Source organism: Paramisgurnus dabryanus, chromosome 6, assembly GCF_030506205.2.
Source record: "Paramisgurnus dabryanus chromosome 6, PD_genome_1.1, whole genome shotgun sequence".
Classification (NCBI taxonomy): domain Eukaryota; kingdom Metazoa; phylum Chordata; class Actinopteri; order Cypriniformes; family Cobitidae; genus Paramisgurnus; species Paramisgurnus dabryanus.
Window position 1 is genome coordinate 34,449,256 of NC_133342.1, and position 72,089 is coordinate 34,521,344.

The window sequence follows — 72,089 nt, forward strand, 5'->3', positions numbered from 1 at the left end:
GTAGCATTGGTTAATTTTTACAAAGCCGGTATGAAAGAGGCAAACGGTTCGAATTCCACACCACGTTGCCGGTGACATGCAGCACAACTTGCATTCCTAACATTCCTCACTCCAAAGGTCATTCTGGGCGGCCGGCGTACAGTAAACTGATTACACCCTCATCAAAAATAAGTACTTAACTGCTAGATATGTAACTAGTCACGAGTCTTATCGCTTTAAGAGGATTTTGCACAGTGTTTGGCATTTTTGTCATGTATTAAATGATATTGACCATGGTAGTTGTCTATATTTATAACTCCTGAAATGCAACAAAAGCATTTTTAATTGTTTGTTTTTTGGCTCTTTTCCAGGGTGTGGTAGTAGATGCACAGGAAATGTTAATCTTAGTATAGAGCCACAGCCAATTATTTTAGTTACGAACAGCTTAGATGGGATTTAATAGACACAAAGTGCTGAGCACATTCCTGCTACACATATACACGTTTTTATAAAAGCTATCATAATCAATCGCATTTTGGAACAATGTTAAAATAAAGGGCAGATTTATTTTCTTTTGAGTTAATTTATGAGAATTAAGTTTAAAATCTAGCAATTTTATCTTTGAAATTCACAACATCATGAAATCTTTGGGAACAATGCTATTGTACCCACACTTGATGCTTCCTAGCTGTCACTGGGGAGGTACCCTGCACCTAAAAAGTTCCTATACAAAATGTTACCTCTTTCTGTCAAAGGTGGTACCCTCAAAGGTTCCCTTTTGTACCTTTATAGGTGTACAACACATTGAAATGTTGTACTTTTTGGGTTACAATATAGCTGTGTCCCAATTCAAGGGCTGCGTCCTTCTAAGGATGCGACCTTAAAAGGCGAACACTTTGTGTTTCAAGATGGCAGAAGTCCTTAGAAGTCCACGAAGAGAACCGAAATGAGACGGTCTTACCTTCGGAGAACCCATCATTTGTGTCACCTGCTGCACGCGCCCACCGCGCCTGTCAGCAGGACACAGCGGAGACGTTTCTGACCTATTAAAATAAATATGGAATCGGAAAAATATTAATTTATTTTAGAAAATATTAACATGTTGATGTATATCAAATTATTTAACAATATCAAATTAATCAATCTTAGAAATATACGCAACATAAACATAAAAATATTAATACAAAACATAACTTATAATACTAAAACATTGACAAGAAAACAGTTTTCTGCTAAATGCACACTTTTATTTAATAAAGGTTTTAATTGTTTATTTTAGAATATTCAGCCGTTATATGCAGCTGTGCAGGCGCGCAATGAATCTTGGGATAGCTTCGGCTTTAAGGATCAATTCGTTCTATCCTTAACAGCACAGAGAAATAAGGATGTCTTTTGAGGCTTCGGCATGAGCATCCTTTGAATTGGGATGGCCTTACTAGCCTCAAGTCGCGCTGCTGTGCCGCAATCGGACATATTGTGTACCTTAATGAACAATTTTGTTAAAAAAGTTCAATTTTAGGGGTACAAAACATTTATCTATGTAAAGGTACACAATAGATAATTAAGGTGCATCATTGTACAATGTTATGTATACATGTGAGGGAGCGTACACCAAGGCGTTTACGCCGGTGTATGTTTTCAATTGTTTCCAATGGAAGCGCTGCTCCTTTTAAATATGCCAGCACCTGTTGGAGCCAGTGGTGTAGTGGGCAAGTGCTCCGACATATGGTGCAGACGCACTTTCGGCGACCTAAGTTCGAATCCCAGCTCAAGGTCCTTTACCGATCCCATACCCCTCTTTCCACCCTGTACTTTCCTGTCGTCTTCTTAAATACTGTCTATGAAATAAAGACAAATGCCCCCAAAAATATATATAAACAAAAACGCCAACGTTGAGCGCCCGCGCTTGGCGTTTTTTCCGCTTATCGCTGAGTGCCCAGAGATGAAAATTTTTAAACTTTGGGTGAAATGCTCAGCTTGTCAATGTCACTTCTGATTCGACCATCCAATTACAGTGGAGGAGGGGCGGGACAAATATCACAACAACCAACTGGCCCATCGTTTAACGACTTGTAAACAAAGCAGAAGTTTCATGGCTACTCTGCTGAAAATCTGCTGGAAAGTGGACACAGTCGGCATCCGCTTGACGTTTTCAACCACTTTTAAATGTTTTGGTGTGCATGCCCCCAAAGGTACATAACAACACAGCCACAGAAAATGTACAGTTTTGAACCTTTTTTTCTGACAGTTTAGCTTAAAATTGTCAGCTTGGGACCATTTCTTTGATAATTTTTTGTAATAAGGGTGTAGATTTGGTTTAAACATTGGGGGGATGAAGTGTCAACTGTACATATATTCATTATTCATAGCATAAATATAGGGGGGGGGGGCGTAATTTTTATTTGTTGGAAAGGGGGGTTCCTTGCCCTATCCATCCTGAAACTGCACCCCTGCTCATACTGTAATGAAGTAAATCAGTAATACAGACTGAATCTGTTCGGTTTGTATTCTCTGGAATCAGTGGTCACATACTTTGCTCCTGAAGACCCCCAACATTACACACACACACTACACATTCTGGCTGTGTCCATAATCTCAGAGAGCTTTTTGGAGCACTAACAAGCAGATGAGATAAATCAGATCTTTTTGCTATATATGTGTACTGTTGGGGGCACGGTAGGTCACTGTCATATCCCAACTATGGAGGATATCTTTAATTCAGAGGCCTAGACTGTGATGAATTAGTAACACAAATTAATTTCACACTTGTCTGCTTTTGTACAAAAGGTACAGCAAAAAAAATGACAGGCATTTAAATGTATGCAACATCACGTGTAGTCAATAATACTTTATAGGTGGCAAGGAGGTTTGTACATTCTTATAATTCTTGATGCATTCCATTGATGCAGATGACAAAACTGAGTTTCAAGAAACATGCCGTTACATGTTTTACTCAAACACAATTACTAACTGTTCTCCATATATGGGTTTAGTTTCCAGACTGAAACTTCCTGGTAATCTGCCGTCTATGTAAATTATTGACCGTGCACACTGCACAGAACGATGGGAATGCTTTATCTGTGAGTTGTATCCGTTTCAGGATGTGTCGTAAAGCTGACAAGCACTTGTCAAGGACCATGTAAGGCAGTTCAGTTCAGAGCACGGACACGTTTCCTTTTATAAACCATATCTTATTATGATAGAGATTATGAAGTGCCCTTTTGAGGGCAAAATGTTGATTATTAGGTGAGATGAAGACATGTGCATTTCTCAGTCACAGCGGGATAATTCATTATCTGTAGACCACCTGATCTGCAATGTAAAGATTTATGGGACGTGTTTATGTAACCACCCATGTGCAGGAACTGAGGGTATATGTCACCTCTGAAGCTCACTGCTCTCAGGAAATATTTATTGCTCAGAGATCAAACCTAATGGACTTTAGAGCTACAGTATTTTACTTTTAGGTAACATCCTTAATTTGTTCAAAGACTTTCTTCTACGCAGTCAGAAATTGTAATAAAAAAAGTCCCTGGCGTAACTGGGCAAATGTCCTAATATGTTCCAGTTTTAGGTACTTATATGTACATTTGGTACCAATGGTACCTAATTTGTACTCCTTGATAGCAGCAGGAACTTTATAGGTGCAAAGGTGTACTTTTTAAAAAGGTTACTGTCCCGGTAACATCTAGGGACCCCTTCATGAATATTCTTTATTCTGTCTTAACTGTAAGCAACTTGCCTTGAAAAATCTGAAAATGTATCAGTGCCATTGTCAAGTCTCAGGATGCACACCAGGAATGTTTTTCAAAGTGGTTTTAAAAAAAACTAAGGCCTGGTTTCACAGACACAGCCAAGACTAGACTATGTTTAAAGGCACACTCCACTTTTTTTTGAAAATATGCTCATTTTTCAGCTCCCCTAGAGTTAAACATATGGTTTTTACCGTTTTGGAATCCATTCAGCTGATCTCCAGGTCTGGCGGTACCACTTTTAGCATAGCTTAGCATAATCTATTGAATCTGATTAGACCATTAGCATCGCACTAAAAATAACCAAAGAGTTTCGATATTTTCCTATTTAATACTTGACTCCTCTGTAGTTACATCATTATTTGTATTATTTGATTTTCTAGGCTGATATGGCTAGGAACTATACTCTCATTCAGGCGTAATAATCAAGGACTTTGCTGCCGTAACATGGCTGAAGGAGCCGCAATGATATTACGCAGCGCCTGAAAATAGTCCCCTGCTATTGAAAGTAACCAATGGGACTATTTTCGGGCAGTGCGTAATATCACTACGCCTGCAGCAGCCATGTTACAGCAGCAAACTTCTTGATTATTACACCAGAATGAGAGTATAGTTCCTAGCCATATCTGCCTAGAAAATCGCAACTTTTAATTTTCCGTCTGTCTTAGTACACAATGTAACTACAGAAGAGTCAAGTTTTAAATAGGAAAAATATCCAAACTCTTTGGTTATTTTTTTAGCCCGATGCTAATGGTCTAATCAGATTCAATGGATTATGCTAAGCTATGCTAAAAGTGCTAGCACCAGACTCGGAGATCAGCTGAATGGATTCCAAAACGGTAAAAATCAAATGTTTAACTCTAGGGGAGCTGGAAAGTGTCCCTTTAAGCATCTTTTAGAAAAGATATTGCTTATGTGTATTTTAAGACAAATCAATGGCACTGGCATATTTTATCATCCGTCAGTGTGAAATATTTTCAGTTGAGACTGGTCCAACATGTGTCTTAGTCTAGGACTAGCCTTATGTGCCTTATCTGTGTCCAAATTTAACTAAGGCCTAATCCTGGTTTTATCTAAGCCTTGTCCATAATTTGCACTGCATTTAATCTTTTGCTTTCTTGGGAAAAACAACAGAGGTCATATTTATAATGTGCACCATCACCCAATTTAATATTTGTTCTGTATTAAACTTAATAAGTGCTTGCATTATAAAAATATATTGCATGTAGAAGGAACTTGCTTATGCATTTACACAGCATGTTTAACAGTAACAGAAGCAAAACATGTTTTGCTAAAGGCATAAGATGGAAAAAAATCAGTATGCAGGGTGGACTTTACTGCATGCCTACCAGAGGAAGGTCTACTGGAAACACAGGCGCTGGAAAGTCAAGGAGAAACAGTTAGTAAATATAAATTCCAGAGTCATTTGTTCCAGCATCTGCCCATGTCCACCCTTTAGTAATGGCTCAGTAATGCATGACTGGTTAAAGCCATAGCAATGTTCTTTAGATAGTAGATAGTAGTTCTTCCTGAGGAACCGGGGCAGGAACGTGTCGCCTGCCAAAAGTACATTTTTGTCACGAGACAAAATGAATCGAAGGAGTGTCAGAACTGACAATGCAAAATATTCATACCATGATTTCCAGAGGAAACTGTAGGTGAAGATGGAATGTGGCATGACAGAAAGTGCGATCTTTTTCTTTCTCCCTCTCTGGTTTGTGCAGATTTTGTGCAGGACAGACAGGCGCTGGGAACGTCTGCTTTGATCTACCGATAGGGGGATAACAGTGCGTTCTGAGCCTGAGAAGCTGACCCAAACCCATTCAAACTACCGTCACTGATAGCATCAGCCAGAAGGTCAAGCCAAGCAAAATGATTCGGTCATGTTGTACAACTGCACCATTAGCCTTGTATTTGTAGCGAGCTCTAACACATACAGTACTGTATGTTCTGTTAGTCTGAATCATTTCTACTGGTGATACACATGGCAACGGTACTGAAAGATGTTGCCAGGCAACAATACCGAATATTGGCAGCGAGAGACATCTGTGCAGCACTGCATGTGACTGTCGCCCTTATCTTGCATTTTATACTGTATGCGTTGATTTGTTTTAAATGCAATTATACAGCTCATAACTCAATATCTTGCTTCTGACGCACAAGGTATGTTAAGTATGCAATTTAGTGCTATAAATGATAAACTGAATAAGAACTTATGCACGAATCGTATGTTTGTCTGAAACTTTGTTTTGGTGATTCTTCCAGGGCACAGGCTGTAGTAAACAAATGAAAAGCATGCATGCACTTGCACATGCCCCGGCTCCGTCTAAATCCCTTAAGACATTAAGCATTGCTTTGCAACTACGTGGTAATGATAGTGACTCTGCCCGAGCAACACTAACACATTTAGCTTCATGCAAAACAAAAACAACTGACTGTGGTCACTGTCATTTTTCCACCACGAAAACAGCGTCTGTCCCCCTTAATCCCCTCTTGTATTTTTCGCCCCACCCTGCTGCGTGGCTTGTAAATAAAGATCAGCATTATGGTTTGTTCTGTCCTGCCATCGCTGAATTTTTCAAAGTCACCTCGGTCAATCCCAAAGGTATTTAGCAAAACAAAACGGTCAATTTAACCCCATATTTGACCTCCAGCACAAATGTTTGTGTCTCATAGTTATCAATGCATGCACACACTACTTATGTAACATCTTTAGTTTTATGTACCACCCCATGCTCTGTTGTCCTCTTCTGAGAAGAGCCCATCCCAAATGCTTTAATGTGTATTGTACACATGCATGCTCTCACTACACTCCCTGCATACTCACATGTCAGGGCAGAATACTATGAGAGCGCAGTCACACTTACTCACATGCAGCTGCAGGTTGTTTACCAGGCAAGGGCTGCTGATTGGCCGATTCACTTATGCTATTTTTCAAAAGGGCGTCTGACACGTCACTTTTCCTCCGTTTAGCCCTTTTAAATCTCATTTTATGAAGAGGTCAGCATGCATGCTGAAAAGTTTAAACACAAACTTGACATACTCTATGCATCTTAATTTTGCACTGTATATCTGCAAAAGAGCACTGCTTGACATGAAATATTACAGTAAGTGATGTTCATCGCTTACGTATGGAGTGCATGCATTTGCATATATTAATTTACTTTGCAAAAATTGGCGGCTCGTGACTGCTCAACCGAGGGGCACAAATTCAAAATATGTGTTTCGGGTGTCATGTGTGTTGCTTGCGTTTTCAAAATATGTGTTGGTTGCGTCATGTGAACCATGTGCATCACGTGTTTTGTCAAAATAAGTGCCTGCTGCACAGACGTCAAAACCGTTTATGATAAAAGAGACGCTCATGTTCACAAAAAACACACAAGACAAAAAACTCTGATTACGCATGATATTATGTGAGTATCTGGCAAACACGAACATCTCTTTTATCATAAACCCTTTAGACACATCTGCAGCAGGCACTTATTATGACAAAACACGTGATGCACATATGATAACTCGACGCGCAGAACACATATTTTGAAAAAGGAACCACACACATACATACATGTTGTGACGAACTTCGCATCGAGCCCCCTGAAAAAAGAAGTCACCGGCCGCCACTGTTTGCAAAATGTGCTGGATTTTCCCAAAATGTGCATAGACCTGTCTGTGAAATCCAGGATAAAGTCTTATAATCTTATTATGAGATCACGAGCATTAAAGATTTTTAAAGACTTTTAATGACATGACCTTATTCAGTCTATAGAGTGCTGCAGGGATGACGTACGTATTTTTGTAGGCCAACCCGGAAGTTAGCGGACACTGGTTCATTCGGCAGAAAGCCCATTAATTTTCCCCATAGACTTTTGTTTTATCGCAAAAAAAATAAGCTCTATGTTAACAAAAGTTAAACATTTTTCAAAACAAGTTAATCTTCACAAATAAATGCAAATTTAATGAATTTTGAAGTGTAGATGCGTTTATTACTAATATAAAAGTCATAAAGGTTGTGTTCATATGTGAAGATTAACTTGTTGGACAAAACGTGAAAGTGTCATAAACTTTTGTTAAAGGCGGAGTGCACGATTTTTGAGAAACTTTTGAAAAGGGAGTCGGGCCGAGTACCAAAACACACTTGTAGCCAATCAGCAGTAAGGGGCGTGTCTACTGAACAGCATTGTTGCATATGTGTGGGGCGGGTCTATTGAAAAAAGGTCCAGATTCATTGTAGTAGGGGCGTACTAGTTTAGGTGATTTCAAATGTCAACATTGGCTTTCAAAGATCGTGCACCCCGCCTTTAAACAAAGAGCTTATTTTTTCGACAATCCAAAAGTCTATGGTAAAAATGAATGGGATTTTTTTGTATCCCGCTAACTTCCGAGCTATACAAAAATACGTCATCCCTGCGGCACTCTATATTTAATATACCAGAATGTCCTTTCCATTATGAAGGATGATTTATAGACAGCAAATCATAAATAAATAATGACTTTGGCTAAAACTAGTTTAATTCATTTTCTTTGTGCAAGAAACGAGACAAATCCCATTGATGCAGAGTAACATTTTGTCTTTATTTCATCTACTTTTTCGATATCATCAATTTTAAACAGCAATATCCACAAAATATTAACAGTGTGCAAGAAAAACATGATTTATGGCACATCCGAGAAGAACAATTACAAAAAATAGATATATTTCTTCATAATCAAGGCATAAAGATACATATGCATACACAGGAAAAAACACAAAGAAATGGCACAGGCTGAGATTGAATCTACTGGCTACAGATTTTACCCACACAAAGCCTAAATGTCATCTCTCATGGTCATGAGGGAGCGATGACGGTGTGAAAAGTCAAATGACGTTTGGGATGGAGCAATCAAGGTTAAGGTATCATGGCCTTCTCAGCACCTTAAATGTTCTTGCATTACGCAACACAAATTGTAAGTAGACACGTTCCCTTGCTCAAACTGTTGCAAACATCGGGTTTCACAACATAGCAAGTCATTTACTCGGTGAAATGATTACAGGGTCTTTTTAAAATCTTTAAAGTATGGAGCGTTATTGTAACCTTATGCAGGTGGTGAGGGGAAAATAATACTGTGCATCCCAAAACTGCGAGTCAAATCATTTCTAATACGCAAACTTAGTTTAGCTGACTTTCACAGTGTTTGCTCCAGTGTAATACCATCAAACACGGTAGAGCGAGTTTAACAGTTTGGTTGGCATCATGCGAAAAAACTTCATATTTTCATTTAAAACTTAACGGTTAGTAGCACTCAATACATGTCTGTGTAATATGCAATTAATGCACTTCTCCAGAAAGGCTTTATCCTAATGTGAACTTCTGCTCTAAGTGTCTTAAGCCCGGAGTATAGTCTGTTCTTTACGTGTACGCGCATGGTCGAACGCACAGCCTTGCAAACTATAGTTTATTTGACTCGTACAAGTACACCGACGTTCGACACATAGAAGAAAATTGCGTTATGCGCACTGTACGCGGACCTTCGCCTACGCATAAAAAGTGGACCATACGCTGGCCTTTAGTAATGTGGTTAGTAATGGAGAAGTGAGTAAGTTTCAAATATAATACTTTAATAGTTTAAATTACAACTCTTCATTATACAATACGGTGCATTTAGTCTTTTCCCAAAGTATCTTATCCGTTGCAAGAAAACTCTTTCAATGTCAGAAAAATTTACAAAAGCTGTCGCTGGGGCGGGCCCTTTCATGAAAGTACACCTTTGTGTACCTAAAGGGTGCATATTAGTACCTCAAAGGTATTTATCTGTACCTAAACAGTACACATAAGGACCTTTAAGGTACTGCCCCAGTGACCGCTTCAGTACCATTTTTCTAAAAAGCATACTTCATAAAGAAGTCAACATCTGTGCTAGCCTATGATCAAAACCAACCTGACAATGTCCTGTTCTGCCAAACACGCTGATCAGCTCACGCTAGACAGGAAGTGATGTCACTGAATAAGCTCCGTCCGCGGCGTGCCAACTGATAGAGAGCAGATTCTCTGTTGTTCACTGGCCTGCTGTATGACTCATCCAATCTTATGACCACTCAACATGTCTTAGTCACGTCAAATATAATGACAACATCCTGTGGGCTGTGAAGAGCACAAGCCCCCCTCTATGTCCCATTACAGTACCACACCATTCCCAAGACCCATTCGGCTGCACTACAATGCTGTTTTCCATCATCTAGAGGGACAATGGGTCGATTCTACTTTCGGCATAAATCTGCTCTGGGATTGTTGTGCACGCTGCCGATTTCCAACTACACGCACTGCAGGCGAGTGTGGATCATGTGCCGGGTGCGTATGAAACATTCAGAGTTGTGGTTTGACCTTGCCCCCTCGTCTTGCGAAGTTGCATGTGACTTCTCAGGCAGAGCCAAGCCCAGCGACCTGTTGCATGACACTGAACATCCTGCCATTCAAACAGTGGACGACCTCAACACGTGTGCCTATCGAACAGGTACCAATGCCGTGAGTACCTTACATCACCACGGGTGTAGGCATTGTGTGTACAGTGTCAACAATCCGTTCACATTCCCTAATAGAGAACAAGCAAGCAATCGATTTCTTCATTCACTGCCTTGCAATAAAGAGGACAAACTGAAAGGTTAAATATGAATGAGGAAACAGAAATATTACACAAGGATTACTAAAAGATAAAACATCCACACAAAAAAAATGAATGCGCTTTAGTTATCAAACACTGTACAGTATCATACTAAATGACCAGATTCCATGTTTCCATAGAAAGAAGAAATCGGAACAAACAAATCCAAACAGCTATTCTCAAAGTCAACACCTCTGAACATATCCAAAAGAAAGTTTGTACATGTTTACCTTCTATGTGGATTTTACAATCAAGTTTGGTTTTAGAGAAAAGGATTAGTGGGGGGGTCGGACGATTATACATTTTAAAATGACTCTATATAATGGGGCGGGTCCAAGCCTCTGCTATTAGGATCTTAAATACTTACACTAAATTTTGGGGGTCGCATGACTGCATCCAAATATATTTTTTTTATTCAATTTAAACTAAATATTTATTTATACAGAACCACCATATTTTAAGGAGGCCAGGAAAGCGTTAATAGTTAGTTTACTTTTCTCTGCGCTATATAAAATTATTCCTTTATAACTAAGTGTCTGAGGATTTTGAAGTATAGTATAAAGATTAGAAAAAAGCAATAAATGCGTGTTTTATTCATGTAAAAAGAAAAACTACAGCTCACAAATGGACCAGAAAGAAAACGTAAAAATATTGGCAACTCTGGTTTGATGTCGTGAATCCCTTTGTAAAACGTGAAATGTGCCGTTTCGATAAAGGTAAGCATACCTGGATTCAATTTTGGCCGTACAAATCTAGTTTGCAGATCTAACTTGACAATGCAGGGTTAACACTGAACAACCGTTTACCACAGTGTGACTGGGCTAGCCAGCTAGTCAGTCGACATTACCGTGACTGTCTCACTTCACTCACCTCCATCACCTATGGTAATAAGGTCACCGTTCGCTGCACTGAAAAACATGCTGGAGCATCTCTCAGTCTCTCGAGCACTGTATTAATCTTATGAAATAGTTTCGAATCTGCCACTTCCTGTTAGGCGAGTCTATATGCATGAATGTCGACATGAAGGTCGCACTACGCACGCGTGCGTACATTCATTCATATAGATGCACTCAACGCCCGGCTACATGACGCTAGGTGTTCAGATATTGCCCCCTTTCTTTTTTACTGACAAAAGTGTGGCATTTATTTTCTGGAGAATACTGTGGATTCCAGATAAAAGAAGTTTTGGACTGAATTGCCCATTGACCGGGGATGGGCGCTGTCGGGACTGAGATAGCTGGAGGAGAGAGAGAGAGTGGCTATAGAATGATGCAAGGCTTCTTGTCTTTGAAGGGATTCTCTGAGGTGGGAACCCCGACCAGCAGAGGATCGCTGCGGGCGTGCTGCTCGCAATAACTCATGAGGTCTGCGGCTGCTTTTGACACCTGGGGAAAAACAGAGAGAAAAAGTAGAACGGGTGGAGATACAGCATTTCATCTTTAGTTTTTGTAATTTTGGACTTTTGCTGCATTCATTTACAGTGAGAGCAGAGAAAAGACAGGAAACTGTGAATAGAGTTAGGGGAAGTGGTGCAAGCTGGATTTCTACTTGCTTTGCCTGTATGAGCACTACAGCTCAACACTACAACTGTGTGTGTGTGTGTGTGTGTGTGTGTGTGTGTGTGTGTTTGTGCGTGCGTGTGAGCGTGCGTGCGTGTGAGCGAGTGAGAGTGAGAGTGAGAGAGAGAGACTCTGTGTATGACCGCCAGTACTGTTACATACTGTCAACATTGACTAGTTCAGAAAACAGAAAATCATGATTTCAGCTATAAGACACTTTTTATGCAAAATATTATATTATTACTGCCTGTAACATCTTGTGGTCCATGACAATGGGTAACAAATTCAAATTGTACAAATATAACCATTTGAAAAAAGCTGAAAAATAATGACAGCAAATGTACCTTTTGCACCCATATACAGTAGTGGCCAAAAATGATGTCTGGGGGAAGATTTATACAATATTTGCTTTTAAAGGGACACTCCACTTTTTGTAAAATATGTTCATTTTCCAGCTTCCCCTACATTAAACATACGATTTTTTACCGTTTTGGAATCCATTCAGCGGATCTTCGGGTCTGGCGGCACCACTTTTAGCAAAGCTTAGCATAATTCATTGAATCTGATTAGACCATTAACATCACACTAAAAAATAACCAAAGGTTTCAATATTTTTCCTATTTAAAACTTGACTCTTCTGAAGTTACATCGTGTACTAAGATTGATGGAAAATTTTATTTATTTATTAGCGCAGTGCTAATGGTCTAATCAGATACAATGGATTGTGCTAAGCTATGCTAAAAGTGGTACCGCCAGACTTGGAGATCGGCTGAATGAATTCTAAAACGGTAAAAATCAAATATTTAACTCTAGCCTGGCTCATCCCTCCTACGTGCTTCCGCTTAATTTTCATTTCGCTTCAGCAGTACGTCTGGGATTTCTCTATAGAGTTTTGTTTTCTCCTGCAAAAATCTGCAGGACCAATCAGCGAACAGATGGGGGTGGCTAAGAACGATGACGTTGAGGTCGTGCGTCAGTTTGAGTTGTAGTTCAGTAATGGCAGCGGAGAAAGACGTGAGAAAAGCTATTTGGTCCGTTGTTGCAAAACTGCCGAATATACAGAAGTTAAAGCCGGAGCAAGAACCAGGTTTGCTAAGTTTTGTTTGTCTGATTATTCTGACTTGTTGTTTCCGTCCGGTTTTGGTGCATGATATACGTCACGACCACACGTTAGCGATTGGCTTTGGCAGATCCTAAGTGACTCTGGGCAGATCCAATAGTTTTAAACTTCAACAATGGACCCTCCTTAACGGAAGTAACGCTTTGCAATGGAGCGTGGCCAGACTCTCTGTACAAATTAAATGAATGTACGAGAGTCTGGTTGGACCAGGCTAATTTAACTCTAGGGGAGCTGCAAAATTAGCATTTTTTTTTACGTTGAGTGTCCCTTTAATGGCCCTCAGATTAGATTAAACCATTAAAATATGATGAATATGGTACAAAATGTACAAAACACTAAACTTTTTTTTTACGTTTATTTTACTAAGTTCGGGAGGAGCATCGTCATGTGATACAACCAATCAGCATGAATATATGGTTGTCCCTCATCTCTGTCCCATGACGTTTCCCTCCTCCACCTCTCTGCTGGTACGTCTATCCCATTAAAGGGCGATTTATAGTCGTGCGTAGGTCCTACGGCGTAGCAGCGACGGCGTAGGTTCCGCGTCGGTTTTCATTTATACTTGTGCGTCGCCGTCCGCGTCGACGTGCAAAGACACGCGAAACCGCTGGTTGGCAGTAATCACGCGTGTAACCACAGTAGCAGCAGAAGTCGTCACAGAAGAAGAAGCTAAGCAAGTTAACCCACAAACGAAGAAAAAATAGCAACTTGTTGTGTATAATTTGAGAAGACCAGCAATGATGTAAGTAAATAAACAGCGACTTATGTTGCAGTTTTAGTTAAATCACTCCTCAACTTGGCTCATCTTTGTTTTCACCGTCTCAACCGGAAATACCTATGACGCAGTTTTTTTACCTGACGGGAGGGGTTCTGGTGGACCAATCACAGAACTTGCGGTCCGCGTAGGTCCGACGCGCTGTTAGGAATTTTGTGAGGTGCGCGTCAGGCTACGCAGAGCTACGCACAGGCTACGGATAGCCTACGCCGTAGCTACGCCGTAGGACCTACGCACGACTATAAATCGCCCTTAAAGAGGGGTTTGGGCTAATATTTAAAGCCCTCCCTTGGAAAGCATGCAAAATATGTTTAATCTCATTCCCTCTTTAATTACATGTTACTGCAATCTCGTAAAAGGTATTTATTGGACAAAGTAATTAGGCAAAAAGGCAAACTACAGCATATTAGGGAATCTGGGTTTGATTCAAACACTACAAAACTGCTTAGAAAAACAAAAAGCTCACAGGTTGTAAAGCATACATTTAATTATGTCTCTTAAAGTGCCCGTATTATGAAAAACTCACTTTTTCTGGGTTTTGGGGTGTTATTTTGTGTCTCTGATGCTCCCACACGCATACAAACTTGGAAAAAAATCCATCCATGCTGTTTTGAGTGAGATACAGGTTTCTGAATGTCCTCTGCCTTGAGTCTCAGATTGCGCGAGTTAAAACTCAGCTCCGTTGTGACGTAACAAAAAGTTTCGTCACATTCAGTTTGAATTTTCCCGCCCACCACCCCACTCGCAGGTCTCCACCCACCAGGTAGCTAGAGAGCATAGAGCAGTCACTTGAATGAGACCCTCTGTGCTGTTATCATGTCTCACGGAAATAACAGCGCTATTTGGATATTATGGATTATACTTCCACCTACTTTTAAAAACAAAGATTTAACGCGTGGTTATTGGAACCCGGAGTATCTTATATACAGTGTGTTACGACGCAAACAGTCCTCAGATTGTAGGCGATAAGACCTTCATGCGAAATCTGATGTAAACAACAGACTATGTATCTATATTTCACGGATTATAAGCATTTGTGGACAAAAATGGTCATTGGATGTATTTTATTGGACTTTCATGGATCATTCACACATCTGAAACAGACTGGATTCGATTCGCGATCGCGTTGTTTCATCAAAAGGTAAGAAGTCACGTTGTATTTTGCATGTTGTCATCTTCTGTCACAAAATACTACATTTATGATGCTAGAGCTAAAAGCTTTTTGCCAAACTAACCGAGACCGTAACTGTTACGCCCCGGCTTTTCTGACGAGGTGAGCCTCTAATAACTTTACGGTCCCCATAGATATATACACGGTCCGGACCTCCCGCTAGCTTCTAGCAATTAGCATGCGGTCCACAAGCAGTATACATCCCCCGCCAGGTCTTAATTTCTGTAATTTGCGAAAATAATGCGTTTGAAAATGTTTATAACGGGAATATGTTAGTATTGTCCAGGGAAAACGAGTGTATTGTTCAGACTGCTACATCACAATTTACGCTGGAATCTTTGTGTGTCATGATGAGTTTGACACACCGAGACCGGGCCTTACAGCCCCGGCTTTTCTGACGATGCTAACCCCCGAGCCTTATAACTTTATGGTCCGGACCTCCCGCTAGCTTCTAGCAATTAGCACGCGGTCCACAAGCAGTATACATCCCCCGCCGGGTCTTAATTTATGTAATTTGCGAAAATAATGTGTTTGAAAATGTTTTATAATGGGAATATGTTCGCATTGTTCAGGGAAAACGAGTTTGTTGTTGTGACTGCTAACGTAACATCACAATTTACTCAGGAATCATTGTGTGTCATGAGTTTCTTCTCCTGTAGTGTACTTATTAGTGATACTTTTCTGCATGAATTGTCTGTTGGCAACATAAACCGTTAATAATAATAATAATATATAAAATAATAACACAGTATGGTCTGTACTGCTCACGAGACCACTGAGCATGCGCACGATCACATGACGTTAGTAGTGGGGCGTGATCAAAGGAGCAGTAGCTCATAAATATGTAAGACTAGCTCAAAACGGCACAATCTGAACTGCCCTGAAACAGAGGCTCCTAGAGATGGGTAACAATCTTTTCCTACAAGCTATTTCGAGCAAACAACTTTTGAAACATGCTTGATGGAACTCATACTCCTATATAACTTGTGGAAAAGCAGTCATAAGATGGGCACTTTAATACTTTGTTGACCCTATTTTGTGGTAATAACTTGTGCAGAGGTTATGAAGACATAGCCCAGGACATGTGTTGTGTGTAATGTTTTGCAAAACATACTTAAATTAATCTGAAAGCTGAGCTTCAGTTTATTTTGCAAACAAATTGTCAAAGTTGGTCATCATTTATGGCCACTAATGTATAGGAATTTAAACCTGAATCAATATACTGCATGTTCATTTATGCATTTATGCAAGTAGCCATATAATAAATGACTTTTTCCAGACAGGGCTTATCCTAGTCCCAGACTAAAATGCATGTATGAGCTGGCTTAATTTAAAAACATATCCTAAGAATCATAACATATATCAGTGCCACTGTTTTGCGCACTCCAGACTTGTTTTTGTAAGGTTTTGTTTGTAAAAACAACTTAAATGTCCCAATATAACTAAGGCCTAGTCCTGGATTAATCTAAACCCTGTCTGGGAAACCGCCCCATAATGTATAGTCAGCAGGTCATCTCTGCAAAATGAAACTATGCAGAGATGCATGCTTGTGTAGGGAAGGATCTCGTGTCACATACCTTGATCCGTTCGAAGCCGGCCTCGATCCTCAGCTGCTCCACCAACTTCCTGGCCTGCGCTATGTTATTAGTTGTCGACATTCTCTGCCATCGGTTATCGCGCCAAGAAAAAGGAGAAAAATCTAAAACAAAAAAAGATGCAATACGGTTAAAACCCAGACAGAATTTCAAGCACGTGATGCATTCTGATAAATGCATGAGATAAAACATTACTTGTTGGCAGCTGCACAGTGCTTACTTTTGGGGGGGGCTTTACGAAAAGCCTAAAACTACACAGGCAAGGAGTAAAAATGCTAAATATTTATCTGAAAAACTTGCTTGGCTTGGTAAAGAAATGTATCATTGAAACGGTCTGACACACATTTTTGACCACACAACGACCCACAAACTTCAGTCTAGACCACCCAGTCCAGAAAACCCATCAATCAGTCAAATACTACAACTGAAAACAGGTGCAGAGTATTCTGAACAGCTAAAAAGCTGAACGTGTTGGGCAAACCGGTTTAAAGGGACACAACCCTTTAACAACAAGGACGGATAATAAAATGATAAGGTCAAGATGATTTCCAACATGATGGTTTAGTTAGGAACAAAATCATCCATGAACGAAATGTCGCCGGTCCGCAAACATCTTGTCTAGTGCTGACAAGTTCGCAGTGCTTCTTTGGAAACCTCGCCTGAGGTAACAATACAGGCAGAAGTTATCTTGGGTTCATCTAAACAGTTCTGAATGCAGTCCTACACAAGCCCTTCGCACACGTACACCAAGAGGTCATTTTAAGAAGCACTTACGCCAAGATGTAAATGTTAATAACAGGACACCCACCGAGAGGCGAGTATCAAAGTAACCGCAGACACAGAGGAAACGCTGGAGGCAATGAAAGGTTTCGTTCTTTTTCGACACAAACACGCTCCTCATCCAACCACCCTCTCGCTCTCCACACGCACTCTTAAATCAGTGCTGCACCCCTGGCTTTCCAGGACTTTCCTAGAAAGGTCGTATAGTGCTACACACACGTTGCTTAGTGCCTGGGCTTTGTCTTTTCTCTGCAAACACACGGTCTCTTTTACGGCACGCCGTGTTTCAGGAAATGGGCACAGCGATCCGGCATATAACTGCGGTGATCTGGAGCACATTGATATATTCATTTAAACATACGGTTCTTATGAAGGAAGACGTCTGCAGTTCTTTCCAACCACATCTTCCTTTTTTTTAAAGAAAACCCGCACAGGAAAACATTCAGGAACAAGGTTTGAATATATGGAGCCATAGCGTGCACCATGTAGGCTCCATGTAGCCCGTTGACTATAAACCTATTCACTGCAAACCATGAGTGCTAAGTGAGAGACGTTGTCTTAATGCAAGACATCTGCTGAATTTTTGGTTTTATGCCATTCATTACAATGCAAATATCTTCTCGTTTGCAGTTTACTTGTGCATTAAAGTTGCACAATACGTTTGCTGGGATTAAACCTACAGCATTGCCGTTGCAAGCAGCACGTTCTACCTACTGAGCAACAGATTGAGCTTCAAGTGGGTTAAATTAAAGAGGTCTAGGCTTTGTCCAAGCACATTAAGTCCTAAATTTTTGTTGTTTTCTTAAAGTCGGTGAGGATTATAAACTATTGCCCATGACTAACTCACATAAGCACTCCTCATTCACTCTCTATGAGCTGGAAACAGACTCACGTGCAATAGCACACACTCCTTATTCGCATAGCTGCGCGGTTTCCAGCGTCTCCTAAACAGGCGTCTCTTTCAAATTCTGCTCCAGTTAGGAAAAGGTGGGGGTCGAGTGGCCGTTTTCCTTCATCAAAAAAACTGCACCCCACCCTTCATTGCTTGTTTTGTGCTCTGATTTAAGCACCATTAACAGTTGCATACTGTATACGACAATGCCATAAATGTAACTGACTGAATGCAAATATAATTGATACAAATGTAGCAGTCGACCCATATGGTTTTTATGGATGATGCCGATAGCAATATTGAGAAAGCAATTCGGACCATAGGAGTCTGATGTAAGACAAATGTAATTAAGGTAATAAGAGACAAACAGAAAATTGGTGAAACTAAATAAACATTTTAGAAGTATTTAAGTACTTAAAAAATATTTTCAAGACATACCAACCTATCCTCCCGCTCATATTTTGATTGTTTTGGTCATTTGACCATTCACCCAAATACGACCAACAGATGTGTTTACTAATGCCACTTTTCCATTGCATAATATCCCACGGTTTGGTTTGGGTCAGGTCGGGTCAGCTCACCTCACTTTGGCTTGGTTAGCTTTTCCATTGCGTTTAGTAACACTTGGGAGTGGGAGGGATTATAGGTGTGTCGTTATAATTGTGCTTGCCTACTGCTGTGTCGTTGTACATTCCCATACATTCATTTATTTCTCCGTCCCCCACAAAATTAAAATTGACCACCACAAATAGATGTTTGCACATTTCGTTTATCACTACCTCTTTCTCACATGACAGTTTCTTTACAAGCACCCGTGTCAACGCGCTCCACTGAGCCTCATTTAAGCTGCATTTAAGAATATATACGGACGTGCACTTCGCAAATGTGCCACCACAAACTGCAAGTCTGGAAAAAAACTGTTATGGGGTTCCTGATAACTTATAGCAAAGCACAGATGACAACATGTTTGCTTGAGACAGCGCAAGCTAGCATGAAGGTAAAGCTAATCTTTTACATCATAACGATGATGTGGTAGTGACAATTCTCTCAGACCAATCACTGATCTACAGTGTTTTCGCGTCACGTTTTGGTATCAGCACGGGTCGCATGTAAACTGTATTGTCGTAACCATAAATCGTATAAAATTTAGTAGGATTGACAAAATTTTGTGCGTGTAAACATACACAAATGTATGATGTGTCTGGCAGACTTCGGCTTTAGATCCGAGTGTCTTTTCATTAGGAACAACAAATTTAAGGAACAGAAAAGTTTATTGGTGGATTGAACAGATAAAAAAAAAATCAAATATCGCCAAATGCAATATAACGGACTATTACTACAATACAAAAATGCTTTAATTTATTTAAAACAAACATCAAAGTTGCATCTGCAAACAAATGTTATCAGACACAGACTATCAAGGTTTAAAAACAAGTGTCACAATACTTCTTTATACAATATAACTCTTGCTTTACAATTTACATATTAACAAACCTCTTAACTATGTTTCTATAACTAACTTGACTTATAAATTAAAATAAATACCAACTGGTACAAACTCATTCCAAATATCCTCATAGTTTGGAGTCATAGTATATTATACTTTAGAAGCCAGTGTATATTTTAAATATACCTAATAAAACTAATGGACCACAAAAATACATCTGTATAACTTTAATACTATTTTGGTATTCCCATAAAACATCCGCAGTGATAAATCCAGGATTCAGCGTGTAAACACTGGTCAAGTGAGAATGTGAAGCATGCAGATTCTGCAGTATGTCACCCCCGACTGTAAGCCTTGTGCGGTCACAGTCTGGATTTACACAGCTTTGCAGGCAGGCTCTTTCATTTCTGAGTTCAAAGTTGTGGCGGTAGCACCCGCCAGCTTTCCAATAAGCGCCACAATGTGGCATTAAATCAAAAAACTCCTCTAACGGACACCTGATGGCAAAGTGCCGGCTTGTTTAGTCATCTCATCAGCCTCCAGAAGTTTCCACACTGCCGCCCTTTGAGCTCAGGCGGACCGCTTGGCGGGAAAGACCGTATATGACTGTTTTGAACAAGGCTTGTGAGGAAGGAGGGGGCAGAGAGGGAAAACGGAGGAATTTGGCTCCAATCTTCCGACAACCGGTGGCGGCGCAAAAAAAAATGATAAGAATGGGTGAATACTGTGGTCTGCACAAAGCCGCAGCCTTGCTTATATTCCTTTCCAAAATGTGAAACTGCTTTTATATAACAAACAACCTGTTACTGTTCCCTACACCTCCCCTGTATTTAATAAGCTTTCTCAATGGCTTCCTTACAGGAATCAGAAACCGAAAACACGAACTGCTTGATCAGCTGCCAACCCAAATGTCAGAAATGTTTTCCTCGGCTTACAGGATCTTCCAGGATATCAGCCACTTGCAAGAAGAGGGAGGGAAATGAGGGGAAAGGAAGGGGGAAAAAGGAAATATTCATGGGATCATGTGACGGAGGGTGTGACTGCATGCGATGTAAGCATGTGTCTGATGTGACCAGCACATAGTGAGACAAAAGCACAGACAGTCTCATGACCAGGGAGACAGAAAATAGACGGCCAGCATTCCTGATGAGGGACAAATGACCGTAGTGGGAGGAAATTGTTTGGTCGGGCATATACAATGTCAGCCCTGCAGGCTTTAACTGATGCATTTCTGGTATGCACGCGTGTTGTGTAGAAAAATCAAATTTTTTTTCTTTCTTTTTAATAATAAGAATCTGAATCATCTAAATTGTTACATTACTGAATTCTTGCAGTTGGGACTAGTCCAATTTCACCAACACCCCAGCAAAGCGTTTGATCAGACAGGTGTAGCTGACATTGCCTATGTGTGTATCACTCGGTGGTACCAACAACACCCAGTTAAAAACTTGTTTGACAGTTGGGCGGACAAAAGAGGAATTTGAGAAAGTCTTTGTATGAATTTCTTTAGTCAAGGCACTTTATGATAATACCATTAAATTATGCTGCAGCAAATAAATGCTTGGGAAGGCATTTGTTTAAATAGTCCGAGGAATTGCTGGAATGTCGTCCAATGCAATTTGTGTCTCAGACTACAAGAAACTATTGAGAGACTAGAAATCCTGTTTTCACAAGCACTATAAGCCCAAATAGTTTTAATGCAAACAACATACAATGGCAAACTTACTTTCATAAAAGAACCTATTATTGTGCAGAAACCAACGCACGCCTGGAGATAATGCCGATGAAATATTCCCATTCATCGGAAGAAACCAAATGGACACAAGTGAAACAGAATGCAAGAGCAGGTTGATCTTGATGCATGCAAAACCAGTTAGCCAGTTTAATTTTTTCATCATTTAACTTATAACTTTTATATGCAATTTTTTTTATATGCAATTATATTTTTACTTACTTATATTCAAATGGCTATATATACACACAACCTTCCCAAAGATGGCTGTTAATGTCCGAAAGCACAAAAAAATTTTTTTTGGGGGGGTGACTTTTTTTGTAAATTCTGCAAAAGAGGCCAAGGTAAGGTTAAAATGTGTGGCATGTACCGGTGGGGAGGAGGGAAAACAATGAACCGTAACCTGTCCCTACAGCGTCTGGGATGAGGGCGACAGGAGCCTGAGGTCAGGAAGTGCATCTAGTCAAAACAGAGTGTGTGTGTGGGAGACAGACGCACCCTCTCCGGATCCACCTCACGAGTGACATTTTTTACATCATGGATGTGTGAAAGCATGCAAAAGAAAGAAAAGAAACCTGAGTTGCAAACACGATAAAGCAGTGTTGAGTTTTCTGCGATGACGAGCCGATTATCTTGCATGCCAACCGGATCTAAAAAAACTGAGAGAGTGACTACGTGAACGTGCTCAGGAAGGTGAAAAACCTGATAAGTATCTGCAAAGGAACAAGAAAAAGTATAATCTCTTGCCCTCCAGCTATTCTGAGAACAGACAGACACTATAACAGTCTTTTTTATGATTCACAAGCAACCGGATTGCATGGGCTTATGAGACTCTTTGTATTTGAGAGAGAGAGAGAGAGAGTCTGTAAACAGGAAAATGCGTTGCTTCGTGGGTCACTCGTGCAAACACGTGGATCCCGTTTGATGTGCGTGCACGTGGACGCCATCAAAGCCTTTAAGGTGCAAGTCAGATGCAGGTGCGTAGTAATGAACCATTGTCATCGGGCCGGTAAACAAGCAAAAGGGGAAGAAAGTGACTAACCGGATTCAATAGCTGACTTCCTCCTCCGTCCGTTTCCTTATAAGGGCACAGGAAGTCATGCAGGCGAAACTGGGGAACTCCTAAGGGGTACATTGCTGCTTCCAGTAAGCGCGAGTTGCAATTATTTAGGGGATTCTAAGGCTATGTGTCCATTACCAAAAATAGCACTGTTTTCCTGCTCGTATGACGGTGCGGCCTTTTAACCTGGAAACTGGGCTCCGTATTGAGCAAACATGCACTTTTTCAGCTGTGAAGAAGACACTGGCATGCATTTGAAGCATGTTCTTGTGCAATACGGAGACACTGTTTATCGGGACAATCAGGACTGGAAAACTAAATAGGACAACGTGGTTTGAAAGCTGAGAGTGCTCTGCTGGATCTGTCCTTGCAGGAACGTACATACGTGGAGGCTGGGAGATATTTGAGATGACGCGAGACACAACCGGTCAAGGCAGCCAATGACGCAAGAGCCCCGCTCACACCCTTCCCTTTTCTGCTATTACAACTTCTGATAAAAACTCAAGCACTTGGGAAAGTCGCAGCTGTGTTAAGAATAATCAAGCCAGAAACAGACAATTGTAGTCTGTGCAGTTTTGCAGTTAACTATGAGATGAAGTGTTGCAGGATTCCTGCAAAAAACAAACTGATTGTAAATGCAAACTGTTCGAAGTTACATGTAAAGACATCTTTGCATGATCTATGATTTAATGATCCCTAGCTTAGTATGGTTACTGGGAAAGCCTTCCTCTTTTCTCTTTAATCTGATATTACCAGGATATGACAGCATGCTGTAATCTCTCTCTCCCTCCATACACTTTACTTAAACAACTTTAGTGACACTGTACAAGTGCCAAAGTTTTGCCGACTCTATCTCTCTCTCTCTCTCTGCTGTGCACTATGACACATATACAGTAACATATGTCTGGACAGTTCTTAAACACAGATTTAATAATAACAGGGTTCCCACAGGTCCTTGAAATCCTTGAAAGTTTGTGAATCTGGGGGGAAAATTCAAGGCCCTAGGAAGTTTTTGAAAATATACATACATAGATACAGGTCATTGAAAGTGCTTGAATCTATTTTATGCATGAAGTTTTCTGGGGGAAAAAATCCATATTATTCCCTGTGTAGTGTAATTCTAGATTTTTTAATTCACACATGCAAAACTGTTTGCTTTAAATGTTTATATCTTCTCTATGCAAATGTTGATTCATACCAAAATGCTTTTTTGCATAGTTGTGTTTGACAAATAAAAACGCCTCGGGTTACGTATGTAACTGTTGTTCCCTCAGAAGGGAATGAGACGCTGCGTCTCCCTTGGCATACTTCCTGCTATCTTGTAATGCCGTCTTTAGCAAGATTTCAGATAGCGATATACTTCCTGTGTCTCGCGTCACCCTGTTTTTGTCGTTAAGCCTCACCATTAATTGAATTTGATATACACATTCAGACGCACTTACCCTTGGAGGCGTCCCCAAAGTGTCACTGCAGTGACTCAGCGCGAGTTCCCTCAAAAGGGAACTGTAACAATGTATCTTAAAAGGTAACACGATGTAACCTTGCTCTCACTTAAAATGTATCCCCACATTTAGTCTTTGAATTTGAGGGTATTGGACTTGGAAAGTCTTTGTTTATTGCCACAACAATTTTTAGCAAAGTCCTCTAAGTGCACAGAAAAATTTGATGAATTTTGGCGTACGTGCGATTTCAATTGTTGAGCTGCAAAAGCTTTTTGTGGAGTTAAGGGAGGCTTACCGCCTATATTAGCATATTGAGTGTATTTTTGAATATTACTTTTTATTCCGAAAGGACAGTGAAGAGTGACTGGAGACTTATTTAGAAGTAGAGATTTTGGCCAAGCTTGCATGCTCTAACAGGGTTTTGCAGCGAAAGAGTCAAATTTGTTAAATACCAATGAAATTAAGTGACATTTGTAAATGTAAGACTGACTAATAACCAGGGCAAAATGGAACCTGCAGACTTTATTTGCTTTTTCTGTGAAATGTTTTGGAAAAATCTGTGGAATGATTTTAAATGTTTTTTTTTTTAAAGATTTTTACGTCCTCATTATGAATTTAGCACCTATCAAGATAATTTTATAATTTGTACAATGCATTGTTAACTTTATGTTAAACATAACAAGAGCATTTGTCTTGTAAAAGGGTTTGAAATGATCATGTGGTGAGTGCTGTTGCGCCACATAGACGACAGAGTCAAGTGATATCTCCTTAAGTTTAATCATATCTTAAATATCAAATGGTTTGTGCTCTCAGTCGTTAAAAACGGTCACAGAAAACAGCACGTGCAGGGTTTATGTACTGCTTGTCTATGACGGCTATTGCTCATAAACATGCTTAAGGGCGAGGTATGTGTGCTTGTCAAATGAAGGGCATAAATCCATGAAATTCCTCTGAGTTTTCCACGGAAATCTGCGGATGCAGATTCCGTTCGGTCCTGCTAACAACCTTTTCTGTTAAAGTTGAACCAAAACATAAAAGCCTAATAAAAAAACACTCATTTACAAGAAAACATGTCGGAGGCACTTAGATGGTTTTGCATACAAACTCTTCATATACATTATATGTTTTATGCATCAAATGTTTGTCAACTGATATACAGTCAAATCTTAATATTACTTAGGCAGGACTGGAGGTGGCTTTATTAAAGTGCCCATTTACTAATGCCATCTGCAGATCTGTAGGCGGTGGGCAGGGAGGAGAAAGAATAGGAAGCACTGTTTCGAGCTGGTTATTCTCTGTGTCTTGGGGGTGTTGAGGAGATATATGGCAGGGCACTTCACACCTCTGCCGTGAAACTGCGTAAAGCAGGCGGTTCACATGCACGGAGAAGGGTCCTTGACCTGGTCCCTACTGGACCCCAGCTGTGAGGGGCTGCTGCAGATATCAGCTGCACAGGTGTCGAACCTGACTCCTGCTTTCCCAAACAAGCCACCCTCAGTGCAAACACTGTAATTGACTCCACCACATGTGCTCACTGTTTGAATAGAGCATACACGGGGAATGAGAGCTATTTACGTGCAATGGCCTCAAAGGAGAGGATGCTAATGACTCGTTTATATAGAAAAACTGCCTGGACTTGGCAATTTAAGTCAAGCGTTGTTGTTGTTATTACAATCAAATAATCAATTGTTTGCAGTAAAAATACCCAATTACATTTTATTTCATGCATGCAAAAGTTACTAATGAGAAACTGTATTTGAGTCACCTGTAATATTGTAGAATATAAAAGTCGTGTAAGATGACAAGATTGCCTATTGTTTTTTTTTAAGTGCTAAAATTGTATATAAAATGCATGAATCGGACGTACATTGCACGCAAATGTTTCACTTATTCGAAATTGTGCACTTTTCCCTAAAATAAATCAATAAAACATCACATTAACAAATAAAAAAAATGATCAAATCCTATTTGGCGGAGTCATTATGGGGTATTGAGTGCAGATCAATGAGAAGGCTAAAATGCATCAGACTGTGACAAAAGTAAGGTATCTGTATAAAGTGCTGTAATCGCTCTTGAATTACATGTTCTTTATCTTGCTTAGCTACATTCTGCATCAGTTATACCCATGATAACTGCAAAAACACTGACGTATGCATGCCAAACCTTTGGCCCTGTTTTGCAGTACATCACTTACTGCTGGGAAGCCACACCTCTTCTCTCCAATCTTCCCCATGCTAAAGACAATTCTGAGGAAAGGCCTTTAAATTAGGTCAATGCTCTGGGAGCTAAACCTACTTGTTTAAGTACAAGAGGAATTGGCATTAGTGCATATTAGTACTAACCTGGGAAGAGATCCTAGTCCGTGCCAACACTCATTTCTAAATATTTGCCAAGCCTTTAAGGGTATTTAAAAGATACACCGTAATTAGTGATTACTCTACAGAGATTTTGTTATTGCAAGTGTTTGGCTGGAGTACTAAGGAGTGTTTTAGTGTGTTGGTGGTAAAACATGCAGGTGCCAGCTGCGGCACCCCGGTCCCGTGATAAACCGTGGGGGAGATTCTCCTGTCTAGTCATGAGAAGGGTCAACTTGTGTCAGACAAGGGTCAAAGTTGAGAAATCTTGGGTGCCCGCGGTCACCGTTTAGCCTGTGCAATCTCCCAAACAAGTGTTGGCATTAACACATCTGTACAGTTTGTCCAGTAGTACACAGCAATGCACATTTTAAACTATTATGCAAAAAAATGTCAGATCTCACTCATTATTAGCACTTTTCCACAATCGTTTTCTTGTAACCGTTTCATTCCGTGACGATCTGACAGAGCCAGCATGGATATCATTTTCCACTTCATCGTCCTTTGGAATGTAATACAAACACCTCAGTTGTTGCCTTGCTAACACAAGAGTTTACTGACATATGCGATGTAAAAAACAAACAGGTTTATGGCGATGAGCATTATATTTTTACTTTTTACCCAATCTGTGTTTATTTTGCTAAATTATTACGCTTTATCAGAAAGTTGTAGCAAGGCAACAGACCAGTTACTAATCCCGAGCGGTAACATCATTCCACGCATTCTATCAACATGATTCAGCACAATTGTGCTGAGAAATAAGGGGTGAAAACGGTTTGTAATCATGCCGTGCAAAAAAAGGCTCAAGTTGAAACATAACTGTAAACGTTTCTACCGCTTTAAGAAGCTTTGGCCCGACGGTGTAAAAACTTGATTTGGGTGGTTTCCCAGACAGGGCTTGAGCCTAATCCCAGACTAACTTAAATGTTAATGTTGTCTTGATACAAAAAACAACTTGAACTGACATATCTTAAAATATATCAGCGCAAGCGTCGTGTCTCAAGATGCACACCAGTAATGTTATTTATAAATTATGCTTTTCAAAATGACTTCAATATCACAATTTAACTAAGGCCCAGTCCTGGTTTAAGCTAATACCTTATCGGGAAACCTCCCTTAGATGTTTATTGCATGTTTAAAGTGGCAGTGCATAATTTTTGCCTCTCTATCGCCACCCCTGTGTGAAAAATAATATTGCATGTTACTTTTGCAGTTATTTTCATAATATGCGTTTAAGTCAAACAGACATTACGTGCAAAATCGTACTCGATAGCTCGAGTTACAGTTCCTTATTATAAACTTTTCGATCGGGCTATGATAAATTTGGCTTTATAATTCTGCATCGATTGTACGGGATAGCCTATGCAGAGACGCAAACCCTATGCAATAGCCTACGGCGTAGCTTGAATGCGGCTGCCATTAGAGAGCATTTTTATGCAGTGCAAGCATTTTTATAACCCATTGCTCATGTGCGACATGCAGATTTGGATTTCTCTATTTGCCTTTACAGAAATATGTGTTTTTTTTCTACGAGGATGCGCTCTGGTGCTAACACCGCGATGCGTCTTCACATTCCCATAACACAGCGTATACAACACATATCTATCACAGACAATTGCATCTTTATGCCGACAGTTTAATATTTGTATGGGTTTTAAAGTAACACTAAAGAGTTTTTGTTCTTTGCTCCCCCTACAGGTTGGAAGCAATATTGTCCATTACCACTGTGGTAAATAATTTAGCCTACTGCAGCAAAGCTGGCTCTTATTGGATTGTAACGTGCCGTAAAGCAAGTTTTTGTAGATCACTCGAACTACAGGACCGCGACCCGACGGTTGGAAACTTCTTTAGTGCGGTTTTGGCCGAAAGAGGGCTGCAAAGCAAAAGTGCAAGTCCCGTTCACCCGGTTTCGAGTGGATGAACAACAAACTTTTTTGGAAATGTTATTTTAAGGTAAAAAAAAAAACCTCTTTGGTGTTGCTTTAAAGTTTTTATAGTTTAAACTTTCATTTTAATAGCAGCTGCTCTTGTCTGCGTACACCAGACACGTGCACACACAGACAGCCTGTCATCAGTGCACATGAACAGAGCGATCTCTCGCTCACGTCTTAAAGCTGCAGTAACCTAATTAATCCCTCCCTAATTAATTACTCCACATTGCGCATTTCCGTGTGCGACAGTATAAACGATGGACCAAGGAGCTATATTTCACAACACAGGTTGCAACAAAAGTCTGTTTTTGAAGTCGATACTGTAACATGCCCATAGACACTGCCTACTAGTGATCTGCATGTGTAATGCACATCGAGGCGAACAATGATGCAGAAGTATAAATGAAAGAGTTTTATTATGCTGATTCCGTTTATTTTTAACCAAAAAAAAGTTACAGATTGCTAATTTAATCAAATTAACATCTTAAAACAAGTACAGTTGTGCATTTTTACCCAACTGTGTATCAAAATAAAATTAATTTGGTTAAATGCACAATTAAATTATTTAATAAAAATGGCACTAGAAGATCAAGCTGAACCCACTGCTTTAGGACAAACAGTGACAATTGAGACAGTGTCTGAATACTTCACATTTTGAAAAAAATGCGAAAACAAAACAGTAAATGTTTAATGGCAGCAAGCCTTTCCAAACATACGCTCATGCTCATAACACAGTCTATCCCGCAATGCAAAACAGTCCATAATTTACAAAAACATTGAAATGCTAACAAACACCCAGTATTCCTGTATTTGGATATCAGTTCTGGGTTATCCAGAAAGGTGAGTTGAAGTGCAAGAACTTCTGGTTCAAAACATCATGATGTGGCAGCAGGGTAATGTACATCAAAGGTTTGAAAAGCAGTACAGATAGTAGCTTTGTACAAGTACGGCGAATGGTGGAACACAGATTGTGCTATCAAATCACACAGAACAGAACAAAGAAAAAAAATAACAAAATAAACAGTTTGTTGTGTCCTGAAACAATCATTAACTTTGATGAACATTATACACTTTCTGAACAACTCCATTCATTTACAGTTGTGCATTTGCCAGAGCTATAAAAAAAATTCTAGTATGGTGTTCCCTGGGGTTCGAACCCATGACCTTTGCACCGCTCAAACGCAATGCTCTACTAACTGAACCAATTACAAACAAATACATGCAGCTCTTGAACAAACAACGCACTGCCTGAGCTTCAGTGTTTCCGAGAAAGTCATTAAAATTCCAGTAAGAGGAACGTTACAAATGACAACAGCATTCCTTCAGTGCTTCCGTGTTTCTGTGGAAAGTTCAGTCATTTGAACCAATAAAAACACACATTTAACCATCAGTGCAGCATAGACATGGATGATAACTATTATGTGCATGCAAAAAAAGTCTGAAGCGAGTTAAACTGCATTTTACAAGTGGAGAACATACACAATTTTTGCAAAATGTTGTGAATATGCAAGGAATGTGATTATCAGGCATTATATAAATTGTTATATGAGGTGTAAACATACACTAGGGTGGGCCGTGCACATGGAGGTGACAGTGGGAGAGCACTGATCTATACGCTGAGGAGTACATGTGCACCGCAACCCATTAACTGATGGAGGAAGGAGGAGGGACGGAGGCCGTTACTCACATTCACCCACATGACGGTCCTTTTTCTAGCGACAAAAACGTAAGCAAGTGAAGAACGAGAGGAATGTGGCCAACAGTTGAGCTGAATAGGGATTTGTGAATGCCAAGGAGATTGTGAGGGGGCCGTGTTGAAAATAGCACATCGTTCACTGTAGATAAACAGCACAGAACGCACAGCAGGTTCCTTGCTGTCACCGACTCTTAATCGCGTGTATAAGTCATTATTTTCGATAGGCTGTTGTGTGTGCATGCACCTTCAAACCCTAAATGCACCCCATTATTAACTTGACTCACATTTATGTTATTCAAAACATGCATTTGGCAGAGCCTTTAATCCAAGTGCATTGCAAGGTATACATTTTTAAGCATGTGTGTTCCCTTGGATTGAATCCAGAAACATTTTGTGCTGCTAACACAATGCTTTAGGAACACATTTTGATAAACACTGGTAACCAAACAAAAATCAGCCCCTATGGACTTACATTATATGGACACAAAAACAAAAAAACATATCTTAACACTGTTAAAAAAATGCAGCATTTTTGTCAAATCAACATATATTTTTATTACTTTAACTTAACTTCTCCTTCCTCAAAATAGTAGGTTGAATTGACTAGCAAAACCAAATTGCATTTTTATTTACAGTTCAGAAGAAAGAGTCATGCAGGTTTTGAACAATGTAAGAGTGAATAAATATCGACAGACTTTTTATTTTTGGGTGAACCAAACTATAATAAGCATGCAAGAGTGTTAATGACCAGAATATATGAAGAGTTTGGTTCCAAAACGCGATAAATCCTTTTTTTTTTAAGTAGTTACCGCCAAAATCAGTATTGTATCAGGTCAGTATTAAAAAATAAATTCTTCATTTTATGCAAAATCCGATATCCGCTGTGTTTTTCTGTTATCTTTTCTCCAAAACGCGACAAATGCCAGTCCTCCTTCTCTGCAAAATGCAATAAATCCTAGTGATGCACCGATGTATCGGCCGCCGATATTTATCGGCCGATTTTTGATTAATTTGAAACCATCGGCATATCGGCAATAGCACGAGAAAGGCCGATACTAATTGTTTATTAATTAACTGCATAAAGAAATCCATTATATGTAAAAAATGAGTTAATGTTGTTAATAAAATAAATGCTGAATAGCAAAAACCACCTTTGAAGGTTGTCATGCTGTCTTATTATATTAGTTTTAGCTTAATTTGTGCCTCTCTTATTATGTTGGTTAGTTGAATGTTAATAAGATCCAATCCATGTTCAGTAAAAATTATTTGATGCAGAAATAAACTAGCAAATAGACCAACTCTGTATAGTATTGTATACAAGTGTTTAATATCGGTATCGGCCAGAAGTTGTCTGTTTAAATCGGTATCGGCCCAAAGAAATCCTATCGGTGCATCCTTAATAAATCCGCTTAACCAATCACAGCGCACCATTCCAAGCATTGCAAACAATAATGACAGATTAGAAAAACAGAAAAACAAAATAATAATTTGATGGCATTGATAAACCTGTGGTTGTTTTCTGTGACGGGGAAGAAATTTAAGCCATCAAAATCGAATAATTTACGTGAGAGGCAATTGGGCGAAGGGAAAGTGTCGGCTGTTGCTTGTTCTCACACGACTGCATCAAGCTTCTGTCATGCTAACACATTGACCCCAGGGGATCTTATGAAAAACTTGACATCATTTTACCAAAAGTCAACGAAAATCGAGCAGGCCCAAAACATTTTACAGCTGATTGCTGTCAAAAAAGTTCAGGGACGACGTACTAAGGATGACAGCTGCAATGACAGTGTTCTTGATATGACAAAGTAAGTGTTTTGATTAATGCCATTAAAGGAATATTCCATTTTCTTAAAAGAAAAAAACAGATAATTTACTCACCACCATGTCATCCAAAATGTTGATGTCTTTCTTTGTTCAGTCGAGAAGAAATTATGTTTTTGAGGAAAACATTGCAGGATTTTTCTCATTTTAATGGACTTTAATAGAGCCCAACATTTAATACTCAACACTTAACAGTTTTTTTCAACGGAGTTTCAAAGGACTCTAAACGATCCCAAACGAGGCATAAGGGTCTTATCTAGCAAAATGAAAATAAACGAAAAATAAAAATTAAAAATATGCACTTTTAAACCACAACTTCTTGTCTAGGTCCTTTCCAGTGTGACCTAACGTAAATGCGTAGTGACGTAGAAAGGTCACGTGTTACATATATGAAATGCACATTTGCGACCATTGTAAACAAAAAACTGACACAAATACATTAATTAGTATCATTCGACATACAACAACGTCTGAACGGTCCTCTTTCTCAACACTTGTAAACACTGGGGCGGAGTTTCGCGTTCATCCACTGTGACCTCTTGATGTCATGACGTATTGCGTGGGGTCACGCTGGCGCATCACGACCGGATCTAGACGAGAAGTTGTGGTTTAAAAGTGCATATTTTTTAATTTTCTTGTCAAAAATGACAATCGTTTTGCTAGATAAGACCCTTATGCCTCGTTTGGGATAGTTTATAGTCCTTTGAAATTCTGTTGAAAAAAACTGTTAAGTGTTGAGTTAAGTATTAAATGTTGGGCTCTATTAAAGTCCATTAAAATGAGAAAAATCCTGCAATGTTTTCCTCAAAAAACATAATTTCTTCTCGACTGAACAAAGGAAGACATCAACATTTTGGATGACATGGTGGTGAGTAAATTATCTGGATTTTTTTATTAAGAAAATTGACTATTCCTTTAATGTTTATTTTTTTCTCAGTGTACCACTAGTGAACTAAATGAATATAACATGGCAAATATGAATGCACATTTATATATTGATTCAATAGATTTATAGCATTTTGGAAAAAAAGCCCTTGTCAATAATTTTTTTGCATTTTGCGGAAAAAAATAATCAGTTTTTACAATAAATCTTTGAAAATCTAAATATGTATTTGAATTTTTAATTTTATTATAACCTAAAGATGCTATGTGAAAGTTTGTTAAAGAAAATAGTGGTTTTCATCTCGTCACCTTCTTCAAAATTTGTCAAAATGGATTTATTGCATTTTGGAACCAAACTCTTCATATGCATGCTGTGGGTGTGGTGTGGTATTATTTTATTTAACAGTTCTATAAACAAGCAATTACTGAGTAAATAATATTTCTTTTAAGTCAAGCTTCTTTATATATCCCATTAAAAAAAAAAACTTTTCAAAAGTCCCCATGCAAAAGCATAAACTGGATGCCAATATGTGAGTGGAAAGGAGCGACAACTGTTTCCTAACATCCTGCATTCGCCCATTTACCACAAGTGGAGTAATATAAACCCCAGGGACTTTTATCAGCGGGTCCATGTGGAGGTTCAGGGTAGTGACATAAGCTGTTACAAGACAAATCCCAACAGATTCACTATCTCTCTGAGGAGAGAGTTTATGCAACACTACACTGCTATTACTGACACCTGTCATACAGGCTACCTGAGGAGAAAATGTACCGATGTGCACATCAGTTACTCATAGTTTTCATGTAGGGAGTGAAGGAGAAAACTTCAGTCTGGAGCTGGAGTTGCTGACTCACATTTTATGAAGCTGACTCCACTAAACAGCACAGTCATCATGACTACTCACTTAATGTCTCTCTCTCTCATAACAGCTCAGTTCTTATACAACCCCAACTTACCACACACATACACATAAAGTGGGGGTCTTAGGTGTGGGATATTCACCTACAGACACTGATTCAACTCTTTATTAACAGCCTCCAAAGCTGACATGCACAACGTTACAAAAACTATGGCATGTCTAAAAAACCTGCAACGTTTTCGCATTCTGAAAAATCCTCATGTTTTTGTTTTCTTTTAATAAAAGCACACTGGAATGACACGTATTATTCAAGCAAATTATATCACACGCTACAGTGTTATGTTGCATATGCAATTATACAACACATGCCTGTTGTATAGTCTGACAGAAAACAAGAGACTCTTGGCTTAAGTCAAGTCCATCAGTCTGTCAGTCACAGACATGCTGCTAGCCAGCGTGTGGCAAAAACTTCCTGTCTGCTGCTGCAAAAAAACACTCATCTGTAGATAAAACCAGACAACGTGTTTGCGTAAAGTCCAGACTGAAGTCTCAGAAGGTGTTTTTTACTCAAACATGTTTTTCAGAGCGGGACCCCACATCCCCCCGGACTGTGAGTCAGTCAGCTGACGCAAGACAGCTGGAATCTGGTCAGAGGTTTCGCCTGTCTAGACTAAGCAGAAAGTAACTACAGATGAAAAACAAAAGCAGAGCTTCTCTAGTGAGGTCCTATACTGCCACACTGTGGTGTAGTGTATAGAGACTCATTTAATGCATGGCAACACGCATGTCGTTTCCATTATGTGAAATAAATCAATAAAAACTTTCATTGATCTTTTTGGGAAAATAATGTCACTCTAAAAGCTGCACATATATACAGTTAATGTATATAATATATAAATATGCAATTATGAATATGTAAAGGTACAAAACTGTACCTTTTCTGTGACTGAGGTGGTACCCTTATGCAGTGTCTCTCAAACTGGGGGCTGTGGCCGCCTGGGGGGCTGTGAGATCGTGCCAGTGGATCCCAGTTTTATGACATTTTATCAAATAAATTAATTTTTCATAATTTCTGTGTAATTAAACCTCAGAAAAATAAGGCTACGTTCTAAGGGGCTGGACACACCAAAACTTTTAAACGCGGCTGAAAAGGCCTGGACAACGGCGAATTGCAGTTGTTTTTCAGCTGAGTGCCAGCTTTCTTCAGCTAAGCGCTTTGGTAGCTCTGATACGTCAGCTGTAAGACGGTTGGTTGCTGTGATACTTGTCCCGCCCCACCTCCACTGTGATTGGACGTTTTCAGCGCGGAAAAAACTCGCTAGCTGCTGGCTTATTTGAAAAACACAGAGCTTCCATTGGAAACAATTGAAAACATGCGCCGGCCGCGGGCGTAAAAGTTTTGGTGTACACAATCCCTAAGAAAGGATGTTTTGTTTTTTTGTGTGTTATGCTATGTGTTTTTTAACCCCCTTTTTATGTTTGCACCATAATACTTAATTCTGTGTATATTACAAAGCCAATAATAAATGTTTTATGTCATACATTTTCTTTGGGGGGGCACGTAGGGATGCAACGTATATATAAACGTATTTGCACAACTCTGACCGAACTCTCTGCTCCTCACCACGGGGCTTCTCGGGTGCTGCGAGCAAATCACTCCGCCCAAGTAGCAGTCCTTCGTCTTCAGAGAATATAGTTCCCAGTATGTATACTGTTAAAAGATGGCTGTGTCTCATATGACCTTCTTATTTGTACACGGTGTGACAATACAAATCACAACTTATAAATAGGAAAATGTTCGCGTTATTTTGTCACTTATTGGGAGCAGTTTGCTAGCTGGAGCCATTCACTTCCAGTCTTTAAGCTAAGCTAAGCTAGCGGGGGCTGCGTCAGACAGAGTTACAGCACACACGGAGATGAGAAAGGTATGTATGGACTTAACTATCTCTGGGGGATACGGCGAATAAGCTAAATTCCCAAAATCTGGGCGTGTTCCTTTAACGCTCTATTGAGTAACTTTAAAGGTACAGTTAACTGTTTTGTACCCATAAAATTTAACTGGTACAACATTGTTCCTTAAGGTACACAGTAGTGGCTTAGTGTATAGTATTATACCCAAAAAGGTACAACAATGTGTTGTATACCCATAAAGGTACAAAAATGAACCTTTGAGGGTACCACCACTGCGACCGAAAGGAACAGTTTAGTACCTTTGTTTTGACAGTGCATAGTGTGTTATACTTTATTGGAGACAATTAGATTTGAGGCACGACTCATAAAACCTCTGTCAAAAGAACTCTAAAAACTTTTAAGGAGAGATAACCTGAAACGAGCCAATTATAAATCCCACCACATTATAATATGCTGCAAGTAATCCAAACCAAAAGTTGAAAGACCCCATCCATCCATTAAAGGGGACATATTATAAAAATCTGACCTCGTCCATGTTTAAGTGTTATAATTGGGTCCCCAGTGCTTCTATCAACCTAGAAATGTGAAAAAGATCAACCCAGTAACTTAGTTTGGTAAACCATTCTCTGCAAGCATGTGAAATAATAAATCATTGAAATTTGCCTCCCCTTGTGATGTCAAAAGATCTAATTATAATAATACCGCCCCTTAATCTGCACTATCCAACCACAGCACTGCCATTTTGTGCAGAGAGAGAGAGAGAGAGAGAGAGAGAGAGAGAACAAACAGCACAATTGAGGTTCAATTTCAACAAACCACCATTATGGTGATCAGTGTTTACATTTAATCAACTCATTTGCATTTAAAAGGACACATGCAAAAACGGCATATTTTTGTTCACACCAACAAAGTGGCAATTTTAACACGTTATAATAAATTATCTATATGGTATTTTAAGCTAAAACTATACATACATACATACTCTGGGGACACCAAATATTTATTTGACATCTTAAAAAAGTCTTGAGAAATGTCCCCTTTAAGACATTATTAAACTTAGTCATTTACATTTTCGAATTGGCTGTTATCCACAGCAACTAACAGTGCATTAAATCTCTATTACTTTTATGCATTTCTTTTATTAATAATCGTATGCGTGTTCCCGGGATTGAACCCATGACCTTTGAATTACCAACACAATATTCAACCAAATGAGCTACTAGAGAACTGTCTAAGCGTCACTCACAGGGTGAATTTCTTCTTTTTAAAAGGATGCAATGCTGTGGTATATCTTAAAAACCATCTGCTTTAATGGTTCAGTATATTTCAAAAAGTTATAAAACTGCATAACTGCTATACAAATTTATAAACCTAAACTTTAAGCTAATCATCGTTTTATCATGTGTAAACCAAAGTCAGTCAATCACAAGCAATCTGCAGTTTAGTGCCATGTAGACATCAATTGCCTATATATCAGCACTGAACCATAAGGAGAGCCCATCTAACTCTATTAACAAAACTGAACTGTGGACTTAGACCTGCCTGGTTGCTATGGATACCACTCACTGCAGCTGCAGAGACTACATACAAGAATCTGACGAACAGAGCTGCATTAACACCCCCATGTGGTCAATATATGGAAGTGGCTGTGCTGCATCAAAATAACATGTTTTAGGCCTACATGTACAGTACAGGACCCTGTCTGTGAAATCCAGGCTTAAGTCTCATAATGAGATTTGGAGCATCAAAGTTTGATTTCATTTGACATGTCACTCGGTCAATATTAAAGATATCAAGGTTATACTTTGACAGAATGTTCTTTTATATTATGTAGAAAACCGTAAATCACACAAAATATGACTGGATCAGATATCTGACACCTTAACACCTATAGGACGTTGTCTTACCTGGATGATGAAGAAGATGAAGACCAAAGCTGAATCAGACACCTGTAGGTAACTTTGCTGTCTGTGGAGCACAAACATAGGGCACACATTAATTATTAAAACAGTAAACATGCATTCAATTCGGTTATTTACACATTTGACCAGCAATTTCAGGTTGACACACATACAATAATGTGTTATATTGCATATAAAATTAGTTTGATTTGTGTTTCAATGACCGTATTCCTACAAAAGATACATTTTCAATTGAAAATAACACAACTTTAGTCAATTAAATTATAATAATATAGTGTGATATATTAGGGAAAATGTTTATTAAAAAATGTGTAATTGGTTTAGTGGGCAGTCTGTTAATGCAAGACCATAATTCATATAAAAGAGATTAGGTCAGACTCGGAATTGGCATTATTGCAATCTTAATCTCCTCTTAGTAGTCAAGCAAAATAAATCTCCTTTACCACCACCTGTGCGGTTTTATTTTATCCATCTCTAATCATGTTCACACCAAAAAAGTGTAAATTCTACCCTATATGGTACATATTCATATAATCATTTAGCTACAGTCAATCCATGCGTCGATTTATCCCAACTATGCTTACATTACAATCCCATTGCTATCTGTAACTATTAACACCTTCTACTGCTTGAACATCTAAGGCCTACTAAAAATAAATGACCATTTTGCAAAAAAACATTTCTGTATTAATGCCAGTATGTAATTTCCATGCCACACTAAATATATACTTGAGCACTTGTGCTGTAATGCTGAAACGGTCCACAAATACATCAATCCTATAAATATATAATACGGTATATTAAAATAATCCAACATATAATTTGATCATAGCTGCCAGCATGTTTTTCATACCCCATGTTTCAAAACGCTAAAATAATAAGTGGTAACAGTCATAACCATTATTCATGATGTCAAAACAAATATTTTCAACTAGGCAGGCCATAGTACAATGAGAGAGAGAGACGAGGCGCCAAAATCAAAACCTATGAATAATTGATCTCATCTCATTCAATAGAGCTCAAAGTAAGATCCTAAACCAGCAAAACAGAGAGCATGGACCACTAATGCATCTTACCAACCATCTTTTACTGCGTGCATAAAGATAATGTATGTATACATACAGTGCAGCAGAAATGTATGTTTTAATTATGTTCCTATAGCATAAGTGAGAAAGGTGATGATGTAATTAACACAGACTGTATGTCCGGATGTAATTATTATGTGCTGTTCCCTGGAAGCCTTCGTACAGGAAAATATGGGTCACTACAAGCCATCTGATCAGCCTGAACTAACCGAGTTTAATTACTTTTCACTTTCTCTTAATGAATTTAAATGCGCCTAAGAAATGCAACATATATATTAGGGCTGGGCATAGATTAATCTCATACAAAATAAAAGTCATTTTTTGAATAATATACGAGTTTGTGCTGTGTGTAAATATCATGTATATTTAACCACAAACACATACATACATATATATACATATATATACATATATATCTATATATATATATATAGATATATATAGATATATATATATATATAGATAGATATATATATATATATATATATATAGATATATATATATATATAGATATATATATATATAGATATATATATAGATATAGATATAGATATAGATATATTTAAGAAATGTTTTATTTATATATAGTTTTTGTATTTATATATAATATGGAATATATAAAAATATAAATAAATAAATATATGAAGAGTTTCGTTGCAAAATGAGTTTTTAAATTTTTTTAATTAATTTTTAAACCTTCATAAATTAAAAAATACAGCTAAGTAGCACCATAAAACAAAATAATAACATGATAACATAATAATAAACATGTTTTAACAAAAATGTTAAAAACGGAGTTATCTCGTTTTGCAACGAAATTCTTCATACATACACGTGTAAATGTTTCTTAAATACATACATGAATTTGTGTGTATTTATATATACATAATAATTATTTACACACAGCACAAACTCATATGTTATGCGAAAAATTACTTATTTTGTATGAAATTAATCTAGATTAATCTATGCCCAGCCCTAATTTATATGTATAAATATAAAATGATGTATATATGTAAAAGTCCTTTGTACAATGTTACATATGTAAATTAAATTACATGTTACATACATAAAATATATAATATATATAGTTTCAAAAACATTATTGGTACATGGCATCAAAAGTGTTAAGGGGCATTATTTGGGATCAACCCTGACAAATATCTGCCAGTTATATGTTTATACGATGTCTGCACTCCAAACTTCGATGAAACCAATCAAAATTTTTCGTTAAATTCTAAAACAATCTCAATACAGATAAGCAAAATAAATCATTACCATATTCAGAGAGATTTTCAATAGTCTTTCAACATGGTCATGTGTTTTTTATTATTTATTTTTTTAAACCCGACTGCTTTGCCTTCTTAAACCTCTAAATGCTCCAATAGGAAGAATTAGGGGTGGTACATTTAAGCAATGTGAAATTATGGTTATGACAGCTGAGCAAACACAAGTATATCCTATGTAGGTCCAGTGTAGTGTACACTGTGAGATCTGTGGCTTAGTATGGTAATGTTACTAAAATCATGATAATGCCTCAGCATGAGATCACCTTTCTATTATAGGACAACAAAAGCGGTCCATCAGATCTCCAAATATCTGTTAAGAAGAACAATAAAAGTGTCAAACTACTTTTTCCTAAATACTGTAACATACTAAGACGAATTGAGAGTAGATTTTACATGTTAAACCAATATGACAATAATAATAATCTCTTTTTTTCCTCAGATCTCTTCCAACTTAAAGTATTAAATATGTCAATGTTCCCATTATTCATTATGCACACCCCAATAGCATGAAGGCCTGTGGAGCTTATATTGGTGATGCTTGTGTGCTTTTTTTATAAAAGCATGTTCAAAGACCAAAAACCTAAAGATGACAACATGACTACGTTCAAACAATATTTTCTTCATCGCATCGCCACAATAAACGATGCAGAAGTGCAGTATTTGCAAGTATTTTGCTCCAGAGCTCTTATGCTGTTGGTTAGGCCTTGCTCACACCGATGGAAAGACAATGCGGGCATTTTGACAAACGGTACACTCCGTACATCTCTCTGCCTATACCTCAACACACCCCATCAAACCATAGCCACAATATAACCGCAATGTATCGCACAATAACATCCTATATAACGCTTAAACGTGTTGACAGGAGGCGCAGGAAGCCGTTCTCGCTTGTTAAAGATTAATCGGGCTTTACACTAAATCTCGCTCCACGCAAACACCCAAATGTCAATCTTGGCCTTTCGTTATCTTCCATTTAAAATGTTTAATGTACTTAAGACTGTTGATATGAAGCCCACAATCCGCCCCACCGGACAAAGCTCGGTAAATCCGTGCGCTTTCGGATTCGTGACACCGGTGGAGTTGCCCTGCCTAACCGAAGCGCACTGAAAAACGCGAGCGTTTCGCAAAGCAAACGGATGCTCGGATACAAATCTAAAAGCGAAGGAGGAAAATAAGCACGCGTTTCATACTCACCTCGTCCACAGCGCTTGTGGAGGTAATTTAAAGGGCCAGGTTCGAGCAGATCGTTGCCCCCCTTCCAAACAAACACCACCCCCTCCGTGCACCAGTGTCCACCCAGTCAGTCCCCCCACCGCTGGTGACAGCGTCCACGCACACAAACTTGCTTCGCTCTCTTGGGAAAAAGCCGCGTCGGTTGTGAGTCAAATAAAAGGCGGCTCTTCGTTAAAACCGAAAACCAATGGGTTTCGCAAGATCCGCTCTCTCCTCCCTCGTCGGCGCTAACGGGTTTGGTTGTGTCCGTCGATGAACCCGCTGCTCTGTGTGATATTTTGGCTTTTGAATTCCCTATCGCTTTAATACGCTGCGCTTAATCGTCCCACTATTAATTGGGAGACAAATTTGGGCGCACCGAAGCTCGGCTCGTATCACACTGCAGTGTGCAGTGACGTCCGCCGACTCTAGAGGGCGCTGGTGTACAATATCTGCATATACATTGTATACAAGCGCTTATTCTGCATAGGGCAATGGTTCTCGTGCGGTCATCATGATACATGTATAGAGTGCATCCCTATACAAAACATATTTATATTATTACAATGTAGTGTTGTTGGTTAGTAGCTTTATTTTTCTGGGGTTTAATTACAGACAATTGATGACATATAAAATGTCATAAAACAAGGGCGACCATCGTCCTGGGGGCCACACACCCTAGTTGGAGAAGGGCAGAAGGTTTTATGCCACTTGGTGGTGGTTGATATTATTTAACAGCTGACATTATGTAAATGGTTAATGTTTGCATTATTTTGATGCACAATGATGTTATCTTTATAGTAGGTAGCCTACAGCAAGTGAGCTCTTCAGCTGTAGGTTAGTCTGGCATGCAAAGATTCAGAATTCAGATAACCATGTTTTTTGTTTTGTTTTAACTGTAGTAAAACCATGGGGTAAATTTTGTAGGCCCACCAAAGTTTGATGAAAATGAAGCAAAAAAATAACAAAATAAACAACAAATAAAAACATGATGCCACAAATTAACCATGGCTTTGCTACAATAAGCAGGCTTTACAAATGGTAATCGTGTGTGTGTGTGTGTGTGTGTGTCTGTGTGTGTGTGTGTGTGTGTGTGTGTGTGCGTGTGTGTGTGTGTGTGTGTGTGTGTGTGTGTGTGTGTGTGTGTGTGTGTGTGTGTGTGTGTGTGAGAGAGAGAGAGAGAAAGTTTAACTTCACTGTTAAACAGACAAAAGGAAGTAGGTTTGAGTTTGTGGTTACATGTTTACTAAGCTGTGTGCAAATTTGATCATAGAGAGATAATAAAAACGTTTACCTTGATGTGTTTGCCTAAGGCCATCATTTGTTTTATTTGTATACTGCAGGTAAAATCTGCCTTGTTTCTGCATGACCCTACCTCAGTGATGTATTTCTGGTAAACACATTCAGTGCATTAGTGTTATATGTTCTGGACCATTATTTTTTGCTGATGCCAGTATGATTTCTGTATCATTTTCCTGTGCTTTGATGTCACATTTTCTCTCTTCCTATCTGTGATATAACAGTAGTCCATCTAACAGGCTGCGTCCGCAACACTGCTGTAAGAAAGAAATGAGGTGATGCAGTTGTAGGGGGATGAGGTGAGAGGGGGCAAAGCCAAAGAGAACGAAGCACTGGATCACAGTCACATGTGAGTTGATTCATTTTGCTTCCCCAGCAGACATTTTTTATACTTTTGAAATACTGAAATTATTTGCAGAACATCACATTAAAGCTCATAATTTATTTAGCTTATCATCTTGCTACTCTTAGTATAACACCAACATAAAATGCAAATATACTTTGTATTTGTAATCTTTAGGATCTCTTTAAGGGGACATACTACGAAAATCAGATTTTGCATGTTTAAGTGCTATAATTGGGTCCCCAGTGCTTTTATCAACCTAGAAAATATAAAATAATTTGTTTTAGAAACCATTCATTGCAAGCATGTGAAAAAAATAGTTAATTGAAATTTGGTTCCCCTTGTGATGTCAGAAGGGGATCTTATTATAATAATACCGCCCTAAATCTGCACTATCCAACCATGACGGCACAAATGAGTATCAACTTCAACAAACCACCATTATGGTGATCAGTGTTTGCATTTAAAAGGACACATCCAAAAAAATTTTTGCTTCTGATTTTTAACATGTTGTGGGGTATTTTGAGCTAAAACTTCACATATGCATTCTGGGGACACCAAAGACTTATTTAACATATTAAAAAAGTCTTATAATATGTCTCTTTTAATTTACAGAGACGTTAATCTGGATAAGTTTCTGTATAGAACACATACCATGCCTTTTAAACATCTTTGCAGCTCTACTTTGAGCATTCGGTCTGCATTGGCCCATAAAATGCTTTATACCGAAATAGCATGCAATTTAAGCTTTTCTGACTGTGCCTCTTTTCTTCATTTGTGAATTCAAGTATTTACACCTGGGTCAGCTGAAAAAGTGTGATGCAAGTAATGTTGTTGCCATGGAAACCAGGTTTAGCAAATTGGGCCACATTCAAATGCTCGGGTCCAAAAAAAGATTCAGTTTTTCCTTTATGATTTTATTAGGAAAATTAATTTGCAGATTTATTATATAGAATATTTGCAGGTATATATATATATATCTATAAGTGTACTATGTCATTGTATTTTCATCATTTGAAATGCGTGAGCATACCATGTCTTAGGAAGACTATTGCTAAAGGACATTATCGTACATAGTAGTAAGAAGAGAGCTCTAAGAGCTAGAAATAAAAATAAAACGTATAAAATATTGTACAAAACCGAACCAAAGAAAAGAATCAAATAAAGCAACGATTTAAGTTATAAAGTCACTTCACAGTTTTGTTCCTTGCCCTCATGCTGGCTAACATCTATTTGGATCATGCGCTGTCTTAATTATGAAATGGAGATCACTTATGAGATTTACATATGAGTAATTCAACTCTGACAATGTGTTTCACAGTACATTCCATTACCCTTGGGTAGTTAAAGTGCTCACTGTGTAAACCGGATTTGGGATACAATCTGAAAAATGCAAAAACTGACCGGATAAACCTTAGATGTACATTCTGCCCGAAAACATACATTTAAAATGATTTTTTTTAATCCGTCCGGATGATTTTTTTTCACTCTTCCGATGTCATCCGAATGAGAGTCACTTTTCATTACTTTACATATATCGTCTTTACATACAATTTACATGTATTTACAATATATGCATGATTAAATCACAAAATGTTTTTCTAGACATAATGGGTGAACGTTGAAGTTTACAAACATATCATCAGGTCAACCAAAATAAAAAAAATCTTCAGAGCGCATGTGAAATATAAGATATGCTGCAGTTTTTCCTCTAATGCAGCTTGCAGTGCTTGCGATTCTATCAGCAGTGTGAGTCATACACCAGATGAGTGGGCTTTATATAGAGATTTATATATACTGCCTCTGTACTGTATATACTCAAGCCTAAACTTCATACCGGGAAGATGGACTGGGACATTGCAAGCACAAGCAATAAGAGGGAAATGTTTTTACCATGATGTGATTGCATAACCGAGTTACTGTCGCCGGTATGAAGGTGATAAATTATATATTAGCACCATATTTGGGGGATAAATGAGTTGGTGGGGCAGTCAAGAATCTAATATCGAAATCACATCATGTACGTCAATAAGAAGTAATGGGCTGAGAAATTATTTATGACTTATGTTTTTTTCTGTTGTTCTTTTGTAGTGCATGTCATAGTATCATCGGTATATATGCGAGTTATTTAATCACCTATAATGATATTTAGGCAGGTGCATATAATGTTTGCTACTCACTGTAAAAAATAATTTCAAATCAACATAGATTTTTATTTAGTTACTTTCTTAACGAATCAAGTTATGTCAAGTCTCCATGCTGCATTTTTTTTTTATTAGTCCTTTTTAAGTTTTCATGATTCAAATTAATAATAATATTTCCAAAAATCTAATTTAAAGGTCAAATAAAAAAACAAATCTATATGTAACTTTTTACATAATTTAAAAAATGTATCCCAAAAAGTAAACTTGCATACATTAAGATAAGTAAACTGTACTGCTCACATTGGGTGTCATTCACTAAACATGCGTACGCACAAATTTGTTCGTAAAATGTGCGTATTTATGTTTTATCTTACAAATCATGATTCAACAAAAACTTTTATAGTAAAATTTCTTTTAAATGTATGCAAAAACGTAAGAACAACTTAGACCACATGTACACAATAATTATGAACAAGGAAAACAATATATAACACAGATATATATTATAGGGTTATTTTGCCTTGCTCATGATTAATGTGCATGTGTGGCCTAAGTTGTTCTTATGTTTTTGCATACATTTAAAATAAATTTTAGTATGAAAGTTTTTGTTGAATCATGACTGTACGCACATTTTACGAACAAATGTGTGCGTACACATGCTTAGTGAATGAGACCCATTGTTTTACATCCGGATCTCTTAAATATGCTGCACATCAGCGTAGTGGTTCACTGCCACATTTAACAACAGAATAAACAAACCGTGGAGAGAGGACAATACAATTAAAATTATATTATGAACTATTAAATGGCGTTTCTGAGTAGCAGGTGTTTCTTCTACACACGTCTCATACCCTTCAAATCGTAACTTTGTTCGCAGCCCAGAGCGGATAACACAATGCTGTCTGTACCATATTTACTTAGTGTCGTGATACACGACCTGAAGGCGCATTAAAGGGGCGCATTTGCAATGCCATTCATATTTGTACAAGGCAATCACCTGGTTAAATAAATAGAATATGCTTTATAACCAAGGCCCTTTTAAAAACCCAATGGTTTCTTATTTCAATGTCGATTTGCTGAAAACTGAAAGCTGTTCGTGTTTCTGTTTTTCTCAAGTATTTTAAGGACTAAACATCTAAATTGTCTTTAAACAATAACCTTGTATTAAGATCAGCGTATTACATCTCTACATTCTAAGAATGTCTTATTTTCAACCTAGCACTTCATCAAAAATGGTAAACAAAATGTTAAAACAACCCAGCATTTTGGGTTGAAAATAACCGAGCACTTTTAGAGTGTACTATCTCCAATCAAAGATTAAGAAAAGCTTGTATTGGGAAAGCTGCCTGTGAGGAAAACGGGAATACTTCAAGGAAAAACATGCAAATCAGGGCTTCTTGCTGTCATCCACCGTGCTAATAGAGACCTCTTGCAAATTCATTCTTGTAAGTGCCAGATCCGCTATTGTCTCAATCGCACTTGTGGAGAAGATTAGCAGTTCATCTCATGAAAATCAAGATGGTTCACTTCAGCGAATTCAGAAGTGTCTCAATTTGGGAAAGCTATGCAAATTGACGGCTGAGAATGTGTGCATGAAATCTGAATGATCTATTTAGATGTTAAGATTCAAATGTTTTGGAGAGCATCTTAGATGGAGTAACATCTCAGTCAATTTGTTGTTTAACAAATGATTGTCTTAAATATCGTCTGTCCTTATATAAGACACCATGCAAAAATAATCAAAACGTTATCATAAAAACAAATCAAAGTAGCTTATACACAACATTATTAAAGGGAATGCAGTCTACATTTTTCAAAATTGATACATAACCTCAACACTATTTTTCAACCTGGTATAAGTAATGTTTAAAAAAATAAATAAATAATAATAAAAACTTAAGATTGTGAATAACACAATGTAAGCCTTCACAGCTATAGGCTCACATTAGTTGCTACATACATTATGCAAAATAATATCTGACTCTTATGTTTGGCTAACACCTCTCTGGCATTATAAAGCCAAACACCAATGTTGTATTTTTGCGAAAAATAAAACAAAATGGTTGCATTATGCGCTTCAAAGGGCTTTTTTAAAGGCTATTGCATTTGCTGTCTGAAACTCGATGTTTCTCAGCATTTTCTTGATGTGAATATAAACAGTAAATGAGAAACACGCAATGCAATATGATTCGGCCACTGTTGTTGTTAAGGCCAAGACTGATGGAGCAGGATGAAATCTAAGGTGTCTGCAGGAAATAAGCATGAAACGTTTAATAACATTATCTCCAGTTCCTTTGTCACGCTATCACTCCATCTCAGCGTTATCTCCATCCAGCAGTCTACATGACGCTGCATTTCCCCTTCAGCTTGTCGGCTCTGCTTTGCTTCCCGGACCGCTTGCCGTCGATGTTCAAACTCATGTTTCTCTTCTTCTCCAGGTTGAGCAGCTCCTGGAAAAGCTCGGTGACGTTGTGGTTGGTCTTAGCCGAGGTCTCCATGAAAGCGCACTTCCAGATCTTGGCCTGGGCCTCGCCGTCGTCCGTCTTCACCTCGCGCTGAGTCTCGTCGCTCTTGTTTCCCACGAGCATGATGGGGATGTTCTCCACGGTGCCCTTGATAGCGAGGATCTGCTGGTAGATGGGCTTTAATTCCTCCAGGGACTGCTTGCTGGTGATGGAGTAGACCAGGATGAAGGCGTGACCCTTGGAGATGGACAGACGCTGCATGGCAGGGAACTGGTGGCTGCCGGTCGTGTCCGTGATCTGCAGGGTGCAGACGCTCTTGTCGCAGCTGATCACCTGACGGTACGTGTCTTCCACCGTCGGGATGTAGGTGTCCCGGAAAGTGCCTTTCACGAAGCGAAGCACCAGCGAGCTCTTCCCCACGCCGCCTGCTCCAAACACCACCACGCGGTAGTCGTTGCTCTGCTCGGGCATCTTGGGCTTTCCACTCACTTTTTAGACCTAATAAAAATAAAAATGAAATATTTAGAGGATTGCACTTGCGATGATAGTTTAATCTTGTCAAATGCATTTCATGAATGCACCCACGATACCCAAACCTCCTGCACTACTAATAATGATTATATAGGCGAAAGGGGAGGAGGGATGCAGAAAGAACAGACACCGATATGAAGAGGCTGCTTTTATATCCTGGCAATAAATCAAGTTTAGATGAGCATGTTCTTTCCAAACTTACATTTAGTTACTTTATTTTATCGGCTAATTCACGAATGAAGCGTCTCGCATTGCAAGAATCCCATTTAAATCCAACATGCACTTAATGCTTAACATGCTCATAATCTATTCATTGGGTATTTAACTCTGTTATTCAAACCGACGTGAAGTATGAGTAGACATTTTTGCTTCTAGACAGGACTCGAGTGGCTTTTCTGAAGAGCCTTGTCATCCATCGTGCCATTATGAAATCACAGCGTAACCCATCATAGTGGATCTGTGCATCGCCATCAGATACTCTTTTTACTGATGAAGTTTACAGCAGTGCATTATTTACTGTCGCCAGTCATGATGAAAAGTTTTATGCCAGCGTGCACACTATCATAAAGTGTCTGTGAGTTAAGCAAATGAGACTTTTTTTTAAATTAGACTTTCGACAAGCTCGTATAGATGCTTATATGAGCTGTCACTGGTTACCCTTTAAAAAAGTACACCTTTGCAGTTCCTATTAGTATTTCAAAGGTACATATTCGTACCCGAATGTATACATATCTGTTCCTAAATTAGGACCTTTTTAAAGGATAATGTCCCATTGACAGCTTGGATCACGTTTTGACCATTTTTTCTGTCATTGCATTGTCATGGATTCATCATTAGACCACACTGATTCATCTACAAGCATTTACTTTTGTTATGCACGTTTGTTACGTTCTTTGTATTGTGCATTTGTGTGGTCACAGGTGCGCAGGTGGCTGCATTTCTTTTCACGGCATGATCAAACTCAACCATACATTCATTAACCCGAGACACAGACTGTATTTGTCAATGTCAGAGAGCCAGGAACTTTAAACACACGGCGAATTGCGTATGGATTATGCAAAAACAAGCCAGGACACAATTTCCAGGCTTTACACGCATTTCAACTTCAGAAATCAATAGCTTCATTTCACACTGAGCAGATAGCTGGAGAATGAACACAGTGCCGCGGCGTCTGATTCATCGATATTATTTAGGATTCCTGCTGAAGTTCCAGCAAAATGTAAATCAGTATTCTACTGTATTTCTCTGAATGTGCCAGACATGATTGTCCTTTTAATATATAGTACATAACATTTTGCGAGGGATTTTTGTCTAATTAATGGGGCCATGGCATGAAAATCTGACTTTTTCCATGTTTAAGTGCTATGATTGGGTCCCCAGTGCTTCTATTAACTTAGAAAATGTGAAAAAGATCAACCGAGTAACTTAGTTTTGGTAAACCATTCTCTGCAAGTATGTGAAAAAATAGGTAATTGAAATTTGGCTCCCCTTATGATGTCAGAAGGGGATAATACCGCCTCTTAATCTGCACCATCCAACCATGGCACAGCCATTTAATACAGAGATCAGCTCATTTGCTATTAACAGGACATGCCCAAAACATTTTTGCTCACACCTACAAAGTGGCAATTTTAGCATGCTATGATAAATTATCTATATGATATTTTGAGCTAGAACTTCACGTGTACTCTGGGGACACTAAAGATTTATTTTACATCTTAAAAAAGTCTTGTGCCATGGACCCTATAAAGGATAAGTTCGCCCAAATATGAAAAATCTCTCATAATTGCCCCATGCCATTGAACACAACAAATAATTTAATATTAAATACCATCCATGTCGAAATCTTATATTGGGCTCAACATGCCAATGCTCCCATACATCCACTATTAAAGATATACTAATGACTCCAGTGAATTAATATGTGTTCTGAAGCGAAACATAGCTTATTAAAAGTGTGTTGTGAAACTTTCAGAAGGATCTCTTGGCAGAAATGCAATATAATATAATAACTATATTATCAAATGGCGTATAAAGACCTTACATAATGAACTGTATTGTTTTCATTACCTTAGAATGAGCCGCTTTTATCTACATACACCATGGGACCCCTTACATGGAAGTCGCCATTTTGCACCGCCATGTATCTATAGTGGCCCTAAACAGACAAAGTGCTCTATCAGGGCCGGAGTGGGGCCACTTTTCAGCCCGGGAGTTTCAGGCCCAAGGCCGGCCCACTTTTTCCATAGTGTTATTCCAAATTAGCACTTTTTTCAAATTGGATAAATTAAGCAACAGTTCAGCTCTTACTATAGTTTTTATTAATATCATGGTTCAACAAATAAGGTAAAAGTTAAATAATATTTCACAAGATGAGAAGTTAACAAAAATATTCCTCTACACTCTAAAAAAGGCTGGGTTACTTTTTACCCATAATGGGTAAATATTGGACAGGACACATGCGGGTTAAAAATTACCCCATGCTGGGTTAAAAATAACCCAATGTTGGGTTGTTGTTATGCAACCATGGATTATAATAACCCAACAGTTGGGTTAAAACAATCCAGCACTGGGTCAATTTTAACCCAGCAGCGTGTTCTGTCCAATATATCAAATATATAAATAACCCAGCCCTTTTTAGAGTGTATTCCATGAGGAAAGGTTGATAAATTATTAGCATTGCTAATGCTATGAGGCCGATGATTAATGCAAATATAAATATAAAAGTCCTAATTAAAAAAGAAAACAATTTGACAAAAATATTGAATACAATATTGGGTAAATGGCATAACAAGTGATTTATAAGCTTTTTTAGGCTGGTCATTTTTGACTGGGAAAACAAAAGGTGTTACAGGGTTCTGAACACAACCTGAGGGTTAAATAACTTGAATTTAGTGTTTATTCATGGCCTTCTCATTTTCAGGGGCCGGCCCAGCCTACCGGAGAAAAGTGTTCTTGGACGTGCTATGGACCGAACCAACTCTATGGGAGGGGAGGGGAAAACTCCCTCACATGGTACAACCCATGCAGAGGCTGCGCGCTGCCATTTAAGAGAAGATAGGCTCACTAACGTGACAAATGTAAAAAAAAAAAAAACAACTCGACCGGCCCAAAAGTGAAGCGGCCCACCGGGAATTCTCCCGGTTCTCCCGATTACCCACCCCGGGCCTGTGCTCTATAGAGTGCATTTTGACACTACATTGTCCTAGACCGGGTGTAGGCAAGTTCGGCCCTACAGAGCCGCAGTCCTGCAGAGTTTAGTTCCAACCCTACTCAAACACACCTGAACAAGCTAATCAATGTCTTTAGGATTTAGACAGCAGGTTAGATTATCAGTGCTTAGGCTAAAATATGCAGGACTGCGGCTCTCTAGGACCGAACTTGCCTACCCCTGTCCTAGACGATGTTTTTTTTCCTGTGGTTATCGTAGCTTCTCTATGCTTTTTGAAAGAGAGGGGTGAGCTGTGAACTGACCCGTAGATGCAAATCACAATCTCACTGCTAGATGTCACAAAAAATCTACACACAACACCTTTAAAGGTGGGGTGCATGATCTCTGAAAGCCAATGTTGACATTTGAAATCACTTGACAAACACGCCCCTAATCCCAATAGATTCTGGTTCTTCTTTTGATAGACTACACATACGCAAACCAAGCGTGCCGCACAATCCCTGAAAAGTGAAGCCAAAACGTCTCGATCGCCCCCCGGTGACTGGTCCCAGTATAGGTCATAAACCCGCCTCCACATGTTATTCAATGGGACTTGAGACCAACTAAACAATTTAATTACACTTCAATTATCTTTTTTCCGAAGCTGGTTTCTGTCACTTACTGTAGTTTTTATCACGCTGATGTAAATTCAAGTGTTTGTTTTTAAAATAAGTTTGTTATTTAATGCTATAAAAACGGATTGATGATTGACAGCTGTGACTTGCGCATTCTGCGAGAGCGAGGGCGAGGCCTTGATTTCACGGCTTTACTTCCTGCTCACTACTGCGCAGGACTGGTCCCGACTACTGCGCAGACACAAGAGCCAAGATGTCAGCATTGTATCGGGTCACTGGCGGCTTCACTTTTCACCAATGGAAGAGAGCGAATGGGCGTCGTCCATCTTTTTTACAGTCTATGTTCGCAACTCAGGCAACGATGTCGGTTAGTAGACACGCTTCTTACTGCTGATTGGCTACAAGTGTGTTTCGAAACTCGGCCTGACTCCCTTGTCCAAAGAGTTTTTCAAAAATCATGTACCCTTCCTTTAAGTGGTCAATGCATCACATATTAACTCTTTCCTCGCCATTGACAAGCTAACCCGTCAATTAAGAGAACGCGCTTTCCTGCCAATAACCCGAGTTTGTCCGACAATCCATATTTCTGCTATTATCCACCAGGTGGCACCAATACCCAACATCAAAAGTCCTTCACAAAAATACTATTATCTCAGCTTTTTGCCTTAAAATGTGGTATTTTCAAAGAAACCTACCCATATTTGAGAGATGATAAAAGAGAACAAATGAAGGTAGGATTAAAGTATTTTTTTGTTTGTTTAAAGAGTTGCGTTAGTAAAGTGTTTTGTTACGTATTCCTTTAAAGCTGGCTTCTCCAAAAAATACAGATCTTATTAAATAGCCAATGCTTTAAAGAGCCGCTGTATACACCCCGTGTGACACCAGTGTACTTGCACTGTGGGCTTAAAGCGCAGCAACACGCTTGGCAGGGTGCATCAATCCGGACAGCGGTCGAGCTCTCATCTGAGAGGAGCCCTGGTGCCTCCTACCCTTTCCCTCACACCCAGTGTGCTGTCGAATCAATGAACAGAGGACACTGAGCCTATGATCAATGCCTGTGTCTGTGGATTTTTAGACCTCTGACAGGCTGCTACTCCGTTTCGCCTCTCCTAAGGAGTCGCACATGCTTGTGTCTGTGATTTATGTCAATCATCCTAGGAGTGCCGCGTTATCTATTTAAATCCTTGGTTTAAGGGCTGGCGATCTTTTGAGCATATAACTGCTGTTACAGTCTCTCGCTATTCCAGCCAAACTCTATTATAGAGTAAAGTTGGCATGACTAGAGATTGTAATGCATGTCCCTCATTCAAGGTTCCCCGAGCCCTCTCACAGCAATGTGCTGATGCGGTTGGATTTAGGAATGACCTTGCTTTTAACAAAGTGAATGTGGAATAGCGTAAATCACTCTGACATTAGGATTGGACGGGTAATGTTTGCTGAATAGTATGGGCACTGTGCCACTTCCTCTTAAACAATCACAGTAAATGGATGAGTGGGAATCAGTACACGGCTGTTTCTGTTTGCTAACCACACACTCCGGCGTAGCCAATGTAATGACTCTGGTTCCTTAATGATAACATTAGCAAATTGTGTAGTGCTTGGAGAATAATTATTCCTGACTATACTTAAAGCTGCAATCCGTAACCGTTTTTGGTTAAAAATAAACAAACATCTGTTATTGAGCAAGTACATAAAACAGTGTACAAAACTGTTTCATACTTTGTAACAGTAAACTTATCATAATTATTACAATTTCACAGATATTGTTGTTTAGACGTCATATAAAGTCACAATTAAATAAAAAATTGACAAATCCTATTTAAAAATGAGTACATTATATAAGATTTTTGTAATCAAATCAAATATCCAAAAACCACTTGCACAGTATGATGTACTTTATGCAGCTGTGTACTTAAATTATCCCAAAAGTTTTTAAGAATTTGTATATCCAAAGAAATTTTGAAGCAACACTATGTAGTTTCCATGTAAAAATGACTTACAGCTCCCCCATGTGGTTGAAAAGCGCAACAGTGCCTGGTATCAGAGACTCTTCTGCAAGCAGGGGGAGGGGCGGGGCTGTGTTTCCTACCCTCCACCGCCACTTTCAGAGTGTGCTTGTAGCAGCTAGGAGGCTGCTCAGGTTGCAGCAACAGTACAATTTGTCCAGTTAAAAGTTGTTCTATCACTGAAATAATTTTAGAGACATTATTTAAAGGTAAAAAACTACATAGTGTTGCTTTAAAGGTGCCAACGAATCCATTGAAATATGTTAAATTGTCCTCTGATATCTATTAGGGGTGTCACGATTCTCCAAATCCTCGGTTGGTTCGATTCTCAAAAAAAAATTTTGAACAGGTTGCTATGCCAATTTAAGACTCGCAGCACTCAACAAGTGTGTTTTTTTCTGCTTGGCAAACCGACCGGAAGTGACATGGGGGAATGGCAGCATCGACGATTCCATTTTTTTTTCCGAAGTTTGAAGTTGTGACTTAATTTTGATCGATTTCGATTTAAAATCGAAATCGTGACACCCTTAATATCTATATAGAAGGTATATGGCTTTATTAAGTGCAAAAATTATGCAGAAACGGTTTTACATGTCCATTTACAACCCTATGATTTTTTCTTAGAATAAAATCGGCTGTTATTACCTTATTTGGAAGAGTCACGAATAATACTGTTGAGCTCTGTTCTGATTGGCTGTTTCACAGTGAAGCTCATCAGGCTCATTTTGAGGAGCAACCAATTGTTTTAAGGTTGGAAATGGACGTTTCAGTAGAACTTCAGCTTAAATGCTAGCATATAACATTAACTAGCATATAACGCTAACGCAGCAATCAAAGCGTTGTTTTTAGCAGTTTAATGTTAGGGCGTACATCTCGACTGTAACGTCACAATCGGGGTTATGTGAGATTGGTCTGTTTTTCAGCTGTCTTTTGCATTCACAAGGTTTACATAAGCAGGAAACAATAGTGTTTGAGGCTCACATTATGATGAATACAGTTTTACATTCTATGGCGCCTTTAAATAACGTCACTTGTCATTGTCGCCCATCAGTGAAGTAATATCCACGCTATCCTCTGTTTCCACTTGTAGAAACTATGGCAACACGTTTGGACAAATGTAGAAGTGGAACACCGCTGTTGTTCCCTGTAACTAATCCATTACAATGACAAAATAATGTGATCAAAACATACAGGTAAAAAAAATATTATAATAATTAATAATTGTGAACATGTGAATAATTGTGAACATGACTAACGCATTCCATATGTTTCTGGATGGGGAAAACGACATCTCCAATCGTTCCACTATTCTTCATAACATCATTAAACCCCTATGTACACCGGAGCATTTGTCCTGCGGCCGGCATATACATCGATCAGCCATAACATTATGACCACCTGCCTAATATTGTGCAGGTCCCCCTTTTGCCACCAAAACAGCCCTGACGTGTCAAGGCATGGACTCACCTAGACCTTTCTATACACATAACGACCAAAGGCTTAGCTAAAAAACGTGTTCAGACTAGAGGTCTTCACTGGTCCACTTAGATCCGAAAACCCGAGGTCTGACCCGAGACCCAATCGGGTTCGTGTCTAAAAGTTTCACGTGTGCCTCAGACACGGGTCGGGTATAATATTAGAAAGGCTGGGTATCGATTCAGATGTTCCAGATCGATTCAATTTCGATTCACAAGCTAGCGATTCGATTTTGATTCCGGTTCTCGGTTCAACACAATAAAAATAGATTTAATACAAATACTATATTAATAAAAAAGAACAGTGAACAGCAGTTTACAAGTGAGTAATTAATAAAAAGAAATTAAAAGCTACAACAGTATTGTCGTCGTCTTGCTTGCGAAATCTAAAATGCTTCCATACCTCTGATACCTTTTATGTGAAGGTGGCATCAACGTCGATTTAAGCATTGAATGCGGGCAAAAAAGAAGGTAACTGTGTGCGGCTGGCGGTAGGTTAATTTTCATTGAGACAGACATGGCAGTCAATTTTAAATGTACATTTTAGTGGTTACCTTGGTGTCGCATCAGATAACAAAGAAAACAATGGAGCAGCTCGCTGCATTGGTTGCGAGACCAGCTGGGTTTCTGCACACACGTCGGTGCCGTTTACATTCGGGTCCAGTCGGGTAAAAAAAAATTGCCACTGGTTCGGGTCGGACTTGGGTCTAATTTTCTTGGGTTTGTCTTGGGTCTTCTAAAAAAAAAAAATTATTTATGCACGTCGGGTTCAGTCATTTCGGGTCAGGTACATTTCTTTGGACCCGAGAAGACCTCTAGTTCAGACGCTTTGGTGTACACGCCCCCTAAAGACCTATTGTGTACCTTAAGAAAGAATTTTGTACTAGTTAAATTTTAACCACAACAACCAGCCAGCGAATCGTCCATCGACAAAAACCAAAGAGAGGTATCATAGCACCAAAGTGCTGAAGAAAAGCTGCCAAGCTTCCACAGTTGGCATTTTCAGCTGCATTCAAACACTTTGGTGTACACTTCACCTTTGTTATTGTTTTAAAAATGTAACCTCTAGTGGTGAAATCCTACATATTGTGCCTTTTACATCGAAAATGACATTGACATCTTTAATTGCCTCTACTTTGTATTTAATAAAAAAAAAAATGCGCATTAATATCAGAAATACATATACAGATTTAAGTCTCACAAGCATTATGTTCACAAACAAAACAAAACACATTCTCGATCAATAACAGTAAACAGACAAAACTGCACATAAGCTTAAAATAGCTACTTTCTTTTCAATAGACGGGTTGGCACGGAAGACTTGGAATCACTGCAGTGCATTCTACAGGATGCCCATCAAGCCAGGTCCATTAGCCTGAGTCTGCTCTAATCTGACTGAGAACCTCTGCAGTATAATATACTGTCTGCTTTCTCTTTATCAGTCAAACAAGCTTTCGGCCAGGAATGATGCTTTCTTTATCATATCCTTACCAACACCAACAGACAGAATAAAGGGAATTCTGTTTAAAATTGACACTGAAGGTGCTGACAGAGGATGGAGATGTGTCTATATGTATAAATTAGTGTTCAAATGTGCACAGGGGCGAGGAGAGGGTTGGCTGTGTGCGCACATGTGTAACTGAGGCTTTCTGGACCCATTCATCTGTCAGTGCTATGGGAAATCAGACTTGGATAAAAGGGCTGGATTGTGTAGACATACACTGAAAGAGAGAGGGATAAAGAGGGAGGGAGACTTAATGAGACACAGGAAGAGGCTGGAAATGGAAAAACAGCTCTGGTGAAAGCTACATTCGGTTCTGTATTTTGTCTTTTATGGTGCGAATTAAAGCAAAGCGGATAAGGTTTCTGTAACTTAAACTTCCCGAAACTTCACAACATTGTATTTTTCAAAAGGGAAAATTGAACAACGGGTGCATATTAAAATATTTGAATCACTTTAGTGAGCGTTGGTGTTGAGAGATACACTTCCTATTCACTGCAATAATGAAGATAGTCAGAGATAAAAATTGAATACATTTTCTATCTAAATGCAAAACCACTTATCTTGAATATTTCTACTATGAGAAATCAATGAGTTTAAATATATTTGAATCTTTATAAAAGATTTTTGCCTCAGTCAACTGCTTCTTCGAAATAGATCTCAACAAAGTCAAATCAAAGATTCAATATAAACGTTTCCTTTTAAATTCTACAAAGACTAAATGGTCTAGGTTATATTATCCACATGAATTTATAGCGCTATATATTTTAATGACTGTCAACAGTTGTGTCACTTAACAAAATACACAAAACAAACCTGAGATACATTTAGGTCTCATCTCCATTGAGATTTGCACACAAACCCAGAAGCAATAGATTTTACCTCTGGGAAATCTCCCAAGCAAACTCCAACAGCACACCATTATTACTGTCATAGAAATCCTCCGGGTTTTCCCGATGCCACAGGTGTACTTCAGATGTGTGCATTGGTGTTACAGTACGTACAGTATATCAGCTACAAATTTTGAGAGCAGGACTACAGCCTAAAAATACCCCACTGCCATCTGCCAGATCCCCGCGCCAAATGTCTGGATTATCCCAACCTCACTCGTTTAACTTTGCTGAGAAGAAAACACACTGTTGATATGAAATAGTGTTGTAAACAAATGCAAGACTAAATTTATCACTCACTTCAACGCGGATTAGTTCGGTCCAATCAGATTCTCTTAATCAATCTATGATGTCAGAGTTTTCTTTAAAGGGATAGTTCATCCAAAAATGAAAATTCTTTCATAATGTACTCTCTCACCTAAGAGACAATAATAATAAAAATAGACATGCAAAACCCTGAATCACTCTCATTAATTCAACAAAACAAATGGCCTGCTACAGCTGACTGGTTCATCACTGTTGCGTTTTACCTTAGCATGAATGTTCGGTGGTGTAATTGTCTCCCTGCCAGCGTTGCAAGAAACATCAGTGTGTTTCCAGTCGATGGGTCCGTCAGACAGATCGCTCCTCTGTGGGCTGGGCTTAGTGGCTAATCATTGTGCTTTACCTCGTCTGTCCTGCTGAACGCACTTCCACTGACCCAATTCAAGGGATTTAACACTGCCAGCATGCATCCACACCAGAAAAAGCAAAGCTCTTGTGATATGAGGCGGAGGCACAATGTGCATGAATATCTTCAAAATAGATTTGGGCTGCAGTATTATCTTGACAGGATTGGATACATTTTACAGTTCATTGAAGAGGCTTTGTGTTTGTTTCTAATTACTGACTAGCACACTGACAAACAACTTGGATCTGAAAGTCCCCACATGATCAAAATTAAAAAATTTAGGCTTTAAGTTTAAATATGTTGACATTAAAGCAACACTTTGTAACTCCGGCTCACAGTTCCCCCATGTGGTTCATAGCGCAATTGTCTGTACCCAGTGTTGTAATAGCGTTGTTGTATAAGCCTCCCCGTGGGCAAGGCAATACACGTGAATTTGTTCACTAAGCTGTTGGAACCGGTGAACACCGACCAGGTAAAGTGGCCTGTGTTACTTAGTAGCCACAATGTTTTTCCACAGGCAGGGGATTTGCGGGGCTGTGTGTTCCTACCCAAACACGAAACTTACAGTGTGTGCTTGTAGCTGCTAGGAGGCAGCTCAGGTTGTAGCTTTAGTAAATTTGATCAATTTAAGAGTTGTTCTACTACTGAAATAAGGTCAAAAACTACATAGTGTTGCTTTAAGCACAGGACTGGGCGAAACTGACCCTGAATTCAATGGTGGTATACTATAGACGATAAATATCACTGTATTTTATACAAAGTCAAAACCATGTAAGATGTCACAATCACTTTTATTGAAACAGACCTTTCCTCCTTGTTGGATAATATGGTGCACACCATGCGAGCTGGTTGGAAAGCTTAAGTCTGATCTCAGACCCTCATCTCTGGGAGAGATACTTTTGCAAAGAATGAGGGTCATACGACCATAAGGATATAGACGGTTTTGTCTAATCCCATATGTTACTAAAACTTAAAGCAACACTATGTAGTTTTTTTACCTTTAAATAATGTCTCTAAAATTATTTCAGTGATAGAACTACTTTTAACTGGACAAATTGTACTGTTGCTGCAACCTGAGCAGCCTCCTAGCTGCTACAAGCACACTCTGAAAGTGGCGGTGGAGGGTAGGAAACACAGCCCCGCCCCTCCCCCTGCCTGCAGAAAAGTGTATGATACCAGGCACTGTTGCGCTTTCAACCACATGGGGGAGCTGTAAGTCATTTTTACATGGAAACTACATAGTGTTGCTTTAATATACCGTCCAGCCTTATGCATATCTATAAGCTAGTATGGTCCAAAACATTGAAAAAATTAGCAATAAGCATTTAAAACGTGTAGTCTCTCACCTCCATTTATATGGATCAACGATTTTTATGAAATTCTGCACTTTAGCTTCTCATCAGATTTTAGGCTTTGTGGTAAACTGAATGCTTCTGGCAATTATTTAAAGTGGGAGGAGCCTCTCAGTATGCCCAACCGTAACTTCCTGTTTCAGTGGGCTGCGTCCTAAATTGCCTGCTTCTATAGTTTTATCGGACGCACATGTGTTGTCGCATCTGGGCGTAACTTTTCTTCCGGTCTCTGTTTGTTTAATGGTCTGACTAGTTGCTAAACTAAACTCTGGAACAAATACCTTGTCAAAAATAACTAATGTTTTGATTTCCTAAAGACGAGGGGAGAAGGCGATCATGGATCACTGCTATACATATACACTGTACTGTATACAATATATAGTACATATTTTACATAGTAACGTTAGCTCAGTGTCGTTTTGTATACGCTTTAGCTGATATATGATATATGAACTAAGGTAATCTACTTTGTTGTTTTTTTGGTTGTTATCAGAAATAAACTACTTTAAAAGGACTCTGTTGTTACTGATTCTTTGCAGAGTTTACCGTAAGTTACGTTTGTTCCACCAATGCCGCTTGTTTATGTTGTTACTGCTGAAATTGTCTACATAGTACACTGTCAAAAAAAGGCACTGGGGTGGTACCGAGGGGCCAACATTACAATCTCTCTGATGAAGCCAATATGGATTGACTTAAACTGCAATTCATTGACTGGCCGCTAGAGGCAGGCTCCAAAAGGGAGTTAATTCCCATAGACCATCTAAAATGCCCAACTTTAGAGCATTAAAAATATGTTTACAGCCTGGTACAAAAATTGTTTTTGGTCTGTATAGCTAATTTTGCCCTTCATGACAACTGTGAGGGTTTTTTTTTGTAACTCATCTGTTTAAATTATATTAAGCCTTAAAGTTCTGCATAATTAAGGGCGTAGTCACTTGATTGATGGTTGAACAGTCACTGCTGCCACTAGAGTCGAGCTAGGCGGGCGTGGTTTCAGCAACCATCCACCTCAGCTTCACCCACGTCCCGCCTCTTTACCCATTTTCGGATATCCGCAAGTAATGCACGGTGCGGCTAAGATGATGACGGCAGGAACTGCCTGCCTACTATTGGCTTCAAAAACTATCTTTAGAAAGCTATGGGTGACGTCACGTATACTACGTCCATATTTTTTACAGTCTATGGGTGGTAAATTTTTGTACCCATGGGTATACAACACATTGAAAATGGAACCACCACACTTCTCAAAAACAACAGAAGCTGGCATTTATTTTCCATGCTGGTGGAAAACTTGTGGTGAAATGCTCAGCTCGTCAATGTCACAAACCCACGGCGCATCGTACAACGACTGGTAAACAAAACAGAAGTATCATAGTAACCAGAGGCAAGCTAAAAAACGTGTTCAGATGCGATGGTGGACAAGGCCCCTAAAGACCTATTGTGTACCTGAAGGAACCATTTTGTACTAGTTAAATTTTAAGTGGACCAAACAGTTAAAGGACAAGTTCGGAATTTTACACTTAAAGCCCTGTTTTCAGATTGTTTATGATGAAATAGAACGGTTTTGACTGAAATTTGGACATATGATGCTGTCCCAAGAATTTTCGGGTGTTTCTTGTATCACCTCCCACCTCTATAATGGCTATATAGGTGCACTGGAACAATCCTTTCTAAAATGCATTAAACTTTCGTTTACAAAGACGTGAAACTCACCGATTGGTCAGGGGTGTCCACTGATATGCTCACACAAAAATCGCTGCAAAAGATGCTTTCCAACAGGTTTTATCGTAGTTTTTGTCCAACTCCATTGGCTTGTATTAGATGTGTTGTGAGGTACGGTATTACTCCGCGCCAGGGAACTTTGTCTGTATTCTTGCGATTGGCAAAGGCGGATTATCGCCAGCAACTGGGCTGGAGTGTCTTTTATTCAAGCTCTAAGCGGAAGAATGTACGGGTGAGAGGTTTTTTTAAAAAATAGGTTCACAAGTTAACAACGAATGCTAAAACATCTGTTGGAAAGCATCTTTTGCAGCGATTTTTGTGTGAGCATATCAGTGAACACCCCTGACCACTCGATGAGTTTCATGTCTTTGTAAACGAAAGTTTAATGGATTTTAGGAAGGATTGTTCCTGTGTACCTCTACACCCATTGTAGAGGTGGGAGGTGAAACATCAAACTCGGGCCAGCATCATATGTCCAAATTTCAGTCAAAACCGTTCTATTTCATCATAAACAATCTGAAAACAGGGCTTTAAGTGTAAAATACCCAACTTGTACTTTAACTGTGTACCTTTAACGGAACAAAATAGATCCTTTCAGTAATTTAGAATGGTACAACCTCGTATTATGTTTAATATACCTGTAAAGATACAGTTTTGTTCCTTCTCTGACAGTGTAGGTGGAAATCTAGTATGTCCGGATTCAATCAAATTAATCAAACTCAAATGAGTATCATTTCATCACAATTTCATTCTTTTCAAGCATTATTGCAGTGTTTATCATTGTAAGGCAGTCCCTTTTCTTGATCTCTCATTCTTAAGAGAAAACACATAATATAGCAATGCTGACATCGCGGGCACGCGCGTCGAATTTCTGGGTCGAAGAATCTGTTTTCAGCCACGCAGTCCTTTTGAATGTGTGTCATGCAATATCCACTTCTCGTCGCAAGGTTGTAGTATGTTTTTACTAAATACGACAATAAATATGTCAAGTCCGACCACCGGAAGCGTTTGATATTTTTAACTTTCAACTCGGAGGTGTTTTTAATTCACAGCAGCTGTTTAAACATTTGTGTCAGTTTCAACCGGGCGGTGTGCTTCCACTAAGCTCTGGTCTCTAATGAAAGGTAGATGGACCCAAATAAATATCTTTTATCTTGGTCCTGAAACATTGTTCTCTTAAGTCTATGGTGGAGAAGGTATTTAAATAAACCGCGGAAATTTGGTAGTCACGTATCTATTAAAGCGTAACTAAACCCCTGGTCAGAGCCTGACTCCACCCACTGCAATATTTGAAAAATGCAAGAAAAGTGGGCAGATCCCAACGGAGATAGAGGGGACGAACTAAGTGTGTGATGAGATCGTAACAAGGGCGTGGTGAGCTTGAACCTGCTTACGTCACGAATCATTTTTTGGACCCAACATCCAATAGGAAAATTCAACTGCAGTAGCCACCGTTCAACCTGAAGAGGGCAGCACTCAGACGTTTTTACACCATATATTATAGTATTGAAACACTTTATATCCAAATGTCAAAAAACTTACTAAAATCAATGAACAGCACTAATAAAGCCTCATTCTTACAGATCATTAACTAAAAAAAGTTGGTTTAGGGTTTAGTTACTCTTTAATAGACTACAGTGAACGTTCTGTCAGAACGTCCACTGCAGGAATCGTTCGAAAAATCATGGTTACCATGGGTCTGATGCACATTCCAACTAAAGTTTGATGCCCATTCCAACTAAAACAGTAAAAGTTTATAACTTATTTTGAAAGTACTAACAAAATTCTACCTTCTGTTAAAATTTCATGCAAATATCTGATAAAATGAGAAAGTTACAAGCAAAAACATGTGAATACGCAGCATTTCGGTCACACACATTCCATAGACATCCATATATAACTTTTTCCTCTGATTTCTATATTAAAAATAGCATAACTTTCTCAATACTCAACAGATTTTTACAATCCTGGTATTTTTGTAAATGGGAATGTCTGCTCTGTCTAGTCATGTGATACATTTTGAGTTTTGGGGTTTTTGAAAATTTTGTCATCATACCTACATAATAGAGTTAACGCATCGAGACAGACTTGCATCCGATATCATGCTTTCCACACTTGGACCATTATATTCCCTCATTAAATCACACAGGAGGTTGTGGAGACAAAGGAACATTAGTTTTCTAAATGGGTATACATTCTGCTTCTGATCAGCAGTGCCTATAGGCCCCACAGCCCAGCAAAGCCTCTTGGTAAAGCACCAGAAGACAAAACATCTTATGCAATCCAAGCCAGTGTTGCTTACTGTAAGCTGTTGCAGGAGTCTCCCTACTATGAGCCACAGTTTTCAGTAACAGCAGTGGGACTGACCTGTCACTATAGATTACTGAGAGCGAAGAAGTGGACTAATCTCAAATAAAACCGCCGGGGTAATACCTGACACCCTTCTTACAACAATCTTAAAAACCAGGGTAATGTATCTCCATGGGACCTCCTGCAAAATGAATTTAATACTGCTGTATGCTTGCCTTTATTCTACTAATATCGATGTATGCATGCAAATGATTCTCTTTATAAACTGATGCATTATATTGCATTACGAGCAAAGCCTGCATCTTCATAAGCGTCATGCTTTGCCTCTATGTGATGATATATTATTATACTAATGCACGCAGGACGACGTCAGCAGTGCGCGGTTCCACTTTGGCAATGTGCTGTTCACGTTAGGTTACACAGCCCACGCAAGCACACGGTAGCTTTTTAATTCACTTTATGTTCAGGCTTTTGATATATATATGATTATATACAACATGAGTTTGCAGTATTCGCATAAATGCATGTATTTCCCATGAAACGCATTAAGCCTCTTCCCGTCCTGCATACTGTTTGGCGCACACACGTGCAATGGAAATGTATAGAGGCTATGTACCAACTCGATACAGTTGCACGCGAAATTGCAATTCCCATGGACTTTAAAGCTGTATGAAAACTGCATCATCTATATTTTACGGTAACATTGCTCTGTGTTAAAAGAATGCATTACACAGAAGTAAACTGAGTTCAGCATATCATACGCCGCCTGTTTCATTCATAAAGATGCGCAGACTCTCCATTTCGATCCTGTTCACATGCATTTCTCTGATTTAGAAGCGGTTCCCTTCTCAACGGTTCGTGTTGTTGGTGTGTTTGGTCATCGTGACAGTGCCATTAACACATTACATCCATATATATTAAATATAAATCTATATTTAAGAATATGAAAGTCTACAGATATTTGTTTGCCGGTTGTCCTGGCTGGTGGTGCTGCATATTCACAAAAACAACAAACAAACGGCGCCAAAAGGATGAATTGATTTCATGCGTCGGCGCGCGCGATTCGACTCACCTGACTGAAGTCTGCGGATCCCGCGCGATTGATCTTTGATTGACAGCACGGGTGAATGACAGCGCGCGCTAATCAGATACTAAAGCATTTTACACTAATCATGAAGACGCGATAGAGTCCAATCTTAACTGCAGCTCTCTCTCTCTCTCTCTCTCTCTCTCTCTCTCTCTCTCGAGCACACACGCGCCCGCGCACCACCCTCCTCAGAATCTCCACTTCCTTCAATCTAAAGTGGGAGATTTTAACATATTGCCAACAGGGGGTGGACAAAATAACACCAGCTAACCATACATCTCGCATTTGACTGAACTAGCCTACTGTAAAAATAAAACGTTGTTAATGTCAAGCTGTTTTGCGATATAAAATAATTTAAACAAATACCTTTCACAGTCATTATTGTTGCTCAGGTGTGATTTGGGCTCGGTCTTGTTGATGATAGGCTTCATTTAACAAGTTAGCTTTTACATTAAAAACTAATAAATATTATAATATTTTTGAGTCTGCTGTATAGATAGTGATTAAGCATTTGTTTAATGAATGCAGTAGATGATCAAATATAACAGCAATAAGTTGACTGCATGGGATGTTCAATTATATATAGTGTCCTATACCATACAGGAGACCAGGGCTATGCAGGACTGCAAATTGGGACACAAAGAGTATCACTTTACAGAATGTTTTTTTATTATGCATGCAATGTATGCATAAAAAATTATTTAATAACTTGTAACTGAGTAACATCAACACAGAGAGTTGTTTTTGGATAAATGTGTTTATTTTATTTTCAGATATGCATATGAATGCTTTGTGCATTTATTCAAACAGAGGACAATATGATTAAATTAGGTTCTGATAAACTGTTGGCTTAACAGATTATCATAGTAAATCAGCAAAGGGTCTATTTGTCTCCCTCTCGCTGTAATAATCAGTACTACATCATATACATGCAATATTTTGTTTTCAAATATCAAAGACAAGAGGTTAACATTATCATTTATAACAGTAAAGGGTTTTATTTGTACATATTCAGCATACAACTTGAGAAGTTTATGATTTTGTTTGTCAACCACACAGAAGGTTTGTAGCCCCATGCAGCTAATATTTATAGATATACCATTATGATACATGCCATGAAATCTGTCAATCTGTGACAAAAGCTGGGGCTATAAACTTGCATTAATGCACACAGTTTTGTGGTTCTCTTAAACTTGCTATGAAATGCAGACCATTGGCTTCCTAAAGAAATCACATAGCAGTTCTCTTTCAATAACTGCAACATAATAATTCCATCAAAACAGTTAAAAAAAAGCTTCACACCCTTGTTTACTCCCTCCTGTAGTCCCCTTGGAATATGCAAAGTCCCACGGGCACCACAACTGCTACATCCCTTGAAAAATATTGCGCTACACACTGGAAATGTTGCACCACATACCCTGATCCATAAGGTCTGAATTTAACGCTTCTGCTTCTGACCTTTTTTTAAATGGCATATATTAATAAAGTTGATATACTTTATTAAATAACACGTGAAATTAACATAAAAGTCATTTTGTACATGTAACAATGAAAACAAACAGCACTACATTTGTCACCACTTTAAATCCATACAATTAAGATTTAACATGAAATTTCATTCATTGAATCAGCTCTAAATTCTGCATCAGAGAGTGCTTGTGAGACCATCTGTCTGACAGGTGAACTAATATATCCTTTCATCAGGATAATGAACACTAGCAAATAAAAAAAGCAGCTCAAAAGGCAGACATGGAGATTTGTGGAATAGCCTGGTCACACCACAATATTGAAGATATACCCCAAGAAAACACTTAATGTCTTGCAGCTGAACAAATATTGAATGATGACAAAAAACTTGACTGCATGTGTAACCTTAAAAGTTAAATATTAGTAAATGCAAAAATGTAAAGACAACACATGCAGGAAACTAAATCCACTTGAATCTATTAAATTTTTTGAGGTACGTACCTCTAAGATACCAACGAGGGAGCAATAGGCACCTTTAAGTTAAAAAAGTGTACTTTTTGAAAAGGTACAAAACTTTTTTCTGAGAATAGGCATATATATTTCATTTTCTCCCTATGTAGTAAAACATAATGAAGCAAATTACCCAAAATGTTTGCGTTTTTTTAAAGTACGTTAAAATTATTTTTATCAATTCAAATGTCTCAAATTACCTATAGACACTCAAACTTTTATTAGGTTTACAATTCACAGTGTTTTGTTGTAATCAGATCATTTTATGTTATTCAAATAGGTTTTCTGTCACTCACAGTAATGTTTTATATATTACTGACATTTATGATGGGTGCAGTTAAAAGATGCCAAAAGTACACAGATATCATTTTGATTAATGCCTGCAGTATAAAGCATGATTAAGCAATGGTTTTGTTTCTTTGAGTCAAACTTCAGTGTCAGGTGGTATTATTAGTTTGTTTAAGTTCAGCATGCTGACAGGTTGGCAAATGGCTTCATTATCTGGCTGCTGAGAAAAAAACTGACATAACAGCTTAGTTGAAATGAAATACCCACGTATTTCCCACAAGCCCTAAACTTTATTATTAAGCCGCTAGTACAGCTTTTTATAGCGAGGCTAAAACCGGTGATATAAAAAGTTTATGCAAAACCATGCCAAGATATGCATTCAAAAGCAAAACATATCAATAAAAAAGTATTAAATGTCTAAATTGTATTACAAAAAATATGCTCTATTTTCTGTGTTTTACTTCCATGTAAAGCTGCTTTGTGATAATGCAAAATTGTGAAAAACGCTATATAAATAAATTTGAATCGAATTCAATCTTTAAAACTACATTACTCAAACTGGATGAAACGAAACAAAGTGTATAGATGAAAATTAGCTAGTTTTGCAAAATCTGGTACAAATATCAGTGTGGTAATGTGTATGTCTGTTGTCCCTGATAAATAAATACAAATGCAATTTTAAGGTTCTAGGTCAAAATGTATATAATACTTGGACTTCAGCATCATCAATTCATTCAAAATTTCCATAATTATTCCTAAAAAAAATATATTTTTCCTAAATACGTCTTATAAAAAGTTTACTGTACCTGACAGATATCACTGAATGGGAAAACCCTGAGAAAACCCTTTGTTTTTATGAAAGTCCTATACTTTATAAACAGCAAAATGAAGAGTCAGGGGTCACATGCTTTGTTTTAGCCAACTAAGCATATCAGAATTGCTGTAAATGAGATGCGTGCATGTTTAAGGCAAGTAAAACCATTGTTTTGCTACGTTTAGTAATTCAATGATGGCAAATACAACTATACTTACTTGAATTGTTACATTAAACTTCTCATTCATGTTACCTCCAGAAAAAGACCACAAAGAGATTAACAAAATTAACATTTTAAAATATTTACGCTCATTTGAAATGAAACTCGAAATTGTGTAGACAAGCTTTCCCATAGACCCAGCAGAAAATGTTAAATAATAATATAGGGTCAATTTAATACTCATTTTTACAAGATGTAATATAAGTCTTAGTTGTGTGTCTAAAATGTGTCTGTGGCGTTTCAGCTCAAAATACCCCACAGATCATTTACCCCAATATACCCCTATTTGGGTGGAGGCAAAAATGAGCTGTTTTAATGTCTATAACTTTAAATGGACATAAGCTACAGCTCCTCGTTTCCTTACCAACAAACAGTGAACGGTTTTGGTTAAAATAGATCAGATTTTTTAAATAGTCTGAGATAATGGTATATTTAGCCACATTAGCGCTACAATCTGCTAACAAATATTTCGAAAAGCTTTTGTGTAACAATATCCAATCAGTCAGTGGCTGTGGGCGACATTGTGACATCACATTAACAAGAAAATCAAAACAGCATGTCTGATGAGACTTGGTTTAATAGGGATTAAATAAATAAGGGTGGATTTTTTTCATTTCATTATATGTGCCCTTTTATATATTTAGGCACTAAGTTACTTTCCAGCTTTATTTATCAAAAGTAAGTTTTTAAGTACTAAAATAATTTACAGGATGAATACATAACATAAACGTGAAAGTAAAGACCATTTGTGAACTTGTGATGATCGTACTGCCTGGCTCAGATGTAGCAAACATTAATAATCCAGTGAAATGAGGGACTTTAACAAAATACCAGACAAAATGTAAACAGAAAGTATTAATATAAATTACTCTTCATGTTATATACTTCATCATTTATTCTTCTCAGCATTCAGCAGTGCAAATCCTGTAGAGAACAGAAAAACAGACACTTGGTGTTTAAAGGCGGGGTGCATGAACTCTGAAAGCCAATGTTGACATTTGAAATCTGGACCTTCTTTTGATAGACCCACACATACACAACCCAGGCAATGATGTCAGTTAGTAGACACGCCCCTTATTGCTGACTGGCTACAAGTGTATGTTTTTTTTCAAAGCCTTTAACTATGTAAATTGCTGACAATGTAATTGCTTACATCAATGTAAAATCAAACATTCAAGTATTTTACATAAGGTATAACCACACGTTAACAGACTGCTGGTGGTGAACTAACGATAAAGTGATTGTCTGTTACAGGCCTAGGCATTATGGTTTACCTTCTTTTGCTGCATTTCTGGCCTTGTCACTCAAGTCATTGACAACACCATCAATCGTTTTTTCATGTTTGAGGAAGAAAGGTCGCACCACACGCGTGTATATGATTTGAGAGCCATTCCAGGAAAATGGTACCATGCACCACAACAGGAACAAACACTGAAATTAAGAGAAGCAAAGATGCCACTTCCTGTTACATTAAAGTCCAGTCAGAAATATGTCTAGACCTTTGATTATTGCCACATAAACATTACTTTGGTAAAACAAATTGTAAAAAAATAACGTGGCAAAGCCATTTCACAAACACTGCTAGTAGGTTGGGTGAAAGTCACAGATGTGTGTTTTTAAAGTAGATAAAAGCATTCTGTATCCAACATTATAAGCATTACATCAAGCTTTCTAAATGTATGACATTACATGTAATAAACAGTCAAATTTACAATTTAGAACCATCAGAATTGAAATAAGGCTAATGGTCAAGTTGATGTCAAGTCAGGCATACTAAACATACTGTATGCAAAACCGCTCAGCAATGACCTACATACCAATACATTATAAAGCAAGCTAAAATACAAATGAATCTCCGATATACATGCAATGCAAAAATAGATTAAATAATAAAAACCTACCTTTCCTGCATAGTAAAGGGGAAACCAAAACAGAAAGATATCAGAGAAAAATTCTGCCACACTGAAGACTCCATAAACCACCCAATAGGTCAGCCATTGAGTGTCATCATCCTTATTGTTGCTCTCTATGGCTTTAATGCTAAACAGAAACAGTCAGTCAGTAGTCAATATTCAAAGACACATACTGTACATACAAATACTGTATACAATTAAATATGTATGTTTCAGATGTTTATGGTTGTGGGCTCCAAATTTGAATGAAATGATAAAGCTTTTGCAAAAAGCAGGTAAAACATTTTTATACATTCTTAAAATTTGTTGTGTACTTACGAGGCATACGCTGGGTATACAAAACCAATCAAGTTGCACAGGAGAGAGGCACCATATCCGAATACCAGATAGAGAGCCAAAATAGAGACTGCACCTGCAGAACAAACAGAGAAACATGATCCACTTTACATGAACGAAGGCATGTAATGCACTAATGACACCGCACACAACAGGATCTAATGTTGACACCAAACAAGACATGATGAAACAAACAAAACCTGCTGAAACCCAAGGAACGCATGTAAACTGTACAGTCAACTGCATACAGCTTCATAAAACATTCATAGAAATGTCTACTACTGTATGTACCACAAACATGTGAAATTCCTCATGATGAAGGCTTTAAAACTATATATACACTTTGAGTTAGGATATGAAACATGCCAGTAGTTTATGTGTACATGTTTGCATGTGTTGATAGCATGTAGTAGCATATAGCATAGAAACACTTGTGTAGCCAAAATCCTCCTTTTGCATTTGCATAAGGAAATGAGCATTGTATAACCGGAAAATCAGCATTTATGAAAAGGAGTAAAATACAAAATATATTTTTTTTAAAAGGTTGCTTTTATCCAAAGTGACTTAAAATGCATTAAAACTCTTTTTATTTCATAAATAATGAAAGTTCATTATTACTTGTAAACCCTGACATAAGCATGAAAACCTGTTCTGCCAGTTGCTGTCGGATTCTTTTATTCAAAGCAACTTACAAACGAATGACTTCAAATGCATATTAAATCGATAGTACGAAGATAAACCATACCACACAACCTGTGGTTTTTCAGACACGCTTCTGGTGTTCACCAGCCTAAAAGGAAATCTTTATGACCTACTTCCCACATAGCAATGTTGTTCCGGCCCAGCTCCGGCCCACAAAACCAGTTTTCCTCGGCCCACATACAACGAAGAATGACGGCCCTTCAATGGCCCAGTTCTGGATTACAGACAATAGCACATAACTGGCCCAGACCTGGGCCAGAACAGGCCCTACAAACAAGCCTACGATGGCCCTTGCAGCCCTTACTTAGCCCCCAGGAAGCCCTCATGCAGCAAAATCCCCAGAGTTAAATAAAACACTACTGGATGTATATATTGTCCCAATCTTACAGAGTGTTAAAAAGTAACACTGAAGCAGAATTAAAAGCTCTGTTATCCTCTCTCTCTCACCATCTCTGCCTGAAACCTAAAATTGCATTTTACATCTTACTTGTAGAGTCATTTTCTTACTTTAGGTTTAGATTTTGTTCCATTTAAAGTCACCCTTATTGTGATTAGTGTTTGTTTTAGTTGGACTTGACTCTTGACTCCTCCCTTATTTAGTTTTTTGACTGCTTTAACTCTGTGTTTTAAGACATGGTGTTTACCGCAGGGAAAAGACAATAGAGCAACTCTTTGATGGTGGTTAGCACTGTTAATAAAGTCTAAACATCATCAACTAGAAAACGTATGTATTAATTTAATGTTTGAGCACTTATCAGAAGTATATTTCTCTGACAATAATGTGATACTACAGTATGAAATCCAGCTCTCTCATAGCAGTTTGTTATTCTGAAGAATTTTGAAACACTGACACTTAAAATTAACTGGTTTGTTGTGTAGACACACAAACATCAAGAATCAGAGTATGAATCACAACGATGGTGACAAAGAAAATTGTAAGAAGTTCATTATTTATCCATGCTGCAGTGCATGATGGGAGTCCTGGATGAGATTTGTAATTTGTTGATACCCAGCATGCATTGCAGCATGAAGTTTTTCATTTTATTGTCACCATCATTGTGATTCATACTCTGATTCTTGATGTTTGTGTGTCTACACAACAAACCGGTTAATTTTAAGTGTCAGTGTTTCAAAATTCTTCAGAATAACAAACTGCTATGAGAGAGCTGGATTTCATACTGTAGTATCACATTATTGTCAGAGAACGATGCTTCTGATAGGGGTTCAAACATTAAATTAATACATACGTTTTCTAGTTGATGATGTTTAGACTTTATTAACAGTGCTAACCACCATCAAAGAGTTGCTCTATTGTCTTTTCCCTGCGGTAAACACCATGTCTTAAAACACAG

General features: G+C 38.4%; 3 protein-coding genes across 4 annotated transcripts in view; all 3 read right to left on the reverse strand.

Annotated features, from left to right (window-relative positions):
* Nucleotides 1–8,282: 8,282 nt before the first annotated feature.
* gng7 (guanine nucleotide binding protein (G protein), gamma 7) lies at nucleotides 8,283–41,312 on the reverse strand. Its single transcript, XM_065277208.2, has 4 exons — nucleotides 40,889–41,312; nucleotides 37,306–37,366; nucleotides 16,570–16,691; nucleotides 8,283–11,752 (listed from the first exon to the last, which is right to left on the reverse strand). Exons 3-4 carry the CDS (start codon nucleotides 16,648–16,650, stop codon nucleotides 11,627–11,629), a joined length of 207 nt encoding a protein of 68 aa, XP_065133280.1. The 5' UTR covers nucleotides 16,651–16,691; nucleotides 37,306–37,366; nucleotides 40,889–41,312; the 3' UTR covers nucleotides 8,283–11,626.
* Nucleotides 41,313–45,271: 3,959 nt separating this feature from the next.
* On the reverse strand, nucleotides 45,272–64,639 carry diras1b (DIRAS family, GTP-binding RAS-like 1b). 2 transcript variants are annotated; one of them, XM_065277197.1, is made up of 2 exons: nucleotides 57,877–58,126; nucleotides 45,272–47,655 (listed from the first exon to the last, which is right to left on the reverse strand). In XM_065277197.1, the coding sequence occupies exon 2, from the start codon at nucleotides 47,626–47,628 to the stop codon at nucleotides 47,032–47,034; it is 597 nt and encodes a 198-aa protein (XP_065133269.1). In that variant the 5' UTR covers nucleotides 47,629–47,655; nucleotides 57,877–58,126; the 3' UTR covers nucleotides 45,272–47,031. The 2 variants fall into 2 exon arrangements, with proteins under 2 accessions (XP_065133269.1, XP_065133268.1); XM_065277196.1 differs by lacking the exon at nucleotides 57,877–58,126 and adding an exon at nucleotides 64,473–64,639 and having other exon boundaries at nucleotides 45,273–47,655.
* Nucleotides 64,640–68,405: 3,766 nt separating this feature from the next.
* The window catches only part of LOC135767472 (receptor expression-enhancing protein 6), a 5,287-nt gene continuing 1,603 nt past the window's right edge, over nucleotides 68,406–72,089 (reverse strand). Inside the window, exons 2-5 of the mRNA XM_065277202.2 lie at nucleotides 70,018–70,111; nucleotides 69,688–69,826; nucleotides 69,061–69,217; nucleotides 68,406–68,710 (exon numbers count right to left, since the gene is read on the reverse strand). Coding sequence (XP_065133274.1) covers nucleotides 68,676–68,710; nucleotides 69,061–69,217; nucleotides 69,688–69,826; nucleotides 70,018–70,111 — 425 coding nt within the window. The 3' untranslated portion in view covers nucleotides 68,406–68,675. The remainder of the gene's footprint in view (nucleotides 68,711–69,060; nucleotides 69,218–69,687; nucleotides 69,827–70,017; nucleotides 70,112–72,089) is intronic.

Excerpts from the sequence above, each read along its gene's own strand:
- gng7 (XM_065277208.2), bottom strand. The coding sequence starts at position 16,650 with ATGTCGACAACTAATAACATAGCGCAGGCCAGGAAGTTGGTGGAGCAG. Across the intron at positions 11,753-16,569 it reads CCGGCTTCGAACGGATCAAG|GTGTCAAAAGCAGCCGCAGA; the intron begins GTATGTGACACG and ends GTTTTTCCCCAG.
- diras1b (XM_065277197.1), bottom strand. The coding sequence starts at position 47,628 with ATGCCCGAGCAGAGCAACGACTACCGCGTGGTGGTGTTTGGAGCAGGC.